Source organism: Helianthus annuus, chromosome 15 (assembly GCF_002127325.2).
Source record: "Helianthus annuus cultivar XRQ/B chromosome 15, HanXRQr2.0-SUNRISE, whole genome shotgun sequence".
Classification (NCBI taxonomy): domain Eukaryota; kingdom Viridiplantae; phylum Streptophyta; class Magnoliopsida; order Asterales; family Asteraceae; genus Helianthus; species Helianthus annuus.
In genome coordinates, this window is record NC_035447.2 from 47,308,947 (window position 1) to 47,381,035 (window position 72,089).

The window sequence follows — 72,089 nt, forward strand, 5'->3', positions numbered from 1 at the left end:
GCATACATACAAGTTCACACTACTTACACACGCTACAGTTCCATATCTACATACATGCACACAAGTCATATTCACTTATTATATATTTATACAAAAAGTAACTTAGGGTGCCTCACAACACCATCACAACCCTTCATTAAAAAAGGCATCCATTCATTCACAAAAGACACTGATTCATTCATACATATATAATGAAATTGAGTTGCATTCCTTTTAACAGATCATCACATCCCGTCATTTGCAAGGGCACCGTTTCATTCCCCTTTACAAAATAATGTAGGGCTATCATCTAATTTTATATGACAAAGATTCATTCAAATCAGATAAAAAACTTTAAAGAAACCGATAAAAAAATTCACATGAATGAACAACTGGAAAACAATCAGACTTTACATAACCCGGCACACCGACTAACGATCGGACATCCAATCCGACGCGTCGAACAAAACCCATTAAAAAAGTTCCGACAAAAACCTTCACATGAATTAATGAAAAAACGAACAAAAATCGGACTTTACATTTTCATCCGATCCGGCGCACCGCAAACAGTCGGACTTTACATCCAAACCGTCGCGTCTTCTCCAACCACCATTTACATCCAACCGTCAATGTGTCTTCCCCAACCACCGTTTCCCCGTCGTTTGCCACCGTTTCACACCATATATAAGCCTCACCACATCCAAAATCTCCGGCAAGAAATTTAAACGGTTACGAAAGGAAGCCACAAAACACCAACGTTTTTTTGTACGGCGTGGCGTGGTAGTAGGGCAACTATAGAGACGGTTACGGAGAAGTAGAAGAGATGATTGAATTGACAGTGGTTACGGTGGTGGCGGTTCGGTGATGGTGCTGTAGTGGCGGTGATTTGGTGGTTGTGTTGTGGTGGCGGTGTGGCGGCTAGGTGATTGTTGTGTTGATTTCTTCTCATATGCCTTGGGTGATGGATGCCATGTTTTAGTGTGTGTGAGTAGGGCAACTATAGAGACGGTTACGGAGAAGTAGAAGAGATGATTGAATTGACAGTGGTTACGGTGGTGGCGGTTCGGTGATGGTGCTGTAGTGGCGGTGATTTGGTGGTTGTGTTGTGGTGGCGGTGTGGCGGCTAGGTGATTGTTGTGTTGATTTCTTCTCATATGCCTTGGGTGATGGATGCCATGTTTTAGTGTGTATGTTGAGTGTGTGTGTGCAGAGGTAGAGTTTTTTGCATATCTGATGCCAGTTTCAAAAAATGTTTCACAACTAATGCCACTTTCAAAAGTTTTTCACATTTACTGCAAAAGCCATTCAAAATGGCGAATTTACATGCAGCCTAGGGTTGTGGCAGAGCATGTCAGTGATTGTGTAAGACTAATCATATGTAAAAGGTACAAAAGCCAATGTAAATGGCGAATTCTGCACACATAGCCATTTTTAATGGCGAAATCTGCAAAAGCTGAACATAAAGCCATTTAAAATGGCGAATTCTGCAAGAATCTGCACACATAGCCATTGATAATGGCAAATTCTGCAAAAGCTTTCACATAAGGCCATTTAAAATGGTGAATTCTGAAAAAACCTCACATTTTCCATTAAAAATGACGAAATCTTGCACATTCAGATTGGCAACATCTGGAAATGCCACAGAGCTTATCATTGCAATATTTGCTTTAAAGGAAAAGAAAATTGATGTTGTTAAATATTCTCTCTTGGGTTCAATTCTCTCCAACCTTCTTTTGGCACTTCTTTTCTATGTGGTGGCATTGGCAATGTTTCAGTTGAGCAGAAGTTTGATAGGATAATAATCTTTTAAAATGGTTTTCGTAGTGATCAACGTATTATTGGTTCTTGGTTCTGAAATGAATTTATATATACATGCAATAAGATGTTAACATACGATAATTGCAAAAGAATACCACATTTATAAGGAGTCACGGCTCGCAATGTACTTTTTATGTTGCTGCTGGATTTAGTCATCAGAATAGATGACAAACATAAAATTTGCCATTTTGAATGGCAAATGTCAGTAATTACCAGAATTTTCCATTCAGATTGGCAACATCATCAGAATTCGCCATTTGGAATGGCTATTGTACCTACAAATGCAGAATTCGTCATTTGGAATGGCTTTATGTGTAGAATTTTTGCAGATTTCGCCATTTGAAATGGCTATTGTACCTTTATAAATTATCAGTCTCTTACACAATCTGATTATTCCTGCCACAAACCTACGAATCATGTAAATTCGCCATTTTGAATGGCTTTTGCACTAATTGTGAAAAACTTTTAAGAGTGGCATTAGTTGTGAAATCGTTTTTTAAAGAGGCATCATTTCTGCAAAAAACTCGCAGAGGTATCAGATCTTTGTGGATTTATAATGTATTTATAAATCAAATTACAAAAAGTTATGAGGTACGCATGTGTATGCATGGTTATTTATATATTTTTAAGATTCGAGATTTTAGATCTATAACGAGGAAACAAAAATCCATATTTTGCTGTCATGTGTTTATTCGAAAGTTGTATGGTGGGCTATATTTGGGTGGCTCAAACTACCTTCTAGCCCAAATATAGAGACTTGTAGAGACATACTTAATCTGCTGAACAACCAAAAAGGGTCAAAAATTGGAAGAAACTCACTGGTACAATACTTATGGCAACATTATGGCAATTATAGAAAGTTCGAAATGAAAAAGATTTCAATGGTGTCAACATGTCGGTTAAGAAGAGAGTGGAAATTATACAGGCGAACACGTACCTATGGATTAAAGGGCGAACAAAATTAAAAAAAAATCATATAGGAGAGATGGGATGATTACAATGTGCGAGATGTAATCATGTGGTACCGTTTTGGTTTTATTTTGTATAGATATATATAATGTGTTTGAACGGTCGAAGACAAAAGGATAGGTTGTAGTCTTCGTATCCATCTATATCGTCGGAAAAATATTCGATTGGCGATTGTGTGTGCGAGGTTTTGGCTTCAGCAGTGGTAGTGGTTTATGGCTTTGAGATGAAACTAAAAAGTTGTATTTGGAAATTGAAAGTTTCTGCAGAAGAATTGGAATTTGAAATGTTGTTATAACAGTTGAATTTGGAACTTGAAAGTCTCCATATGAGAATTGGAATATGAAATGTTGTTATAATATTTTACTCTGCATTTAATAATCATCTATTATTATTTTATTATTTTCAACTAATCATATATCAAATTCTCACAAAATTTGAAATACATCTTTTACTAAATAACAAAATAAAATTAATTAAGATTGATATTATTTTTAATAGACATCTTAACATTTCGCAATGCATGACTAAAACGTTCCACGCGTGTGCACAGATTTACGTTTTCACATATGTTTTTTTCGGGTATCGGTTTGACGCCTTCGCCTCAACCGCATGTCATAAGTAAGACGACCGGTTATGAAACATTGGTTTCATCCACCAAAATTAACATTTCTTCATAATTTAGTAAAACTAAAATAATGGATACATAAGTCGTGGAACATTCTTCAAAAGAAAAATCACATCGCATAAAACTTAATAAATTTCGCATCTTATATACTGATACTAAAGGCATTCTTTGTCAACATCCCGCCGCAACGCGCGGGTCGACGTCAACTTGTTCGTATTCAAATATCAAACTTTGAACATCGCAAGCATCTAAAGTTGAGCCTCACCTACAAACATATCAATACAAATCAATGCAGTTACAAATAAACATAACCGCCTAACTTCCAACAAACACGATGAACATTCCAAACATGATGAACGTTCCATTAACATAATGAACATTTCATTAACATGATGAATATTCCACTAACGTGATGAACATTCCATTAACATGATGAACATTCCATTAACATAATGACCATTTCAGTAACATGATAAACATTCCATTAACATGATGAAACTATCATCTTAATTTACATTAAGGATAGACGAAGTTCATATGAACTTACCTTGGTACTTAACCTTACCCGTAACTTCTTACATGGTTCCCTATATACAACATACCAAACTTCATTTATAAATAAGAAGTGGTTCCGGAAATCACTTACCTTAAGCTATCGTTTCATACTTGCTTCCTCGCATCCTTCCCGTTAGCCTTCCACACTTCCACCCACCTTGACATGATCCTATACTTTCATGTCATTATGGTTACCGCATTATTAGCATACACACACATTCTAAATTACATTCATTCCATATAATTCTGTATATTGTCACATATAACATTTATTGATATAGCATGTGCCTTGCGATTTTCCTAAGATTACATTTGTGGCCAAATGTCTTACTATGCTATTTATGCACAGTTGACTTTTAGAAAGTCAACTGTCCATCATATGAATTATCAACTTAAGCTCATACATTCTCAACATTAATAGATTATACTACGAACATCATACGCATTTCATACTCATATAGCAATACACATAATGTGCATCATATTACCCAAGCATAGAGTACAACTTCTAACGCATAGTGTTTACCAAATCATATATTAAACCCACATCCTACATGTACTCCATTCAAAACATATTTCTCATGTTTAATTATCACCGAATTACATCACCTCCACACATTATACACTTTCATCCATCATTTGCATACCATTTCATCTATTAATCTCACCTAGGCATTTCAACAAACACTTGGTGTGCGTACTACTTTCTAAGCACATTGTACAAGCATCTTATGCTCATCTTCATACTTCTTGCCTTCATCAATCAAATACAACTAAAATCAACCTAATTCCATACCATACTCAACTTATCTAACAAGTATTCATCACATACAACATACTAATCCAAATTTTGGACAAGGATTGGACATGGGTGTTATACCCATGTCGCCATTTTCACTAACCCAAGTGGGTTTCACCTTCAAACATCAAATTACTTGATATCATACATAAAACAAGTTCTATTTGGTCATTCTAACACATATCCATGCTCAATTTCAACAAATTTCAGGATTGATCACAAACCCACTTCATACAAGATCACCAAATCACAAATTACAACTTACCACATGTTTATCTTGTCTAGATGGTAAGGATTCTTCTTTTATACATTTATTTCACATCCAATTGATCTTGAATTGAGTTGGAATTGCATACTTGTTCTTGTAAGAGGGTTTTCTCCTCTCTTTCTTTCTCCAGACACTTCACGCACACACATATGCACATTCTAGCTCTTTTTTTATATATAAACTTAACTAGGTTATTCCCCGGGTAGAAACCCGAGTTGGAAAATTTAAATTACATTAATCATAAATGTATCAATAAAAGTAATGCAAATAAAGTAACATTACATAAATTCCTCTGTATTAAAAATTGAAGGTTTTTTTTCTGCAACCAAATTTCCTCGTATGTACCTTTTACTGCTAAATTGATGAACAATGGCAATAAATATCGCGAATGTTACCAAATCCATAAGCGGCTCTAAAAAACAAAACTCATCAACTACTCCACGCAGATAAAAAATCCTGAATTGCCAGTTACAACTAGAAGAGTTTCTCCAATGAAGTAGTATGTCCATCTACTAAAACTATAAGATGATGTAAATATAAGAAAACGAACGAACTACAAAACACAGTACCATTTAAGTAAAAAAAACAAACAATGGAAACCAAAGATACCTCGATTCCATCTTTTAAAGAGTAGTGTAAATGAACGTAATTCCTTGATTTACAAAAGAGATTACAGAGAGTATAAATAACTATACAATTGAGCCAATTACGGAACTATCTACGGAAACCACAATCTTCTAAAACTAAAACAATATACAAAGATATTTACAAAAATCAAGCCAATAATATTGTGTCAATATTATCGGCTAACACGCCCCCGCAGTTTGAGCCGTAGTAGACCGAAGACATAAACTGGATCGAAACCGCTGAAATAGATGTTTGGGAAGGCCTTTGGTAAATATGTCAGCATACTGATAATCGGCCGGGACGTGTAGGACTTTGACATTGCCAAGGCGAACCTTCTCTCGAACAAAATGGATATCCAGTTCAATATGTTTCGTACGCTGGTGTTAAACCGGATTTTCAGCAAGGTATACGGCCGAGATATTATCACAATAAACGAGTGTAGCTTGGGTAACCGGTACATGAAGCTCAAGTAGTAAATTACGAACCTAACTTACCTCGGCCACTGTATTAGCAACACCCCTGTATTCAGCCTCTGCACTAGATCTGGAAATAGTGGGCTGTCTTTTTGAGGACCACGAGATTAAGTTTTCACCCATGTAAACACAATAACCTGATGTGGAGCGACGGGAGTCGGGACACCCGGCCCAATCCGCATCCGAGTAAGCCAATAATTTGGTGGACCGTGAGGGAGTGATATGCAATCCCTGAGAAAGTATACCTTTAATATACCGGAGGATGCGTTTGAGGAACTGAAAGTGCGGCTCCCGGGGTGCATGCATGAAAAGGCATACCTGCTGGACAGCATATGAAATATCAGGGCGAGTAATGGTGAGATATTGAAGAGCCCCGGCCAGACTCCGATACAGAGCTCCATCAGAAAATTCGGTGCCAGAAGTGGCACTCAATTTGGAGCCAACCTCAATAGGAGTGCTAACTGGTTTACAATTTGACATGTTTGCCCGTGATAAAATATCTGCTGCATATGTGGACTGAGAAAGAAACAAACCACCAGACCGTCGCTGAACCGAAATACCAAGGAAATGATGTAACGAACCAAGATCTGTCATCTTGAATTCTGCAGTTAAAGAGGTGATAACCTGCTGTAATAGGGTGTTGCTAGATGCAGTGAGGATTATATCGTCAACATATAATAGTAGATATGCAATCTGATCACCCTTTTTATAAACAAACAGGGAAGTGTCACACACACTACTCTTGAAACCGCACTTGAGAAGATAACCTGCAAACCGTTGATACCAAGCCCGAGGGGCTTGTTTAAGACCATAAAGCGACCTGTTAAGTTTACATACAAATTTCGGGTGGGAAGTAGATGTAAACCCTGGCGGTTGGAACATGTACACCGTTTCCTTCAAGTGGCCGTGTAAGAAGGCATTTTTAACATCGAGCTGATTGATGGACCAGCCTTTTGAGACGGCTAAGCTAAGGACAGTCCGAATGGTGGTGGGTTTAACCACTGGGCTAAATGTCTCGTCACAATCGATGCCCACAGTTTGACTCTTACCGTTTACCACGAGTCTAGCTTTGTGTCGCTCGAGTGATCCATCAGCATTAAACTTATGCTTGAATAGCCACATACAACGAATTATGGGTGCATTTGTAGGCCTCGGTACAAGTTCCCACGTGTGATTTTCCAATAGAGCTTCATACTCATTAGCCATGGCGCGTTTCCAGTTTGGGTCGGCGAGAGCGGCAAGGTGAGATTTAGGAAGCGGAGAGATGGACGAAGAGGATTCGGTAAGAAGAGAAAAAGGAGTGCGGGGTTTGAATATGCCCGATTGAGAACGGGTTTGCATAGGATGAGAGGGAGCGGGAGCGGGTGTGGGTGGTGGTTGGAGGGGTTGTGTTGGTTCGGGCGTGGGTTGCGATTGGAGTGGCTGTGGTGGGTCGGGTGGGTGGTTATTTGGATCAGGGGTGGGGAATGTTGGAAGTGGGCCTGTGCGTGAAGGATGTGGGCCTACGGTTGAAGGAGGCAAGCTAGGAGAGATAGTAGTGGGATTGGGTAGAATTGGGCCATTGTTGTTTGTAGTGAGGCCTGTGAAGGAGTGTGGGTTAGTGAAAATGAGAGGAGATGGATCGAGGAAAGTGTGAGAGGGGCCGGGTTTGGGTGGATTAGCAAAGGGAAAAATGTCCTCTGCAAATGTGACATGTCTTGAAAAATATATTTTACCGGTGGACACGTCAAGGCATCTATAGCCACGATAGTTTGCCGGGTATCCAAGGAAGACACAGGCAATGGACCGATGGGTGAGTTTATGTGGCCGAGTGGATGAGGTGTTCGGGTAACATAAACAACCAAACACGCGAAGGTGTTCGTATGACGGTTGACGGAGATATAGAAGAGATAGAGGAGCGGTATTATTATGGAGTTTGGTGGGTAGGATGTTGTGTAGGTAGGAAGCCGTATGAAGTGCCTCCACCCAAAAATTGGAGGGGAGAGAGGCATGAGTGAGGAGGGTGAACATGATTTCGTTTAAACGGCGAATCATACGTTCGGCTTTACCATTTTGTTGTGACGTGTGGGGGCACGAAAAACGGAGTTGAATGCCGTTTTTGGTAGCGAAGTTTTTAAAGTTTGTGTTATCAAACTCGCCCCCCATGTCACATTGAAAAGTTTGAATTGGCAAGCGAAACTGTGTGGAAACAAATTGATGAAAATGAGTAAATTTGGAAAATGTTTCTGATTTAAATTTTAGGGGATAAACCCAAGTGTAGTGGGTAAAATCATCCGTGATGACCATATAATACTTGTATCCTGCATGGCTAATAATGGGGGAGGTCCACAAATCACAGTGTAACATAGCAAAAGGCATTAAAGTGCGGGATACAGAATCAGAAAAAGGCAATTTCTTGTGTTTAGATAACTGACATGAATGACAAAGTAAAGGAAATTTTATTTTATTGCAAGAAATAAAGTGCTTGGATCGTAGAGACTCCATGACTGGTTGACCCGGATGTCTAAGTCGGTGGTGCCAATGAGGAGAGTCTACGGAGGAGACAAAGCAGGCAGTAGCGGAAGCAGGCGGGGTGAGCGGATAGAGGTCACTTGAACTGTTGTGACGACTCAGGATCGTGCCATCCTTGAAATCCTTCACAGAAAATCCAAACGGGTCAAACTCAATAGCAGTATTATTATCAATGTTGAATTGACGCACAGAAATTAAATTTTTGACGATGTTTGGATTAAAAAGAACCGATTTTAAATGTAAGGGTTTGGAGGAAATATTTAAAGTGGAAGATCCCGAACCCAAAACTGGAACTCTATTGCCATTACCAACGATTATTGACATCTTTGATACCATGTAAATGAACGTAATTCCTTGATTTACAAAAGAGATTACAGAGAGTATAAATAACTATACAATTGAGCCAATTACGGAACTATCTACGGAAACCACAATCTTCTAAAACTAAAACAATATACAAAGATATTTACAAAAATCAAGCCAATAATATTGTGTCAATATTATCGGCTAACAAGTAGTATGTTCCAAACACTTTAACAACTTGAGAAACTATTCTGTTTCGTTGGAGTTTCCTTTCACTATAAAAAAATTTGAAACTAACCACTTCCCCATTTTTCGCACTATTTTCAGAAATTACCCGAAAGGAAATTAAAGTAATTAATGTTAAAAAACAAAACAAAATGCTAACCGAAAGAAATATTAAGTAATTAAAGTAGTTGAAGATATACCTTTGCTAATGGATCACCACCCAATAAGAATTTTAGCTACTAAATATGGTAAATAATTATAATAATAAGTATAATTACTATGATTTTTTTTACAATTTCGAATTATTATTTAATAAGAAAACAATGATTTAGGATTCTATCCAATTGCAATAAATAGAAGCACACTTTTACACTAATCGTTCCAAGTTACACACCATGAGAGGCAAAGCATGTGGATCCTGTATGCGAGAAACAATATGTCCAACGAAAGCAACTTGTGATTCCAAATAAAATATGCAAGATATGCACATGCCATCAATATAAGATACTAAAGAAATAAGAAACAAAAATTCAAACTCGGGTCCAGTCAAATACAAACATGTAAAATCAGTCTAAAAAATGGGTCGAGTAAGATTGAGTATCAGGATAATACATATAGACTCAGATTGGGTAATAGGTCAAAACGGGTCATGTCATGTTGGCTAATGGGTCAAATCGAATTGGACCAAAATGCGTTCATGTCAAACTGGTCAAAACGGGTAATAATACATTTTCTTGCGATTCATTCAAAGCAAATGCTATGTTTGTATCTGTAATATGCAAACTGGTTAACCCACGCTGAAATAAACAACAGTACTTAACTGGCTGAAATTAAAAACAAACTTATAGCGATTTCAGTTATAAGGAATCTATGTCTCGATGGCGGGTCATGTCAGTTTAGGTGTCAGGTTAAAACGGGTAATAAACTAATAGGTCAAAATGGGTCGCATCAGATTGGTTAATAGAATAATGGGTCAACAACTCAAATCGGGTCACTTGAGCTTTTGTGTGTGTTATGTATATTTTAACTTTACATAAACCTATATTTAGATTAAAACTAAAAAATGGTGACTGGATTTAGATATATAAAGCATTACAGACAGATATGGATTGGGTTCACCGTAAAGTTTTAGCAAGATCATGGATTTAAGATGCTTAGTTGCTTACCGGATGATTTAAAATGTTGAGGATACTCCTGAACTCTGTCTCTAACTGTTTGAAGTGTCCTCTAATACGAACAATACTTCAGGAATCCAACTTAGAACTTTTGATTTCGTCCTTTGCTTTCAATCTATAACATCTGTAAACAAAAATAAAATAATAACAGAACCACAAATACATACGAGGAGTTTTATGAAGTATGCTAGAAGAATTTGTTAGTGGTTTGAACATAAAGTTTGGCTCTTCAAGAGTTGAATCTGAGTTTGCTCAACGAAAATGCTTACATTCCCATTCTACTTCTAAAGAGAGCATAACAACAGAACCACAAATGGCCGAATATACTATTACAATTGAAAAAAGGTAGTTTAAGGGCAGTAATGCAGTATATAGCTAAAAGCATCCCCTTTTAAACATCTACGAGTAGCATATCTCGTACATGACTTTAATATCAGAATCCTATGAACCACTATACTTCATTTAATAACACAACAAAAGTCTAACTTGAAAAGTTATCAAACATTTGAACTGATACAAATAATATTCACATTCACATATTACATGTATATCAGAGGAAAAATAAGTGATTCACATATATCCATTTGCTTATAAATCAAAATTTAACCTCGATGCTACCAAACTTTGGTATGTTTTAGATCTAAAGTAATTTAAATTCACTTTTAAAAAATATTTTTGCATTTGTTTTTATAATAAGTTATAAAAATGGACAGCCCAACCCGACAATTCTGATCCATTTCCTAAACATGGTTGGCGAAAATCTTCCAACATCTTGTATCAAATAAATTGTACTAATTATGCACCATTTAATAACAAAAATTACAAATTTGAATTGCAAAATAATACATAAAAGTATTTAAAAATAATGAACCAATATAAATACAAAATAATTAATGAAAAATTTACGTTGATACCCTAAATACTTATGGGAAATCAACAAAAGGCATCCTACATTTTTTTCATCTGGGATTCAAAATTTTGCAGTCACTTCTAGTATTAAAAGTGACAACCCATTATTTGACTTGATTAATCATAAATGTGCAAATAAAATAAATACAACGTGACATTTTTTTATTCACGTCTTACCCAATCGTGACCGATTTGGCTAGAGGAACAGTACTCGGGCCTCAGCAACCTACCTTGTAGCGAGTACTTAGAGCTTATGCGAGAATTTTACAAGCATGGTTATATGTAATCTATAACCAGTATAAACCAACTTGTGAGCAAAATAGATTATCACCAAAACCATTGACCAGTTCCACTTATAACCAAATTTTCAAGATAGACCATTTGACTCATTACAGCATCCAAAGAACGAATAAGCAGTCCTAAACACCTTCTAAAGAGCAAAGTAAAATAGTTTTTACCATGTCTCCTTTCGACTTTCATTAATAATGTCAATGAAGTCTCTTACAGGAACTCGTTGCTTCTTGGCTTTATTAACCTGGTTGCTTCTTAGCTTTATTAACACCGGTTCCATTCTTAGACATTTTGATAATAGCGTGGATGAAGTAAAAATCAACAAAACAATACCTACAATAAACAGGTATGAAACATATTACATCCAATCAGAATCGAAGTTACACCATGTTATTTATCAGAATACAAATCCGACATAAAAAAGTAAATCAGTAGAAGTTCAAAAATACATTAAAGGAAAAAACGAATATATAAACACTTAGAAGGTCGATTAAGAAAACAAATCAAATAATTCAACCTAACAGATGAATAAAGTTGAGATATAAAAGTTACCTCTTCTTATGAAATCAATAAAAAATGGAGGATGATGGTGATGGGGAAGAAAACTTGCAATGGAATCATGAAACAATTGAGGCAAAGGCGTGTTTGGAAAGAAAAGAATTAGCGTTTGGAGAGAAAGGGTGAGGCTAATGAAGGTGCCGGATGGGCAGGTGTGACCTCCGATAACCTCCATCGTCTTCCGCCAACAATCAAATATAACAAAACGGGTTAATAACACGTTGAATCGATTGAACTTCATAGACTTGAAGGTGAAGACGAAAGGGAAATCAGGAAGCGTGAAGGAAAAGAGTGAGAGATTTAGGGTTCTGTAAGCGTGAAATGAGGCGAATGAGTGATTTAGGTTTGTTAGATACTTTATATACCCCGGGTATGGTTGTTGCCATTAGGATCCCGTGTAAAAATTATAGCTTTCTCATATTTTCCCGCCAAAAAGCAAAATCTAGGGCCCTCATTGCTTGACACATCAGCAAAATTTAACACATTTATTATATATAATAGATAATAGATTCCATTCCACCAAGTTTAGTCCCTCAAGTTTGCCATTTTTCTTATTAGTCACAAACTTCCTTCCTCACTATTTAACTCATACTTTAACTAAGTTATTTAAAACCGATTAACCGACTTCATGCCATAAAACAAGGAAACACATTCGTAAGTTAAACATTTGGGTTTTGGGGCGTTACATTTAATAAATTTGATTAGTGGTGGAGGATGGTGGTGGACTGTCAGCACATCATATAGGTTGGTAATAGAGGATGGTTGTGGAGGATGGTGATAATGACTAGGAGTCTAGGAAGATCATTACACCTTAGGCTAGGGGGTGTGGTTTAAAGCCCCTAAGGGCTTTATTACACCACGTCAGATCCACCTAGGCGCCACCTCATATGTGGGCTTTAAAGCACATGCATTTAACTTGCATTCAATGGTTTAAAGCCCCTATCATCATTACCTAATTATTTTTTATTATATTTTGTATTTTTTTAATTTATATGCCAATTTTATTTAAAACAAAATAAAAAAACATAATTTCAATAAAATAAATCAAACAGTGGTGCGGCTATGGCGGTGGTGTGTCGGTGCAGTGGTGGTTGGTGATTTGGGGGTGGTGACGGTGAACGGATGCTTATGGTGGCGGTGATGTGTTAATGGTGGTGGAGAGTAGTGGCAGGTTGTGTTATAGAGAGAGAGAGAGAGAGAAGAGAGAGAGAGAGAGAGGAACTTTCAGTAGTTGTGAGAGATAAAGAGAGATATTATATTTCTTTATTTTTCATTTTATTACAAAGTAGTCCCTAAACATATAAGTTTTTTACACAATACTCCTTGAAGAGATGAAATGACAACAATGCCCTCATGTGCAAGGCACATGACCAGATTTAACCAAAAATTCTAATTGGGTTTGACCTAAAGGACATAACGTGCAAGATTTTGAAAGGTTAAGAACACCGCCTGTAAACTTTTGCCCAAAAGGACAGCGCCTGTAATTTGATGTATACATAAAAGACAAAACTTGTAATTTACTCTAACAGTTATATCATCATAAGTATGTAGTATGTTTGGATACAAGTCAAAACATCACAACCCCTATGTTTGAACCATGTTGGTCTTGGCAATAGCACCGTAGGGTTTAACTTCACGGGAAGGAATCAAAAATAGCTAAGAATTATATAAACAAGAGACAACTAGTTCTATACCCGTCCGATGGACGGGCATACTTATGGTATAATGACAAATATTTTATTGTTTCTATTCTAAACAAAACATTATTAATTTAAAACCCAAAAAAAATGTGTGAGGTTACTCTTAAATGTTAACCTCCATATTATATAAACAAAACGTTATTTTGGGCCTGGAATTCAGTCCGTCAATGATAATAAAACATTGATTTTGTTTGTTACTTTAAGTTGTTATACCAATATTAATATTTGATTACTTGACTTCAAACACAACTCATTTAATGTAAGAGAGCCCAAACACGGCTCGTATCAAGCATTCAGAAAGTCAATCTCCGGTAGATCATGAGAGGCTCGCCTCGTTTAAGCTTAGGATGTTATTGACTTTCTCCTTCATATGCGAAAGTTTGAACTTTTCTTCAGCCTCAACTTGTTGGTGCATATCAGATCCCAACCATGCTCGGTCTGGATGAAAGCTCACTAATGCTTGTTTATAAGCTGCATGAACATGAAACAAAAACAGTATAATTTTCCTACAATAATAATCTAAGTTTTTAAATCTTATTTAGTAGACATGAAAGATTAAGTAAAAATCCAATTACATTCCATCGAAGCTGATGTAGGGAGCTAGTCAAGTTTACACTTAGTAACTTTTAAACGTTATATACATTACAAAATACAACGTTAGTTGTTTCTCGCATTTTTTTTACTATTTACAGGGTCGCATGAACGCATCATGTAAAAGTGGTTTTAACTTTTTTTTAGATCTTTTGACCATTTTAGTTTTTATAAACTTGTAGGTCTTTTACTTTTTTAGTTTATGAAATTTGATAAAAGTTAACCATTATAACATTATTTTTATACACTGTTATTCAACACAAATCTGCCACTAGTCTTACTACTTTAAGCTTGGGATGTTACTGACTTTCTCCTTCATGCGCGATATAAGCTTGAACTTTTCTTCTGCCTCAACTTGTTGTCGCATATCAGATACCGAGCATGGTCGATCCGAATGAAACCTTAGTAACGCTCGTTTGTAAGCCGCATGAACCTGAAACAAAAACAACATTTCTAGATTTATATCTAAGTCTATAAATTAGCCGTTTAACAAAAACTAAACATTCAGCTAAATCATTTTAATACGGTCTGTATAAATGTATAACTATAACACGACATAACTCACCTGATGTGATGTAGTGTACGGGCTCTTGACGAGGATTCCTAAACCGCACAGTAATGAAGCCATATCATGACATGTCATTTCCAACTTCTTAAGGTTGTGTTGGACTTCAATACGATACATTTCTTTTTTGTTCATGATTTCCTCATCCTGTGAAAAAAAAACAGGAAACAAAAATAACGTAAAATGAACAATCTTTGAGCTGCCACCATAAAGACATGTTACATGAATTTTGCAAACCTGTCATGAGATTCTCTGATTTCTTCTACGCGTTGTTGTTGCCTTTTCTTAATGTCTAACAAACGTAACTCTTCAGCTTTTTACGTTCCAGTGAACGTCTCTGCTGCTGTGCTTCTTCTGCCTGCAAAAGTAAATAAAAAATTTTCTAAATTTGAACTTTGGTAACGCGTTAAAATGTAAATAACTCATGTGTTAACTAAGATTATAAAATTTAATATAATCTAAGATCTTTTAGCAAGACTATTTAGAAGATCGATTTAATACTTTGAAATTAGATTCTAGAGTCTAGACAACTTTTAACCCATTTGACATGTTTCTCTTTTACTTTGATTTGACCCATTTAGGATTAAGCACAGCCCTAACTGATCCATTCAAGGGTAAACGGGACAAGTTATTTTGAATGCAGCCATTATATGCAACAACAATACTTGCCCATTAAGAATACACATTTCATTTATTAAAAATATGTTAATACATACCTGTTAGCATGCTTAGCAACAACTTCAATGGTAATATAGTAGTCTTCCCCACACCTTGAAGACGAGCCAGTAAGATCATTGTGGGAACCGATTTTGTGAAGGTCAGTTCAAATATTTCTCCTCCATTAACTTCACCAGTTCATCACTTACAATCTGCACAAAGTAACTTTTTTTTATTATCCTTGAGAGATTATATTATGTGCAGACTGAATCATTTATTTTTAAATAATTGAAGGAAAAAAAAACTTACTTTGACCAATTGCTGATCTGGTTTGACTCCTCTAATCACACCAACAACTTGTTCACTTACAGCTTAAACAAACCTTCTAACAACAGAAGGCTAACCTGCCAACCAGAATCAGAAACTTAAATAAATATGAAGTGTATTATCACATACATACAATACAAATGAAACCTAAAGAGTACGGAAAAGTTTTCACATCCATCCGCTGCTAAAAGAGCTCTCCTAATGTCCCTCATGGGTTCCACGATATTCTCCTTCAATAGCACCTTAGCACTTCTGAAGCACATACTATTAATAGAAATAGCTGGTCAGTGTTAATGATATAAGAAATGACAACATGGTAAAGAAAGTCAAATAATATCACTCCATCTATATATAGGTATGAGTGTGAGAGTTTTTCAATTAAACACAAACCAAAAGCATCTAAAATTACAACTTAATCCATATAGAGAGCAACCTTGGTCCACAACACGTAGCCAACGATGAAACCCTCGAATTGCTACTTGTAAGCGCCCCTTGCGATTCAAACTCACTTATCATACTCTGCACAACCTAACAGCAAAAAAAACCCCAAAATCAACACCAAACCTACTCCTTTAACCCTAATATCATCCAAAAACCAAACAATACCTTCCAAAAATCACAAGACTGAGTCAAAAAAATAATCAGCCACACTTTATCAAAATTCTACAAGATCAATCTCCATTTCAGTCAAACAAAAGAAACAGATCATAATTACACATAAAACGATAGCAAAAACCTAAAAAAAAAAAAGCAATCGTATCCACCTAGTAGCTTCTTCTGGACTACTTCTAAACACAAATTGAACAACCAAAGAACGATAAACATAAACTAAATTCAAAAACAGAACTCACAAGGGATTAAAATGAACAAACTCTAATTATACATGAGCATCGAGCATCAGAAGATGATGACATCGATTTGAAGCTTCTAAGGCAGTGATTTTGGAGAATTATTGCAATAAAAAAAGCCTACCAGAGGGTTCTTCACTTCAGCCTTTTGAAATTATTATTCAACCATTTGGTGAGGGGTGGAAGATGCAATGGCGTACGGAGTAGTATTGGTGTTAATCGGCGATTAGGGCATAATGAGAACTAAGAAGTGTCTCCATGTGAAGATGAAAAGAAATTAGAAACAACTGCAGAAGGGCTTGAGATGAGGGTAGACGTGGGGGTTGTATATAGGGCTGGGAAGATATGAAAATTGTATGTAGTAGGTTAAAAAACTGATCCCCCATCTTCGATAACTGCCCATGGTCTTCAATTCCCTGAACTGCTCCTTCTAGAATATAGATCAAATTTCAAATAATGATTTCGGATGAGAGCGGTCAAACTAAAACTGAAACAAACCTCCCCTTGTAGAAGGTTTTTCTGAATTATAATGGTCAAGATTCAATCTCATCTTGATCTAAGGGCTCGGATTGCTTATTGTTCCCATTGACTTTAATGGGAATATAGAAATATATAATTTTATTATTATTATTATTATTATTATTATTATTATTATTATTATTATTTTGTTAATATGATTTCTTAATTCTTAATAATATTGGCAAATTAGTTTATTTAATAATTTTAAACAAAAAAGTGTTTGCATGTCTATTGATTTTAGAGTTCACGTTTGACGAAATTATGTTGTGTACTGGTTTCTAAATTATACATGTATATGTACTTGTTTTGTTAATGGTAGAGTTGTTATCCTTGCTTATATCTAAATAATATATTGATCTATGGTATCAATAGAAAAGTCAAACGTGATTATCACCTTTACTCTTCAATGTAGTGATATCATAATAGGTTACATCTTAATAAAGTTTTGGGCATGTGGATTTTTTTGAAGCATTTAGTAATAAAAACTAAAGAAACTATTTTGAAGCATTTAGTAATAAAAACTAAAGAAACAAAAATACACAAGCTTAATCGACTTCTCCCCAGTCGGTTTCTACTTTCCCCTAAACTCTTCCTCTCCAGGTGTTCATCAGTTGGGGCTTTGGTCCTCGGTTGAATATTCTTTTCAGTCGAAACTGAACAAAACAGAATTCAATGACGGCAAAACCGAATATTGAACACCCTGCCTCACTTGGAAGTTGAACCAAACCAAATTGAACAATCTGCAAATGGAACCAAGCTTGTGAAACCCTAAATTAAACCTGCTAAGGCAAATCTTAAATGTTTTTTTTTTTGACAATCCAAAATACTTTATACAACTAGAATTTACCTTACAAAACCTTGCTCATTAAACACATTAAGACATTTAAAATCAAAGACATTATACACATTAAGACATTTAAATTACTTTATACAATAAGACATTTAAAGTACTTTATACAACTAGAATTTACCTTACAAAACCTTGCTTATTAAACATACAATCTTCATATTCTACCTACAAAATTTATGCCCCTGCAGAAAATTGATGGAGAAAAGACGTGAAAATTTGACTATTGTATACATTTTGTTTTCCATCATAGTTTCTTTCTATTTCTATTCGATTCTAAGGTAAGATATTTGAATCTTTCTGTGATGTAACTGAAAATGGTCATTTATTAAAATGCGTGTTTTTACGTTTACACAAAGAAAAATTAATATAATTTTCTTTTCATATAATGAACATTTTTATAAATTTATACAGAAGGGAAGAATATGTAATTATGTTTATATGTACCTCTTCTAGTTTGGTCTCTATAAAGGAGTTGACATCTGTCCTTACATCACATATCCCAAAATTTGTATATATTACTTTCAGCTGAGGGGTAGACAAGTGTCCCTTGGTGAAAACTGTAATTGATGGGCAGTATTTGATTTGTAAAGTATCCAAAGCTGGCAACAAGAAAGCCTCCTTCCCTAGGCAAAATCCCTCGAGTCTTGAAAGGTTATCTAGTTTTAAGGAGTTTAGACGAGGTAAGATAATCTCATTTACTTTGGCATCACATTCTTCTTCTTCTTCCTTCACAATTACCTCCATCTTGTTGCACCAGCTTATATGTAGTTCTTGGAGTTGCACTAGACTACCAACCATGGAACATGTAAAAACATGTTCTAGGTTCCAACAATTGAAAATAGAGAGAGTTGTTAGGTTTGGAAATTCCAGTACCATCCACTGATTGCTCTTCCATAAATACTTGAGACTATATAAGAACTCTAACTTTAGTTGTGTTAGGTTTGGAATTGGGACAAGAGTTTTTGATTCACTGGAACCACTCCCTTCCACTGCTACTACTTCAAATACCTCTTCTAGCCAATTACATGGTCCTTTTATAGTAATTTGCTGCCAGTTGTAGCAGCGCATGAGATGGAACAATAGTCCTTCCAACATCCTCTTGATTCTCTATATTAATTTCTATCAGAGGATTCTCGATATTAATTTCTATCAGATTATGAAAGGAAGAAGGCATCCCTTTTGAAGATGTTGGGAATGTGGTCTACAACAATAAAAGAAACACAAGGCGTTTGTTATAGGTTTTGCAAAGAGTGTGAAACAAGAAATAAATGGTTGCTTCCATCACTATTTCAACAAATTTATTATGGTGGCAAAGATTTATAGCATGGAATTTCTTCTACTTTTCTTTCTAAGTTAATGCAATTGATGAAAACAACCATTGTAAACAAAAAAGGTTTGTATACCTGGAAGTTAAAACCATGTTCAAGACTGTGTTTGCCAAAGCTTGTGTGTACGTACTTGAGCTTTGGAGTTTCCGACTGACCAGATGTAAACACCACCCATTTAGGGCAATCATTGATCATAAGAGTCACCAATGAGGGACATCGGAAGTCATTCATTCCCAAGAAGAAACCCTTGAGGCTTGGTAGACGGTCAAGTTCAAGCGTCTCCAGATTAGGAAACACCACAACTTCTTCTTCTTCTTCTGATGACGTTTTGTTTTCTTCTTTTACAATCACTTGTATTGTGTTGCATCTTTTTACTTTCAACTGTTTGAGATGACTGAGAGTCTTAAGAGTGGAGAATGTGAATATATGTGTCAGATGGTGACACTCATAGATACCCACAGTTACTAAGTTGGAGAGTTGAGGGACAGCTACAGTGGTACTGTTTTGTAGAGGTAGACTTGTTAATGAAGTACCAGCCCCACTTCCTTCATTTTCAAATAACTCTGTCATCTTCCAGCAACTACTAATTTTCAGCTCTTGAAGCCTTTTCATTTGTCCTGCTGCATACCATGGAATTAGACTTGACAATGCCTCACAGCCACTTATGGTTATCTTTGTGGGGTATTGGCACAAGGACCAATAAGAGCCGGTTACTTGAGCACTCTGCAATGAATCACAAATCATATTTATTATTATAATGTTCTTATATATGATCACTTTCGTTTCAATCTCAACAAAACAGCAAACCAATTTCTCCCCACTCTTTCTTAGATACAAATACTACTTATTTTCATTTTACGGGTTTACTTTACAAAGTTTTAATTCTTAACCACATCGTTTAATCAATACCAAAGCATATTATTATGATACCTGGAGGTGATCATGAACGATATTCTTTTCATCATCGATACGCTTTAGACATGGGAGAGATTGAAGCGCCAGAGTGTCAAGATGAGGAAAGAATGCGGTGTCTTGATAAGAAGATGCAGATGTAGATGTTGTAATTTCATCCTCTCTTCTCGAAATAACTTCTTCCATACCATGACATTCATAAATAAACACACACTTTAAGTTGGATAAATATTTTGCCATAAAAGGAGACAACAAGTACTTTATTTTGTCACAATTGAACAAGGTAAGGTCTGTGAGGTTTTGGAATGGAAATTGCAAAGGTGGATGATGACGAATTAAGAATCACACATGACTCATCTTCTTCAAGTGTCCTAGGTATATAGTTTGAAGGTAGGGAAGTAGTAGTAGTGGGGGTTGAATTATTGCTAATTTTCTACTACTACTTGTTGGACTATCCATCTCAAACACCACCTCCCCTACTCTATCATCACTAATTAATTGAAGACTTTGAAGGTGAGGACAAGTGTGGAGAAGATAAGATGGGTATGTGACATCTGGAATGTAATCATCCACTTCTTTTATTTCATTAATCTGCATGTAACATTAAATGTAATTAACACTTTAATGTCTTCGTTTAACACTTTAAAAATACTATATAACATCAAGAAGAATCAAACTGGAAACAATGGAGAAGGCTCCTAATTTAAACATATTAGTCAACAATAATCTGCACGAAAAAATATAATGTAATTAACAATTTAATTTCTCCACTTTTCACACACATACTAAAAACACCTGCGAAAGTTCTCACAAATAATAGATATTTAGATTTGGTCATATTAGAATTAATCATTTTCAATTTAATAGTGATAACAATTTATACAATGGGATAGAACGTTTTTGAGTCCTTTTATATCCCATGTAGTTGCTAAGTGAAACAACCTACTACGTAATTAATTATTAAAATTATTGAATCTACCATATAAACCAAGTAAAGTGAAATAACTAAAAATATAATTTAAATTTCCGTTTTACATCTTATAGACCATTTATAATTGTTTTATAAGATAAAAATTGACCTTTGATGTACCTAGTGACACTCTCAAATCATTTTATTCCTTCTTTCCCTTTCTTCCAAAGCACCACTATTATAGGACAAATAGTAACTAGAATTAATTTTTTTCTTTTATTTTTGTAAATGTAAAATAAGTTTTGGACCTAAGTAGCACTGGAACGGGTACGGGATCGGGGTAGGAGGACGAGACGGGAACGAGGAACGGCAAAACTCAAAATTTCAAGATACGGGTACGGCAATAAAAAATATAAAAAAATAAAAATATATTAAACAAATTCCAAAAATACTACATCTTCCAAAGGTAATAATCAAATCATTTTCAAATTCCGGTTCATCTAGTGAGAGATCGAGAATCGATAGAGAATTAGAGATGATGAGACTTGAGAGTTTAGAGATTAGAGAAGCCGAAGATGATAGTTTTATTTGTTTAATGGCCGGTTATGGAATTTGAAAGGGTTAAAACTCTAAAAATAAATGGAAACGGGCTGGATACTTCTACCAGATACATCCTCGACATTGGAAACGTTTGGAAAATGTCCCCGATGAGTACCCATGGTGTTTCCGTCCCCGACAAGTACCCGAGACGGGTATGACCACATAAATGGAGTCCCCGTGCTACATAGTTTTGGACTAAAATGACAAGTTGAAATGTTTATAATGAAAATGAAAAAAAAAATACCTCTAGTTAAAACTAGGGCTTTCAGACGAAGTTAGGCAGTGTGATCAAAATGACAAAAAAAAATGGAAAACTTAGGGACCTAGAGGAGAAAAAAAAACTATTTGGACTAAAATGGCAATTTGGGATAAACCTCAGGGTCTAAAATGACAATTTACTCATTAATTATATTTATATAAGTAGTTAGAAAGTTCCTTTTATGTTTAATATTTATATAAATATAACTACTTGTGCATTTAAACTAAAACGGACAAAAATAAATGAACGAACATAAACGGACGTTCATGAACCTAAATGAACCAACTATGTTCATGTTCGTTCGTTTAGTTAAAAATTGTGTTCATGTTCATTCGTTTAACTAAATAAACGAACATAAATGAACTTCCCGCCGAACAAGTTCATGAACATTCTGCTCATTTACAAGACTAGGAATAACTTAAAAAATAATATAAATTTATATTTAACATCATATAAACCATTTATGTTTGTTTTATTTGATAAAAATTAAAAGTTGACGTACCTCCTGATTACTCTTAATCATTTTATTGTTTCTTTCCCTTTCTTCCTCCTCCATGCTAGTGAATGTAACGTTGAAGTAAGTGGTAAGTGCCCCCAAATCAAAATTGGTTGTGGTAGGTGTGTATATATCTGTAAAGTTGTCACAAGATTGTATGTGAATAGTTTGTACATCTCTAAAGCTGTTGACGAGGGTATGAGATTCATTTACGCCTTCAAACCTCCACAACTCTTTTAGCTTCCTTAGTTGCTTCACTTCAATCGTTCTTAATCTGCTGCTACTGTGTTTCCCCATTCCACAAACACTTTCGAAGTCGATGTTGAATAACACTTCAATGAAACCACACTCTTTAACTACAACCTCTTCTAAATGATTCATTTGACACGGCCATATTTGCTTCAAGTTCTCCATGTTAGAAATATCTAATTTCTCCAACTTAGGAGTCACACCCTAAACAATCAATAAGCCTTGTTAGAAATGTAAGTAGCATATGCCGTAAAAATAATAAATTGTACGTTATTATTTATAGCTTTAGATATTAAAATAATGTATGTACCTCTTTTTTGAATAATGGTTGCATTTCAGAATCATCCGGATAAATGCTCATGAAGTTGGGAAGGCCAGCAAGTTTCAACTCCACCATTTCTGGTAATTCAACAACATTGTCGCACACACGTACCATTTCTGGTAGATCCTCCAAAAACATATAATTCAACTTTTTTAATGTAACCAACCCAACTCCACTATCCTCACCAATAAGTGCTTCCAAACAAGGGCACTCGGATATTTTAAGCCGCTCAAGCTGCTTCAAACCATTTGCCATATCAACTGTAAAGAGGTGTGTCAATTCTGCACACTTGGAAATATGAAGGATTCTTAGTTGGGAAAATGTGTGATGCAATGAAACGTCTTTAAGATGGATCATATACTTCACTTGTAACCGAAGTTCCTCTGTTCTTTCAAATAGGTCTCCAATATTGCTTTCGTTAAGCTCGGTGCACTCTGCAACAAGGTTTAGCGTGTTTCTGAATGAATACTTTTCACCATAATTCAACTCACAGCCTACAGAGATCCTAAACCTTTCAAGGTTCTTAAAGGACACGCATGTTGGTTGGAGCTCATTATCATAAAATTCCAACTCTAATGCAAAAAGAACCTGTGAAAGCTTCTCCAATTCGTCACAATTGGCCTTTGCAAACCTAACAGGCCTACCTTTAGAAGCCCTCATATAAAGCTCTTTAAGACTATGCAAGTTTTGCAATACCCCTTGATCAATATAAAGGTCAACACATCCGGTCAAATCTAGTAACTTTAGTTTTTTCAACTCTCCAATGGCGGATGGCAACCTTCTTATGTTACAATCAACAAGGCTCAGTGTTTCCAAGTTGCAAAGACTTCCAAGAAAAGAGATATCATCCGTTATCGAGCATGAACGAAGAGAAAGTGTTCGAAGTGTGGTTGTGTGCCCGAACGTTATCGGAAGCCTGGGAATACCCATGTTCACATATGACACAACTTCAAGGTTTTTCATTCTTTTATACATATCTTCCGGAAGCTTAAAGAACTCATACCCGTCCATTAGAATCAGAAGCGAGAGGTTTGTGCTATTAAAGTCTACAGGAAATCCAGACATGCCTGTACACTTTAATAGAATTCTTTCACAAGAGTCTGATATAAGTCGCTTCGATGCCATGCTATCATGGTTGACAATTGAAGCTTGTTTGACTTTCGAGAAATTGCTTAAAACAAAAGCACGGACGAGATCATGCATTTTGACACACCCGATGACATCACTTTCAGTCAACAAGTTTGCATGTATGAGGTTTTCAACACAAACGTTGGCCCGTATCCTTGCGTCTGTTAAAGTGTGTACATTAGCAAACAAATTCAATCCCCATCCGTACATCATCAACTCCTCAACTGGAATATTAAAGTCATCTGGAAATAAGCCGCTAAGAAGAAAAATTGCTTTATCATCCTCCCTTTTGAGATTTTTGTAGCTCATTTCAAAAACTTTATGTACAATGTTATCATGGTCTTGAAGATCATGATGTTGTAAATTGGAAAGTGCCTCTTTCCATGCCTCCTTTTTGTTACCCCTAAGACTTTTGGCAATTGTTACTATAGCAATCGGTAAACCACCACATTTCTTCACAATATCTTCACCTATCCGTTGGAGTTCGTCCTGATCACCATCCAAATGGCAAATTCTAAAAAATAAAGTTTTTGCTTCAATGCCACTTAAAACGCCTACTCTAAAAATTGAAGCAATTCTAACACCCATCTGGGTGCAAACATTCTCAAATCGTGACGTGAACAACAATTTTAACCCGTTTGGAAGAGGACTTAGTCCAAAGTCGGTGAGCTCCACTTCCTTCCAAATATCATCCATTATTACCAAAATTTTCTTTTGACCTTGTTCTGACTTCACCTCAAATATCTTACGAAGACGATCAGCCCTTGCATCTTTTGTTGTTTCAACCAGTGTGTTACCAATGTATTCAGCAATAGCTTTTTGAAGAGAAGTTCGGTCAGTGTTTTCCCCAAAAACCACCTTCACGACTAAATCGAACATTTTTAAATCTTCGACAGCCTTCTTTAGTTGTTCCATCATCGTGGTCTTACCCACACCACCCATCCCACATAGTGCAATCATGCTATGGGACTCTTCATTTGATTGAAGGGCTTTTAGTGCATTATTAAATATCAAATCTCTAGACTCAAAGTTGTCTTGGGTACCCATAGTAGATGTGGATGGCTGTGTAGAAGTAGAACCAACCTCAGCAAGAGGTCTTTGCGCATGAGTAAACTCGATTTTGGATTCTCGGTCTTCAAGATCTTTTATCTCCTCCAGAATACCATAAGATTGTTTTCCAACTTTGTATCTCTTTGTCACATTGAAGCATCCAATTGCTTCTATTAGATTACTTCTTTCATTTAAATTTTTTACTTCTTCTAACCATGGCTCCACACGTGCAGGTACTACTTCTGTGTTTCCAACAGCCTTGTCCCGTTCATCTTGAACTTCTTGTGCTATGACATTTAGTTGCTTCATTCTAGTATCCATCTTTTTGACGTACTTTGTGGAGGATACCAAGAAACCCAAGTGTTTCTTAACAGGGACCAACAAAGATTCAACAATAGGACCAATAATTGGACTTACAAAATCCATTTTCCAAAACTGCAGTTTTAAATAAACAATAAAAACTAATCAATAACAAAGTGAAGGCAGTGCAAGCACCAACAAGAAGTTACTCATATATTCAATACTCAATTAAGTTACTCATCCATTTTCTGTATTTAGAATAGATGGGATTACTGTTATCAAGAGTAGGTTTAGAGATATTGGAAAAGCTTGTTGTTCTCATTATTCACAAGGGTATTTAAATATAATTACAAGCAATAATCAAGGAGTAGAATATGCTACAGTTACACAATATCTTTGAGTACCTAAAATATACAATATTTGAATTTCAAATATATACTAAATTAATATTATTTATGAGGTGTTAATACGCCCCCTCAAGATGGAGGATCCATTTGATGATCCAATCTTGGAACGAATGGTATGAATGGTGTTCTTGGGAGCGGTTTTGTGAGGACATCGGCAAGTTGATCTGTAGAGCTAATATGTAAAACTTGTAGTTGGCCGGCATTAACTTTTTTCTGATGAAGTGATAATCCAAGGCAATGTGTTTCATGCGAGAATGATAGACAGGATTTGCACATAGGTATGTGGCTCCAGTATTATCACAAAACAGTTTTGGTGTGTGCAGTTGTGGTACCCCAAGTTCAAGAAGTAAGTTTTTTTACGCACGAGATTTCCGCAGCTGCATTAGCAATGGCCTTGTACTCTGCTTCCGTGGATGAACGAGACACGGTCTTTTGTCTGGAGGAACGCCAAGAAATTATATTTGACCCAAGGTACAATATGTAAGCCGTAGTGGACCGGCCCCCATCATTTATGCCTCCCCAATCGGAATCTGAAAATGCCCGTAGGTTTAGAGGAGAGTCACGATGCAGAAATAGGCCATAAGGCACTGTTCCTTTCAAATAACATAGAACCCGTTTGAGAGCTTGCCAATGTGACTGTCTAGGATTGTGCATAAATTGTGAGAGTTTGTTGATTGCAAAAGAGATATCTGGACGGGTAAAGGCTAAGTATTGTAGGGATCCAATGAGTTTTCGATACGGAGTTGGATCAACGGATGGTGTTGAGTCAATAGGTGAGAGCGGGTTAGAGACACTTAGAGGAGTGAGAACATCTTTTGCGCCATCCATTTTGAAGGTGGTAAGGATATCTTGGATATGGCGATGTTGGGAAAGGAAGAGACCTTGAGGTGTAGGAATAACCTCAATGCCTAGGAAATGATGTAGAGAGCCAAGATCTTTGATAGAGAATTTTTTACCTAAGGCACGAACAAATCGCTCTAGAAAGTGGTCATCACTTCCCATGATAACGATATCATCAACATAGACAAGGAAATAGCAAGTGATACCCTGCTTATGATAGATAAAAAGAGAGGAATCGGATAAGGACATGCGAAAACCAAAGTTGAGTAGAAAAGACGTTAGCACATTGTACCATGCCCGCGGAGCTTGCTTGAGCCCGTAGAGAGACTTTCGGAGTTTGCATATATGAGAAGGAAAATCCGAATTAGCAAAATCGGGTGGTTGAATCATGAAAACATCTTCATGTAAGGTACCATGGAGAAAGACATTATTTATGTCTAGTTGACGTAAAGGCCACCGTTTAGAAAGAGCAATGGATAGGACGGCTCGAATAGTAACAGGTTTCGTGACCGGACTAAACGCGTCAAAATAATCTTTTCCGAATTGTTGGTGAAAACCCTTTGCAACAAGGCGTGCTTTGTACTTATCAATGGTACCATCGGGTTTTCTCTTGATGCGAAAAACCCATTTATAACCAATTGGTTTTTGGTTCGTTCGGGGCACGAGATCCCATGTGTGGTTTTGAAGAAGTGCATTGAACTCAAGGTCCATGGCACTCCTCCAGTTGGGATCCTTCATGGCTTGAATATGGGTCGTGGGTTCAAGAGTAGGAGGAAGAGGATGAAGGGTGGTGGAGTTGACGAAATTAGTGTTATAATATTTAGAGTTTGGTTTGGGTTTCTATTTAGGAGCAGCCACGGATGGGGTTTCGGGTGGGACCGAGTGTGTAGGTGGGGTTGAGGGTACGGTTGGTGCCGATGAGGAGGGTGTTTCATGGGCGGATGAGGAGGAGTTTCGTGGTTGATTTTGAGTGGTTGATGGGGTGGATGTTGCGTGGGGTGAAGAAGGAGTGTGGGTTACGGTCGTTGATGGCGGGTCAGATTGGTCAAGAGAATGAGGTGAAGTAATTGTGTTCGTAGAGGAGGAGTTGTTTAAAGATAAAGGCTGAGTAGAGGTGTCATTTGGAGAGAGAAAAGGTGTTGAGGGAGGAAGATTTGTGTTTATAGTTGTGGCATCAGTGGATGAAGAGAAAGTGGTGGGTTCATGTGGCGTATGAGATAAGAAATCATTAGATGGGTTAGAGGCTGTGATGTTTTTGTTTTGAGCAGGGAAAATATAAGGTATAAATTCTACGTGTCGGGAGTGGTATAATTTTTCGGTGATCGGGTCAAAACATTTGTAGGCAGATTTAGACGTTGAGTAACCAAGAAAAATACACGTTTTAGAGCGCATTTGTAATTTGGAGGTGGTGTATGGACGAAGCCATGGATGGCATAGACAACCGAATGGTTTGAGTTTTGAGTAGGTGGGTGATGTAGTAAACAACATATCGCAAGGAGATTTGTTATTAAGGATTGGAGTGGGGAGACGATTTATTAAGTAGGTGGCAGTTTGAAACACGTGTGACCAAAATTTTTGTGGAAGATTTGCATAGTGGAGAAGTGCAAGACCCGTTTCAACTATATGACGGTGACGCCTTTCGGCAACGCCATTTTGCTCGGGTGTATGAAGCGGTGCTGTGTAATGTGAGATGCCATGTATGTTGAGGTACGGTGTGAGACCGATGTATTCACTACCATTGCCGATGAATAAAGATATTAGAGGTGTTTTGAAAAAAAATTCCACTAAGGATTTGAATTGCGGAAAAAGCATGGATACATCAGATTTACGTTTCATGGGGTATAACCATATATACTTGGAGTAGAAATCAACGAATATAACATAGTATTTAAACCCGTCGATTGAAGTTTGTACCGGTCCCCATACATCCGAATAGACAAGTTCTAAAGGTTTGTTTGCAACAAAAGAGTTTTGGCCAAATGGAAGTTTGTGGCTTTTATTTAAAGAAAAGGATTCACAATGAAAAGACTCGTGTGACACTTTATTACAGTTAAGTCCTAATTTAGCAATTAAAGACTTCAAGACGTTGAACCAAGGGTGTCCAAGAGTGTGATGCCACGCGAGTAGAGATCCTGTTGTGGTTGCATTGACTTGTGGAGATGAAGGAATTGGTCCATAGTAAACATCATTGACGTTCACTCCCCGCATGAGATGCGCCCCCGTGCGTAGGTCCTTAACCAAGAAATAATATGGAAGAAATTCAACGGAAACACGGTTAGTTCGACATATTTTTGCGGCCGAAATAAGGTGATTAGGTAAGTGAGGGACAATGAGAACATTGTTTAATAGAAGTGGACATGAGTTTGTGTGAATGGTGGTTTTACCGGTGTGTGTAATGGGATGAGTTTTACCGTCACCTAAGACAATCTCATTCGGGCCGCCGTATTCGGAAAGAACCTGATTGGGAGCGGCGTGGCTAGATGCTCCGGTGTCCCACATCCATGTCGGGTTTGCAGCGGTTGGATGAGTAGAGGTGTAGTTTACCATAGAAACGAGTTGACCTTGAACCGGATAGTTATTATCTCGTAAAAAACGACCAAGCTTCCGACAATCTTTTGTCTTGTGTCCAGGGATGTTACAGTAGTAACAATATGTGTTGTTACGGTTTTGGCGACTTTGGTTGTTTGATGTGGGGCGCGAGGACAATGAGGGTCGGCTAGAGGATGGATGAGGTTTGTTAGAGCGGTTGTCTGGCTGAAATCTGGAGTGGGTTCTAGTTGATTGGCGTTGGGTCTGGTTGATTGTGGCAATAACTGGATCGGAGGCAGTGTCTTTTAGATTTCTTTCATGGTCCAGTAGCTTGTCAAACAATTGAGCGAATGAGATGGTGGTGTCGCGAGTCTTCAAGGCAGCAATAAGACTAGCAAAATCATCACCAAGTTGGTTCATGATGTGAACTACTAGGTCTTCTTCATCAACGGGACTCTGGGCAATTGCTAGTTCATCGGATATTGATTTCATATCATGTAAGAAATCTGTGACAGAGCGAGAACCTTTTGGGTTCTTGGCTAGCCTGGACTTAAGAGAAACAATTCGTGAACGGGAGCCACTTGCATAGCTTGAATTGAGGGTGTTCCAGGCTTGTCGCGCCGTGTCAGCGGATGACACAAGTGGTTGGATTTGGTCCGAACAGCTGCCAAGAAGGGCACTAATAATCATCTGATCTTGGCGAAACCATTGAAGGTAAGCTGGGTTAGATTTTGACACATCACTGAGGGTGAGTGTTTTTGCTAGTGGGTCGATGAGTCCGACGATGTGGTGATCAAGTTCAAGCCCTATGAGAGTGGAGAGAACTTGTTTACGCCATGAGGGAAAATTGTTGGAAGTGAGTTTGATAGGAAAGTGGGTAGAGGCGGTAAGGTGTACGATCTGTTGAGAAACCATTGTTGTGTTGCAAAAAAGAAGAACAGAGGTTCTGGATTTTAGGGGAAAAATACTCGTGAGAGTGTTTAGGCTCTGAATACCATATCAAGAGTAGGTTTAGAGATATTGGAAAAGCTTGTTGTTCTCATTATTCACAAGGGTATTTAAATATAATTACAAGCAATAATCAAGGAGTAGAATATGCTACAGTTACACAATATCTTTGACTACCTAAAATCTATATAATAAAAGAAACCAACTTACAGACACGTGTCATTCATTGAATGTATCCTCAAATCTATACTTATCTTATATTAACTAAATAAATAATAAATTAATTTTAAATCTTATCATATTCTAATAAAATATTATCCTCAAATCTAAATTGTTGATTTAATATATTTTTAAAACAAATATCTCTTTTTCCTACTTACCTTATATTAAATATATAAATAATAAATTAATATTAAATGTTATCCTAATTTATTAAAAATAAAACTTTTTTTTAATTATTTGGTATACAAAATTATATTTATTCAACTCGTATTTAACGCGAGGTTTTTAAAAATATAATTTTTTTATTATTTACTATACAAAGTTACATTTATATAACACGTGTAATACACAAAAATTTTAAAGATATAACCTTTTATCATTTGCTATGTAAAATTAGATTTATTTAACACGTGTAATACACGAAGCTTTTTAAGGATATAATTTTTTTATTATTTGGTAGATTTTTCAACCCGGCTATACACGGGGTTTTTCAAGATACGACGTCTTTAGTATTTAATATACAAAATTACATTTATTTAATTTGTGTAATACACATGGTTTTTAAAGATATAACTCTTTTTAAATCTGTTTAACACGTGTAATATACAAGGTTTTTAAGGATGTAATTTTTAATTATTTGGTAGATTTATTCAACCCGATTATACATAGGTTTTTTAAAGATGTGATGTTTTTAGTATACAAAATTACATTTATTTAATCTGTTTAATACACACGGTTTTTAATGATATAACTTTTTTTATTATTTTATATATAAAATTACATTTATTTAACCCGTACAATATACGGGGTTCATAAAGATATAACATTTTATTATTTAATATATAAAGTTATATTTATTCAACCCTTACACGGGGTACTAACCTAGTATGCAATATTTGAATTTGAAATATATACTAAACTAGGTTAGAACCCCGTGTATTACACGGGTTGATTAAATATATTTTTATATAATAAAAAAGTTACATCTTTAATTACTCGTGTATAACATAAGTTGAATAAGCACGTGTACTACACGGCTTGAATAAATATAATGTAATCAGTTAACACACACAGTCGTCAAAATACATTTTTGGTAAAAAGAACTTTGATATACGATTTACATATTAGAACATTTTACTTTGTTTTTTTTATTTTTCTATTATTAGGTTATAAACTTGTGTATTACAAAAATTATAACATTTTACTTTGTTGTTTTTTAATTTATAAACAGGTTAAAAACGTGTGTGTTACATGTGGCCGGATCAATAAAATATTAAATAGTTATTATTATTAAGTGTAAAAAATAAAAAATAAAAAGCCTCAGGTTCTCAGCCACCCAAATATACATTCAGTCCAATAAATCCACTTATTTCTTCTTCCCCTATTCATGGCCCATTGCTTTGTACCTAAATATTAGTTTTTAGTCTTCCCTATTTAATACATGTAATCTCAATCAAGTAATCAAAACTAAAGAGGAAAACAATTACAGAAAATGATATGCACTTTTCAATTTGAATTCACATACAGAACTAACGTGAGGCTATCAACCTGCAAATATGGTTTGTTTGGCATTTAGTCAGCGAAATGTGGGCTGGATCTCTCCTCCGAGTGGATGTTGATAGCTCGGAATGAAAAGAGGTTTGCTCCATGTGAATGGCCCCATAAATTTAAGAGATCCAGTTGTGTTTAAACTACATCTCCGGTGAAAACAGAGGCAATTTTGCTTGGTTTCAGGCAGTTTTGCGTTTGCACCACATCTCCGTTCCATTTTGCGAGTCAGTTGATGTCGGTCATCAAACGATAGTGGGACCCCCACATGTTAGGCGTGTGAGGGAAATAAACTGAAATAATTAACTTGGTTAGTCATAAAGGATTAAACCAGCAACAAAAATAAACTTAAAGGATGTTTTTAGCAAGTTTTGAACCTTACGGCTGGAACCTGTAAGTTTGAGAAAACATAAAGGACGTTTTGTGCAATTTACTCGCAAAATAATAAAATAAAGATAAGTATAAAGATTATATTAGAAGATAAATATAAATATAGAGATATAGTTATAGATAAACATCGACTTAAAATATGAGATAAATTGATAAATTATTTTAAAACTTGTAATTTTTAATTTTTAAGATAAATATAAACATAGTTATATGGCGGGAAAACTAAAAAGTAGATGCCTCTCGTATCGACACGTGTCCATCAATTGGTTTCTTTTATTATATGTATAGATTAATATTATTTATGAGGTGTTAATAACTGTCTAAACTACACCTAGCAACACTGACCCAGAGACCTAATTTTGGGTGATTCTGGGCATAAGTAAACTCGTATGGAGGTTGAACTAAAACAAGTAAATTCTGAGAATAGGTTAGAATGGGTAGGATTAACACTAAGAAAGGGTCAGATGGGCAGTATATTGACGTTCCGGTCACCACTTGTACTAATGACCGACGCCGCCACCACCAATTATCATCAACCGCCGTACTTCGAACACCGCCACCACCATCACTGTTCACTGATTATCAATAACCGTCGTACTCCCGAACGCTGCCACCACCACCACTGATTATCATCTACCGCCTTACTTCCGAACACCGCCGCCACCACCTCTGATCATCATCTACCACGGTACTTCCGACCTTGCCGCCACCACCGATTATCACCAACCGTCATACTTACATTTGCTTTTTAATTTTTTTTAAAAGGCGACCCTTTCTTGTATTAGACTACCGCACTCTCTAAATTGGAGAGCCTCGTTACCCCACTCTGACCAGACTATGTTGTCTTAACCGGGCCCACGTTGGCTTCAGAGTTTGGCTTGGGCGTTCCTCCGGGAAACCATACAGCCGGCTGCCACTAGACAGTCGTTGTGTCACCACGAGAGCAGAACTCTCTGGCGTAACACACGGTGGGACGAAAACCCGGGTGGGCTCCTGACACCTCTGCAAGAAGGCTAGACTCTATCTATCATTGCCTAATCCACAAAGTAACACAAGTGGGGATTGAACTTGGAAAGCCTCTCTACCACTAGGACATACTTTTTTGTTATTTATATATTATTAAAAAATTTGCCTGTGTAATTTAACATCATGGCCCATATATTTCTTTCTGCTCACAATCAGTGAATATCTTGAGATATAAGATAACTGGGATTAATAACGAGTAACCGAACACGTAAAGAGCGCCGGTTATCCATCGACGATTGATTACGTGCGTGCCGGGGCCAATTAACGTGGAGGTAGACGCACTTGGTCGCCGGTATGTGTAATTGGCTCCTCACGCGTAACCACATCTGAATACATGTAATCAGGCATTTGAACATGCATAAACCTACACATGATCGCGCGTAACCGGTGCCTAAACCAGAAAGTCAAAATAACTTTTTTTAAAACCAACCGTTTTGACCCGAAACTCGTTCTGACCTGAACAAATATAGCCTCTTTTCTTAAACGACCCGAACCTATTTTGACCCGCAACCCAAACCCGACCCGTTCGCCAGACCTAATATGAACTCTACAGTGTTGCGTTACACTTACATACTCACCTAAACAAGATAAACTATTTGGATTACACACAGAAAATAAGCATTAAAAGATACTGAAGAAAATTAATGAATAATTACACTTCTCTTAATTGGAGGTGAATAGTAAAGTAAATGAATAATAATAGATAGATAAAGGAGAGAATAATACCTGAGTGAGTGGTCTGTCGCTACTTTCTCTTCTGATCTTCTACTTGTTCAAGAAAGAATCGGAATTTGTAAGGAAAGATTACCAAGCCTTTTATATAAGAGCGTATTTGGTGGAATCTTTGTAACTTAAAATCTGAAAAGTCTTTCATATATCATTTTTTAAAGTCTTTCATATGGTATCATTTTTTAAAGTCTTTTTTATATACAAATGATGTTTGTTTTCTCGAATTTCATAGCTGTAGCTGACACGGAACCTACGTGTCATACCTTTATTTAAATTTCTAATTAGCTATAAAATATTTATTAAAAACTACGTTTCACCTAACCCTTGTAAGTTGAAATTTTAATATATATCAGCCTTCAATAATTGCATTTCAGGTATAAAAATATGCAAGAGTTTGGATGGATGGATAGATAGGATCAGGAAGTACGTTTCACCTAACCCTTAATCAAGGCTTACACTATTCTTACATCCCTTTTCACTTTATATATATATAGAGAGAGATAGAGAGGATGGATGTGTGAACATTAACTTTAGTTATATATTACTTGTTTATTACATATTATTGCTCCAACATAAAAAGGTGTTGTTGGTCCGATGGATGGATGGATAGATAGGATCAGGAAGTACCCTGCTTAGAACAAAATGCCGTTAGATTTATGTTTTATTGCACGAGGGGGTCTCCTACAATCAGCATCCGACGTGAAATTAAGTCTTGAGCTCTAGAGAGAAAGTAAATAGAGAGAGAGTATTATCATGGTAGTGATGTGAAGAACATGTAGTAATGCTTATACGCTTTAGTAAAAAGTATAGTTAATTAACGTTTATTTGTTGCGATATTGCTCTGTTTCTATTTTTTATGCGTAGTTACAAGAATGATGTACATATTTGTTGAGACGGTTAGATATCAACCGCCGTACTTCCGAACGCCGCAACCACCACCACTGATTATCATCAACCGCGAACGCCGCCGCCACCACCACTGATTATCATCTACGGCCGTACTTCCGAACGCCGCCTCCACCACCACTGATCATCATCTACCTCCGTACTACTACTTCCGACCGCTGCCGCCACCACCGATTATCACCAACCGTCATACTTACGTTTGCTTTTTAATTACTTTTTTGTTATTTATATATTATTAAAAAAATTGTCTGTGTAATTTAACATCATGGTCCATATATTTCTTTCTGCTCACAATCAGTGAATATCTTGAGATATCAGATAACTGGGATTAACTTTGTTTTGATAATCATAGAAGATCAGTTTAAATAGTATATTGCATTGTGTTCTTCATCTTTCTTGTTTCTGTGTGTTGTGTGATCCGTCACGGGATTCCGCACCCTTCATTGATTGTCAATCTAGTTACGATCCACGTGATAGGAACCTACACATTTTCTGTATTTAGAATTGATGGGGTTACTCAATTAAGGAACCTGTTTTGACCCGCAACCCAAACCCGACCCATTCGCCAGGCCTAATATGAACTCTACAGTGTTGCGTTACACTTACATACTCACCTAAACAAGATAAAACTATTTGGATTACACACAGAAAATAAGCATTAAAAGATACTGAAGAAAATTAATGAATAATTATACTTCTCTTAATTGGAGGTGAATAGTAAATGATCAATAATACCAGAGACTTTCTCTTCTGGTCTTCTGCTTGTTGAAGGAATCGGAATTTGTAGGGAAAGATTGTGAGGTGTGAAGAAGAAGAAGAAAGCAAAGGGGAATACCAAGCCTAACTTAGACCACGCGTACTGGGCAACTTGGTACCCTTGGGCATTTTGCGTCATGCGGTAGCACAGTCAGCAATGGAGCATTATTGGCCGTTTTCTAAAATAGGTGTAGTGTGGATGGGGCATTATTGGGCAATATGTTTTGTACTAAAATAAAATTAAAAAAAAAACACCTAAAAATCTTATTGGTCAAGCAAATGGAATCTCTAATGTGATTGGTCAACCTTTTCTCCATTCGGCGTTTTTCAAACCACGCCAAGGAGCATTTTTTGCAAGATTATGCCCAGGTGTAGTAGGGAAGGGGCGTGATTGGGCAATTTTAAAAAAAAAAAAAAACGTCCCACTACACATGGTCTTATACAACAGCGTATTTGGTTGGTGGAGTCTTTCATATATCATTTTTTAAAGTCTTTTTTATATACAAATGATGTTCATATCATTTTCTAAAGTCTTTTTTATGTACAAATGATGTTCGTTTTCTCGAATTTCATAAAGCAGACACGGAACTTACGTGTCAAACCTTTATTTAAATCTCTAATTAGCTATAAAATATTTATTAAAAACTAACCTAACCCTTGTAAGTTGTAATTTTAATAGGATATGTATCAGCCTCCGATAGTTGCATTTCATGTATAAAATATACAAGAATTTGCCAATTAATTATGGTTTACACTATTCTCACATCATCCATGTATATTATTTTCACGTACCTTTTCAATTTATATATACTAGTATTTTGACCCGCCGCGCGTTGCGGCGGCGTCGAAAGTTAAAGTAACTCGAATTTATACTGTATATTTGACCCGACTTTTTACTTAAAAAAATTACATCGCCATCAAATGAAAACGTAGCATATTTGACCCGACTTGCTTTCAAATACAGTTTACGAACATGCACAAAATAAGTAAAACATAGATAAAAAAAAGTATAATAATTTGTCCACGTTACCGTGTAAAGTCGTAAAAGTCATTTAAACCAAAGGAGGTGTCAAGTTATTAAGTAGAAAAGGTTAAGAAGGTCAAAGTTGTCAATTACCGAAAAGTTAGATGTGAATGTGCAACTTACTTAAATATAAGGGTTAATAGTGTTTCATGTCAAAAAATTAAGGGTGTAAAGTGGAAAAACTTGAAAGTGTAAGGGCCTTTTTTGTTGGTTCAAAACTTTGAAGAAAAGAAATGAAACAGATTACTATTTAGATTGTTGCAAATTTAAGTATACACTAAAGAGAAATTGTTAAATCTACTCGCCAAGTTCAAACTTGTCGAAGAATTACCTAAATCATCTCACTTTTGTGTACGCCAAATTAAGCGTAGAAGTATAGAGTACTCAAAGGATCAATTACTAACTATCTCTAAAAAACGATTTGAATATCTAAAACACATGTCTAATAAAACAATCAATACATGACAAAATCAAGGAAGATTTGAAAAAGTATTAGCAATTACCTAAACTTTTATTATGAATATTTCCACGCGTCCAATGCTAAGAAAGTAAATACTCAAGTGATGGTTTTTCCAACCTATATGTTTTCAGCCTAGTATCAGATCACTTTCACCTTACTTTTGATGATTATATAGCTAAATCTCAAACAAATTGATTTGAGACTGCTACACACTAAGCAGTTAATGCGGTAAAAAACTGGATATCAGTCAAGGACAAACATTTGAGATAGAGGTTATCACGGTGGGATATCGGTAATATAATATCATGTAGAACTTACACATATATAGCAATTTAACACTAACAATTTAGTATACTCTCCTACCATTAACAAATTAACCTTTTACAACTTGCAAAACGCTAACAATTGTAGCAAGTAGGAACTGACAATTTAGCAATTTAACACTAACAATTTAACAATTGTAGCAAGTAGGAACTAACAATTGTATCGCGGTGAGATATCGGTAATTTAATATCATGTAGAACTTACACATATATAGCAATTTAACACTAACAATTTAGTATACTCTCCTACCATTAACAAATTAACCTTTTACAACTTGCAAAACGCTAACAATTAAGACTTAAAACACAAACATTAAACACAAACAATTAACCAATTAAGACTTATAACACTAATAGCAGCAATAAGAAGAAATACGAATGATAGAACTAAGAAGAAAGGTATTGATATCGGGAAAATCTGTGATATAGTCAAATATCGATCAATTATCGGATAATATTGGTACCGATATTCCGAACGATATTTGACACCGATATTTTACATGGGGACCGATAACCGATATATCGGTGATAACGGATATATCACCGAGTTAACTGCATAGTAACGGATATACTGTTAATCAAGTTATACATGTATCATAACATTTTCTCCACCTTATTCAAACATGCTAAAATATTCATATAAGATACAATTTGACCTAAGAAATCTGTTTACTTTTACCCTGGCCCCAAACAGTTCCCAAATTTTCACAATTTGGCCCTAAAAAGTACAAACTTGTTCACTTTCTATTCATCAAAAGGATCACAATTCACATATTATCTTTTGTAACATAATATATCATATATGTCTAATCAGATTAGTGAAATCAACAAATTAAACAGCCACAGTAAACCTAATTAGTGCGTGAAATCTGAAAGTAACCGTGAGTGATGCTAGTGTTGGAACCGGATTTGCATTAACCGCATGAGCTTCTCCGGCGACCAACGTCAACGACGACGCTTTCGCTTTTGACATTTTCGATCGTACTGGTGCTGCTGCTAGCTTCGCTCTTGATCTTCTTCTTATCCGCCATACGTACACGATCGATCAATCGTTCATTCAGTTGTTCATTTAGTGAGATGATTACCGGAATTGACTGTTTTCCGGCGGAGGATTTGATCGGAGAATGGAGGAATAGGTCACCCCAATAGATCGTACACGCCTCTTGTACTTTTTCTTTTGTGAGATACATATAAAGACAAAGGTCCACCGACCTTTGTCTTTCATATTATATATATATATATATATATATATATATAATGTAAGTATCTATAGAAAACCCACTTTAATTTAAAAAACCCAGGAAACTCAAAGCTCTTGATGTTTTTTTTTTTCTTGAAAAAATTTACACATGTTATATACATGTTTTAAGGGTTTTGGGCAAAAAAAAAATCAAAAAAGCGCCGAGTAGATATTTTAAAAAAAAATAAACAAGTTTTGGTGTAACACATGTTACAAATATGTCAGATGAATGTAACATGTGTTACACCAAAACTTGTTTATTTTTTTTTTTTAAATATCTACTCGGCGCTTTTTTGATTTTTTTTGCCCAAAACCCTTAAAAACATGTATATAACATGTGTAAATTTTTTCAAGAAAAAAAAAACATCGGGAGCTTTGAGTTTCCCGGGTTTTCTAAATTAAAGTGAGTTTTCTATACATCCTTCCCCTATATATATATATAGTTAGGATCCTGTAAAAAAGGCCTAAAGTGTGAGAAATGTAAGAAAGAATCTCAGCCATTAGATCTTTTAATCTAATAGTTGAGATCAATAGGGACCAAAATGTAAAATATTTTTATTAATTTGGATTGAATTGAAATGTCTAGGGGCAATTGGGTCTTTTTATCTTCATTTTGTAAATCAAAATCCCTGCAATTTCGTTCTCTCTCTATCATACGTTCCTAATTTCTCTCTTTCTTTCTCTTTCTTCTTCAATATTCAGAACAGAATCCCTGCAAACAGAAAACGTAGATAGCATTAGACGGAAATAGTTGTGGCCCATTTCAACCGCTACGAGAAGGATCCGCAGGAGACATTCCAATCGGAAGATCCAACAGCACAACTCCAAGACCACCACGAATCGGAAGATCAAACATCAATCGGAAGCGGACCGGCAGTGGTGGTCGACGACGGCGGTGGCGGACCGGCAGTGGTTGGGTTCGACGACGGAGGGTGGTTGGGTTCGACGACGGCGACGGTTGGGGACCATGAGATTTTCCTGTCGGGTGGTTGTGTTCGACGACGGCGGTGGCGTACCGGCAGTGGTGGTGCCGGCAGCGGAGAAGAAGATGATACAAAGATGTAAGGATTATTGAATTGTGTTATTTTTCTTTTCATTAATGGTGTTATTTTCTTTTTCTTAATGATGTTTTTTTTTCCTTTTCTGAATGGTGTTATTTTTTTTCTGAATGGTGTTATTTTTCTTTTCATTAATGGTGTTATTTCCTTTCTAAATGGTGTTTTTTTCTTTTCTGAATGATGTTATTTTTCTTTTCTTAATGGTGTTTTTTTCTTTTCTGAATGGTGTTTTTTTTCTGAATGGTGTTATATTTCTTTTACTGAATGGTGTTATATTCTTGTACTGAATGGTGTTTATTTTATTTACTACTGAATGGTGTTTTTTTGTGCTGAATGGTGTAATTTTTGTGCTGAATGATGTTATTTTTTGTGTGAATGATGTTTTTTTGTGCTGAATGGTGTTATATTTTGTGCTGAATGATGTTATTTTTGTGTGAATGGTGTTTTTTTTTTGTGTTGAATGGTGTTATGTTTGTGCTGAATGATGTTATTTTTGTGTTAATGGTGTTTTTTTTTGTGTTGAATGGTGTTATATTTGTGCTGAATGGTGTTATATTTTCTGAATGGTGTTATATTTAAAACACCATGTATGAACATCCTCTGAATGGTGTTATATTTATGGACGGTTATAAGTCCTTAAATCAAGGATTTTCTCTTTCCAAATCCTTAAATCAAGGATTACCATATTTGAATTTGTTAATATTATACTCTTTTCAATTAATTTAGATCTAATGGTTGAGATTCTTTCTTACCTTTCTCACACTTTTGGTCTTTTTTATAATAACTTCACCCTATATATATATATATATATATATATATATATAGGTAGAGGATCCTGTAAAAAGTGCTCAAAGTGTAAAAGTGTGAGAAGTGTATTATAACACTATATATAATACTATATAACACCATATAAACACCGTATAACAATATATAACACTATATAATACCATATAACACTATGTAACACTATATATCATTATATAACAAATATAACACTATAGGTTGTCTGATAGCATGTCTATGATAGATGTATAGTGTTATATTTGTTATATAATGATATATAGTGTTACATAGTGTTATATGGTATTATATGGTGTTACATATTGTTATACGGTGTTTATATGGTGTTATATAGTATTATATATAGTGTTATAATACACTTCTCACACTTCTTACACTTTGAGCACTTTTTACAGGATCCTTACCCTATATATATATATATATATATATATATATATATATATATATATATATATATATATATATATATATATATATATATAGTGGAGGGTTCAAATGAGAAGAAATTCTTTGTAAGGAGAAATTTCAACCAATAGAAATGCTTCATTAGACTTCATTTAATATTTGTACTTAATGTAACTATAAGGGTATATTAGTAAACTTACATACATCATTAATTGGTAGTTTCATCTTTAATAACTAACTATATTAAATTTGTAACTTATTTTTAAAATATATATCTTTCACAAAAAATAAAAATAAAAATAAAAATTCATTTATAGTGTAGGATAAATACGAGGCGTGTAGGATAAATCACGAGTTGTGTAGGATAAATTTCAATATGTGTAAGATAAATTTCGAAATGTGTAGGATAACTTTTGATGTGTGTAGGCAAAAATATTTAGTGTGGAGGATTATAGTCTTAATGACTAATTAATTAGTCAAATATAATAATAAATGAGATGAGAAAAAAACTATTTAATGTTTTACAATTATACCCTTTTGTTCTTTTTCTTCTCAATAAAATTTTCTTCTCAAATGAACCTTCCCCTATATATATATATATATATATATATATATATATATATATATATATATATATAGGCTAAGGTTCATACGAGAACCACCTATATTGTGAGAACCGCGAGAACCAATGTGAACACAACTTAAAATAGCTAAAAAAAACCTAACGCCCACCCCCCCCCCCAAAAAAAAAAAAAAAAAAAAAAACCTAAACCCCCCACCCCCAAAAAAACCCTAACCCCCCCCCCCCCTCCCCCTCCCCCTCCAAGCTAAAATACTAAAAACTAAACCCCAAAAAAATCTAAAAAAAAAATCTAAAACAAAAAAAAATTTGGCTACTAAAAGTAGCGATTTTATCATAAAAAATATTTAAAAAAAATTGTGTGTTTTTTTAGCTATTTTTAGGCATTTTTGGTTGTGTTCACATTGGTTCTCGCGGTTCTCGCAATAAAGGGTAGTTCCTAACGGATCTTTGTCCTATATATATATATATATATATATATATATATATATATATATATATATGGTAGGGATATGGTAAAAAAAATGTCTAAAATGCAGGGTTGCAAAAGTCGCTAGACGCTCCCTAGTCGGTCGATCGGGGAGTTGAGAGTACTCGGTCTAGGCGGAGAGTACTCGGACATGTTAAATTATAAAAAAAAATTACTTTTTTGGAGATTAAATATATGTCAAATAACATAAATTTACTAATATTTATAACAAAATATGTGAAAATGATATTCATTCCTTAATATGATAGGCATAGAAATTATGTTTTATTATTATTTAAGTCAAACTAGGCCCGAGTTGACCAACTAGATCCAATTCTGGCCAAGGTTGACCGCATTTGACCGACTCCGAGTAATTAGGCGGAGTCGAAGAAAGTCGTCTCGGCAGCCTACCTTGTAGCGACTACTCGGGGAGTACTCGGCCTTGGAAACCTTGTTTTACAACCATGCTAAAATGTGAGAAGGGTAAGAAGTGTTTTAAACCATTGGATATTTGATCTAATGGTTGAGATCAATAGGGTATAAAAATGTAAATTGTGTTTTAATTAGAAGGACCTTATGTAAAATTAAAGGGCAATAGTGACTTTTCCAACGTTTCAAATATGGTAACCGTTTCAAAACCCCCATCAATCTCCTAAAAATCAGCGAATTAATGGTAACCGTTTCAAAACCCCCATCAATCTCCTAAAAAATCAGCGAATTTCTCGTACAGAATAAGTTCTTCGATTTCCTTCACAACAACTTTTATAACACTATAAGAACAGTATATTACATGATAAAACACTATAGGAAGGTATAACACTATTTGTTTACTGTAAGACACTATACATAAATAAAACATTATTGATGGGGATAAAACACTATGAAAAGGAACAATATATTACATGATAAAACACTATAGGAAGATATAACACTATCTGTTTACTGTAAGACACTATACAGAATAAAACACTATTTATGGGGATAAAACACTATGAAAGGAACAGAATATTACATGATAAAACACTATAGAAAGATATAACACTATCTATTTACTGTAAGACACTATATAGAATAAAACACTATTGATGGGGATAAAACACTATGAAAAGGAGATTAAAGATGGCCTGTACATAATATAACACTATTGACTGGGGAATATAACACTAAAACAAGAACTTACCGTAAACAATTAAATGTATAGAACAATTCGAATTCGAATCAAATCCCTGATATATCGCCTGATATATATCTCATTGCTAGTTTTTTGGCAGTTATCTTTGGAAATCAATTAATTGATAATAATGGAAAATTACTAATACACCCTTTTGAATTAATTAAGATAAAGGACACTTGTCATTCCCAAATTGTTTCTTACACTTCTCACAAAAGTCTCACTTTGTACAGGATCCTCTACCTATATATATATATATATATATATATATATATATATATATATATATATATATACTAGTAGGAAACTCACGCGATATGGCGGGGTAACAATTTACAATGCGATATTCATTTTATGTTAGTTTATCATTTCTCTTGTAATTGTATAGTACATATGTTAGTTTTTTATCCGTAATTTCAATATAGTCTATCTATGTCATGGGCCTTACAAATCTCAATTTATTTAGCAACTAATGCTACACAACTCCTAATCTCTACTAAATACGCTAATTCATTATTGTTATGTGTGCGAAAAACCAGCCATGTAGCTTCTAAGTCCAACTTTGAAGACTACAACATGAGATTTTAGGACTCAAAGGCAGAAGGAGTAGAAGAAACATAATCTGTTTTGACAAAGTCGTTACTTTGAATCAAAACAGAAAAAAAAAATTGTTTTTAAAACACAAACTGTGTGAAATCAAAATTGGTTCGAATTCACAACAAAAATGTTTGTGATTCTACACGAACGATGTTTTAAAAATTTGTTTTAAGATTGTAGAAATCCGTTCATACAAAATAAATAAAATTCTTTTATTAACTTGAATTACAATACAGTGAAAGGAAAGCAATAATAACAAAGAAATTACAACTAAAATAAACTGAAAAAACAAGAACAAAATTAAAAATAAAAATTGAAGTTCTTGGCTGAGGATCGTGTTAGACACGGGTCCCTTAAAACAAATTTCGAGTCTCCCAGGAGAACTCGTTTGTTTCCATGATACAACAGCCTCAACAGTTGCACTGTCGGTCTTGACTACAACCCGAAGGTGTACCTTGCTGTTTGAAGAAGAAAATTCAGAGAGAAGATTGTAGGATCGTTTTCAGACCCGAACGAGTCGATCAGAAGAGTTTATCTCTAAACGAAAGGCGAAAACAGACGTGTAGATTTCAATTCAGCAAGATTCACACTTTAAACTGTTGTATGATTGATATAAAGACGTTTTACAACCTGACAACACTTCGGCAGCACTTCGTTGCACAAGCCGGAAAGTTACAAATGATGAAAGTTTGAAGGGTATTTATAGAGAATGACCCTTCCGTTTGAAGGTGACATGCCACCCTTCAAACGGACACGCTTCAAACGGTTACAAGTTCAAACGGACCTTTCTCCAACGTAACCCTCTCAAACGAAAGTCAACATATATCTACATTCTGTTTTGTCCTTTTGTATGCATGTTGTAATGATGAAGACTTGTGATGTCATATATGTGATGTCACTTGTGATGTCACATATATGATGTCACGCTTGTTCAGATCCGCACCGAAACCGAGACTCGATATAAGACGAAGACGACAGATGTATGCACCAACAGACTCCCCCTCAAATGTTGATGAGTCTTAAGTGTCGAGTCTTTGCATCTTCAGTCTTTATCTGTCCTCTCGAACTCTTTAAAGTATTTGACGTTGTAAGCATCCTCAAATCTCTCTCTTCTCTTTTCATCATCAACAGACTCCCCACTAACAATCTCGACTCGAATGTCTTCAGACTCCCCCTTTCGATATACTGGGATCGCAGTCTGGCTCGTTACAATCACAGAGACCTCAGGTATCGTAACCTGGCACTCTATCTTCAGGTTCAAGATCGAAACCTGGCTACACCTGCAAATTCTTAACCCAGAAGTAAATTTTCCAAATTTAACAATTCAATGTATGCACTAACACTAACTCTCCTTCAAAAATAACTCAATATTCTTGATGAACCACTTTAACATTTGATCAAAATACATTTGATTTTCAAACACATACTTCTTTTCACAAAAATGTCATCATGTTTAGCACTTGGAATTTTGAAAATCAGCTCTCCAACATCAGTTGTCGAAAATCTTATCGAGTTTTTCAAAAGTTTATGCTAAAACACACTGAAAATCTTTTTGGATTTTTGAATGTAAAGAAATGCAGTAAAGAAATACTTACAGACTATATTTTTTGTGAGTTTGCGTAAAAGGATCATATCAGTTAATGAGACATGTCACTAACACCGTTAAGCTTCATTTCATTTTAAGTTCTAAACAATTCACGTAGATTGTCAGTATATTTGTCCACTTAAATTTTCACACAAAGTTCAATTGATCCGAGATACGATGTTAATGTTTTAAGCACTTAAACTTATCCGTGTGTCCCACTACTTGTATATACTCCAGTATCCAGATCCCAATATTCAGTCTTACAGGTGAGTATACCACAGCTGATATCTGTAAAGCGGTTAGGTGCGAGGGCCGTGAGAGCTCAGGTCGATACTTCCGTAGACACAGAGAGATGACGGCTTCGACTTTAGGTGTGTCCCCTTTAGAGGATCTTTTGTTTCAACAGCAGCGACTATCAATTTTATTGTTTCATCAGCTTGCTGAGGGCTATGCTTATATTTCAAAGCATTTGCAGAAAGCATTATCCGGGGACTAGGTCAGTATTTCTATACAGCAGAAGTCCCGGGATAATACCCCAGATATCACTGAGCATAAAGACCTAGTATCTCAGAATAAGATTTCGGGGGTTACCCATATATCCAAGAAGTTGTTCCCCACGATCTAAGTAAGTTTGAATATTTAGATTTATATCTCGTCACAATCTACTAAATGTGTAAAAACCTACTGACATATCCGTAGTGAAATTGTTTATCACATTTATACTTCCAATTCTTTAGCATGTTGTGACAGTCCACTGATGTACTATCATTTCCTCTTTTATTACAACAAAACTCATTTTTGATTTTATCATGTTTTTGTATTTTTCAAATTTTCTAATGTTTTTGGATTTTCTGAAATTTCTACTCCCCCTAAAATGCAAACACATTAAAGAAAAATTGAAAACAAACTGTACAGAAAATTGACAACCGACATCAAATCGCATCAATTCGCCATTCACTAGGCATAAACAATCAGAACTCCCCCTTTCAACAAACCATTTTCTCATTTTAGATTTCAAAACACTTAAGTTTGTTTTAATCAAAATGATTTTTCCGGAAAATGAGTTTGTTTTTACCACTTGTAGGCACTTGTAGGTTTATCACTAATTAAAATCGGGGTTATGGTTCATCATCTTGTTCATCTTTTATCAGATGTAGTAGATCAAGTACAACTTAATGTCTCTGATTTACCGTTTTGCAATTAAGCAACCTCTGTACCACTTATAAGTATATCCAACACATTCAATCACATGTAGGAATAAACATCTACATTAAGCATTTTACCGACTTGAAGATGCCGATTCCTGCTTCGCATTTACCAACCTGGAAGCTCCAGCGTAGTCCTTCAACCTGTAAAAGTTAAACTCTTTTCAAAATCATTTACACAATCTAAACAAACAATGAATGATGCCGATTCCTGATCCATGATTACAAACTTGGGATCTCCGGCATAGTCATAAGACTTCAAGGAAAACAAATTTCCATCCAAGTCTTTTCAGACTTGATGGTTTTCAATTCTTGCGCAGTAGGGTTGTAAGTTGCCTTTTTAGTTGCATAAAAATCCTTAACCCCTTTTGCTTTCCCATTAAGCATTTTCCCAAAAATTTTCTTAACATTACCATTGAATGTTTTCTCGACATCAAATTCATTTTTCTCGGAGTAAAACTGATCCGAGATCTCAACTTTACCAACTTTCTTTTTAATTTCTTCAAATTTCAGTGATGGAAAGTCATCATCATTCACTGAAATTTTTGTCTCAACTCGTGACTCATCTGGCTTTGTAGAACCAGATTCATCGCCAACATTCTCATCATTCTTCTTAACAACCCAAACTTTGTTGTTTTCAGCTTTCTTTTTGTAAACATTTTTAGAACATTCACCAACTTCATGAACTGAATTTTCAAAAACTTTGAAGTTTTCAGTTGGTGGTTCAACATCAACAACTTTCTCTTTTAGCTTTTCAGAAACTCCCTGTTTTTTCTTGACATTCTTTGGGCAGTTCCATGCAATGTGACCAACTTCATTGCATTTGTAACAGGTTCGAGTCTCTCTTGGATGAAACACTCTAGTTCCATTCCTTCTCTTCTCAGTAAGAAACTCTTGGTTCGACTGTTTCCAGAACGGTTTCTTCTGCTCTTCCTCAGAACTTCCACCTGAAACAAATTCTGTTTTTGTTTTAGAAATTTTCTCATTTTTATAATTTTCTGGTGGAATATAACCAAGACCTTTCTTTTTGAGCTTACCGTTATGGTTTGGTTTCTTTTGAAAACCAGAACCAGAACCGTAACCTTTTTTCTTGTTTAGACGTTGTTGAACTCTTGAAGTGTATTTTTTAGGTTTTTCAATAAGATTTAAATCTTTTATTTCATAAATGTTAATTTCTATCATTTTGAAAACCTTTTTGATCATGTGAAAACGAACACTTCTTATTGGAAACTCTTTGTCAAAGTATAATTTGTCAGAATCATTTAAAGTGTATGCGACTTCAAATGTTTCATCATCCAAATTTGCTTTTGATAATAAGAACTCTTTACTATAAGACCGTTTAACCGACGACTTTGGACCATTGACTGACGAATTTGACCCTCCAGACTCAGACTTTGACTCAGACTCCTCATCAATATCCAGCACCTGATCGACCACCTTTTTGCTTCCATACCTGCAACAGTTGGATAAATTCGATCAATGAGATAATCAGAACTAGAATAGCTTTGTAATAAACGTCTAATTCTCTAATTCTCAATCTTCTCAGTTTCCAACTCTTGCTTCCACTTTGCACTCTCCTCGATGTAGAAATTTATCGCTTTCTGCTTTGTCATCATCACAGCATTCATCATCGTTAGTGCTTGTTCTCTCTCTGAGTTTGTCTTTTGTAGACCAGTCACTGTTTTGTTCAAGACGTCATACGATTCTTTCACATAATTGAGGTTGAACAGTAACTGATCTTTCTTCTTCTCATACTCAGCAATTATATCGTCTTTTGCTGCACATTCCTTGCAAGGTTCAAGACACTTTGAACAAGGCTTGACAACCTCTACAATCTTTTCAACTTCAATGATCTTTTCAACTTCGATCACTGTCTTTTCAGCTACAACTTTAACTTCTTCAGTTTGAACATCATTTTCAACATCACTTTCAGTCTTCATTTCCATTTGCTCTGTTGCAGCTCGTTTTTCTTTCAGCTTCTCCAAGCGATCTGCAAAATAGGAATGAAAACTTTCAGGAGACAAATGAGATTTTGCAATGTTAATATGTTTTTCTTCCTCATCATCACTACTGTTGTCATCAGTTGGTGACTGATCAAACTGTATAGATTTTTCAGAATTGTCATCTGATAAGCCAGAATCAGGTGGTGTTTGATCAAAAACAACTTCCTTTTCTGAACTTGCATCACTTAGTGAACTATCATCTGCACTTAGTGAGCTCTCATCAGATACAACAGACTCTTTTTCCACATTCTTTACAGTCTCACCAATAGATTTCATCCATGTAGTGAACATATCTAGTTCTTTCACTATCTTAGCAATGAATGATTTCAAATTTCCATTTTCATCCATAAACATATCCCAGCTAAAGCCTTCAGGTAGCCTCTCATCATCTTGATCGACTATGCATGCTTTGCTATCAGAAGATATGTAGTTACTCCAGCTAAAATCCACCAAACACGCTCTCTTTGAATCCTCGATTCTTCTACCATGAGCCACCTGCGGTTCTTGCTATTGACCAACTTGCTGATAAATGGCTTTCCGGTAGTAGTCATCTTTACCGAACGGATTCTGAGCTCCACTAGCTTCCCTGTTCTTGCACTCCCTTTTGAAATGACCTTTCTCCCTACATCGAAAACAAGTAACTTTAGATTTATCAAAACCTAAAGTAGAAACATGTGCATCAAGAAAGTCATTTCTCCCAGTAATAAGCTTGAATTTTTCAGCTCGTCTAAGAACACTGGCTAGACACCATTTGATATCCATTAGTTCCATTTCTTCGGCGTCTATCTGATCGTAATCCTCCTTTGTGAGCATAGGATTCCCGATCAGACCGGCAACTAGACCTTCATACGAGAGAAGCACAGAACCAAGTAGAGCCATGTGATCTTTAGCAGTTTCTTCAGAAAAACTTTGACCCTCTGGAAGATTCAATGCGATGTTACACTGGATCACATAACCATTTCCTGTCTTTGTGCTTTGAGAGTGAAAACTTGTAGTTGACTCTTTCGGATTAACACTCGGGAAGGAAGAGAATCCACTGTTGCTTTTAGTTGAACTCTGATAAACTTTTTCTGTAGAATCCCCAGCACTAAACGCAGTCTGGATTTTCGGACTTCTCTCAGCTTCCGGAACTGGAACACTACCTTTGTAGTACATCTTTACATCCTGTTGACCACTTGGACTGTTCATCCTCGCGATCTTCTGTTGTTCAAGATCCTGACTTTCGATCTTCTCGATGAACTGTGAGATTGTTAACCCATCATAAACACCGGTATTTTTCAGAATCATCAAGTAGGTACCCCACTCTTTCTGCGGTAATGCATCGGCTAACTTGTCTACCCACTCTTCCCGATCCTTTGTAATACTCAGCGTTGACATGGATCGCACTAAGTGGCAGTAACGTTCAATCAGCTTCTTTGTGTCTTCTCCCGGTAGACTGCTGAACAAATCAAACTCCTTTTTGAGCAACGCCTTCTTGCTCTTAATCATGTTCTCACTACCTTCAAACTTAACCCGAGGAGCATCCCAGATTGACTTTGAAGTCTTGTCATGCTGAAGTAGAATGAAAATGTCTTCTTTGATGGCTTGCTGTAGCAGACTGATCATCATCTTTTCGGCTTTGTACATATCTCGCTCTTTGTCACTGAATTCTGATAACTCTTTGATAACTTGTAAATTTGTTCGAGGCAAAACGTACTTCTTTAAAATACATTCCCATAACCTAAGATGATTTGCCTGAACCCAGTTCTCAAATCTGTCTTTCCACCCGTAGTATTCCTCTATACTCATCAGTTTCGGGGGCTTTTGGGTAGTTCCGGTTTCGTTTTCAAGATTCATGTTCTGAGCAATGATAGTCGGAGTAGATGGAGTAGCAAACGTGTTGTAAAAATCGTTGTCCATAATTCTTTTCAAGAAATCACAAACTGTTCTTTAAACGAGCTGGTAAACAAATCACCTCGAATCACCTGACAAACAAACAAACAAACGATCAGTTTAAACGGACAGAATACGTAAAACGTGTGTTGATAAAATCAATCTAAGACTCGTGTCTAAGATTTGTGGACTCGTTTCAATGTTGGTGAAGTGAGATTGCTGAATGAATGGGCTACGAAATATGGGCTTCCAATGTACTACAAACACTGAGGTTCACTTGGGCTTAGAAAAATTTGAGCCGAGATGTATGCTTATCGATATTGTGACTGTTGTTGATATATGAAGCCAACAATATTAACTTTCAAAATTCTATGATTGGGCCGCAAATGATGACAAAACCCAACCTTGGAACTTGGGCCGTTGAACTTTCAATTACTGAATTAGGCTGATGACTTTGTTTATACAATAAATGTTCTCGTAGACTTTTGATCAGTACATGAACTTGATTTGGGCCGCCTATACTCAAAATAATATCACCAACTTTGACTTTAGTGGGCCGAAGATATATTGATATAACCAAACTCTTTTGCTGACAACAATAATACCTTTTCACATGTGTGATTGGACCTCACAATCCACTAATATTTGATTGTGGCCGACATCTTAATCTTGAATCACATGCAAGACTTGAACAAATCACTCGTGTGACCAACTTATACACCTTTACTACTTTCACATGCAAACTGATAAATCGTGAAGACAATTTTCTCGAGTCACATGCAAGCTGACACATACATGATTACTTATCCCAACTATCAATGACTTGACATTTTTTTATGTTTCACACAACACGATGTAACCCTCAAACGGAATGTTGTTTCAAACGGTATCCTATTCAAACGAGATGGGCAGTTTCAAACGGGATGGGTCAACTTCAAACGGGATGACCCATGATTTTCAAACGAGATGGAAGATTTCAAATGGTCAGTCCAGTTTCAAACTGAATGGGTGCAGATTTCAAACGGTCAGTCTAGTTTCAAACGGAATGTTGCTGCTTCGTTCAAACGGACGCCAGTTTTCAAGCCATTTTTACTAATTTTACTTCGAGTTTTGAACTGATATTCTCAAGGTGTAACACCCCGAAAACAAGTTTGATAGTCAAATCACGTTAATATTAATGAACGGGTAAAATACCGTTAGTGGTAAAATTAACCAGGTGAATATTAGGATTTAAACAAATAATCCTAATATTAATTAAAAGGAGAATAAATGCTTTAAAAAAAGTAAGTTTATAAGAAGCCCGAGTTAACGGAAGTTAAAATAAAACGGGTTATAACTCTCGGGACCCACTAAGTAACTAGGAATATCAACCTAGTTAGTTAAGTGTTTTAAAATAATGAAGGAACTTGATATAGTAACCTTTTTATAATTTTAGAAACTAGAGGGACTAAAAGGGTTAAGTGAGAAAATAATTATTCTATAATATAACAAAAGATGAATGATCTTAGCAACAGTATATCAATAGGACATTTTTAAGCTGTTATTTACGATATTGCCATCATCTATATTATTTGGAGAAGGGAGACTAGATAGAGATATGAAAGAGCGGAGAGTACAAGGAGGGAGGAAATCCACCGTCGCAGACGGTGATTTCGCCTGATCTTTGGCTTCATTGGCCATTTAATTGTCATATGTGGTGGCCTCCTCTCTCCATCTATTCGCTTCTCTGATTTCCTCTTTGTATTTTTTGCCCTAATTTGAGAGAGAGAGAGACGTGAGAGCAGGGGAGACGTCGTGCACCAGTGGCGGAACACGGTGGCTGGCCACCGCAGCAGGCGGTCGGCTTTTGGCCCTTTTGGGTCGGAACCCTAATACCTAACAATTGAGGAAAGACAATGGTTATGATAGTGAAGGTCGAATGTGATGGTGTCGTGAAGGTGGGTGTTCCGTGGAGGTGGTTGTTGACGGTGGATAAGAGTTGCGGGAAAGATGGAGGAAGCACCGGAGATTTGAGGAGGCGATCCGATTCCAGGCATTCCGCGTGACGTTGTGAGTGTTAAACTGTGGCCGGCAGAGCCGGTGGTGGTAAACGAGGTATCAATTAATACCCTATCTCAATTTTAAATTGCAGATTATGTTTAGCGAGATTGTTACAAGCACTGCTATGAAAATTATGTATGTTTAGTTTACTATAAAGTTGTTTAGTGATGTAAGAAGTAGGTTCTCGCAAAAATGTTTCAGTTTTTGTATGATTTTTCATTAGATCTCTAACTCAAGGTAGAAGTATTGTGAATTTGTGATATTATCGGTTTAGTTTTATGTGTGTTGTTTGTTTTTTGCTAGCAATATTGTTGTGAGTTTGTGCACATGGTATTTTTACTAATAATGATCTATCATAGTATGGTTTTGTAACTGCGAGCGTGGTGGTGTTTCACTAGATTGATTTAGATGATATTGATTCAGGATACAAGTATTTTTATGTTTTGTTTTTGGTATAACTGCAATTTATTAATTGTGAAATTCTGCGTTGAGCTTCCTCTCTTGTAATTAAAACAAAAATTGAAAACCCAAAACACACACTTGGTGTGTGTTCTGGTCATAGATTACACAGGGGGCGAACAAGCTTTGTTCAACCAAACCCTAACTAGCTAAAAATCAAGCAACTGGAAGGCCAAATCAGTCCCAAATCGAAATCCAAGCTTATTTAGTGATCACCTAAGCGAAGGGATCACAAGGTATATTAAGTTTCATCTTTTGGTTACATCTTAGAATTTTGATGAACATGAGAAATCAAAATATAAACTTGATTGATTGATATTTAGATGAAATTAGTAATGAAAACATGTCTAGGAGTAAACCCTGGTCAATAACTTGTTGAATTAGTGATGAAAATTATGAAATTGATAATTACCCATACATGCGTTAGTGGGTGTTGTAATTATGTGATGAACACTGAATTTCAATGTTGAAATAGTGTAGAATTGATGTTATGATACAAGTCTTGGTATTGATTATGAATGCTAGAAATAAGGGTTTGATTTAATGATTGAAACTTGGTTAAAAAGATTAGTCATGAACTAAATAAGAGGTATAGAAATCGTGCCCGCTAGGTGCTTGTTAAAATGCCTAAACGAATGTTTATATGTTGAAATTTTGAAAGAAACACGTAATTGGCTAATTTGACTAATTTCGTGTGATATGGAATATTACGGGTTTTAAATATGATGGTGTATGAGAATCACCAAATAGAACTTGCATATATGTTTATTTTAGTTCTAGTTCTTAATTTGACAAAGATGAAGTTAAGAAGATGGTAAAATTAGGATTCATATGATGACTTCTTGAAATAGATGATGTTTTTGACATCTCTTAGCCTACAATCACTGTGTTATAGGTTTCTAACCATTACCAAGAGTTTAATAAGGGTTATAGCCATAGAAATGGGTTGCATTTGATGGTTTGGGTCGAATTTGAAAGGACCCTAAACATGATTTCCGTAGCTTTTTATATGGATTTTCACTAATCTTAAAAAAATCATATAAAATCAACCGTTTATCCGATTTGGGTCTTCTATACCTTTTCGGAAAGCTTATCAAGTAAATTTTTACTGTTTTTAATCATAAGAAACAAATGTGGTTGTTAAATAGGTCAAAAATGTGAATTAAAACAGCTGTTCAGAAAACTTAAAAGCTGATTGAAAAATGAAAATATAGTTGCTGTGCTGATTTTATAAAAATCATAGAAAATTCGTTAGAAGGTGTACCTTATATGCTTGCGAAGGTATTGAAGTTTTCTACGATCCATTTTTGAACATGTTAATCTAGTTCGGACTTTAAATGGGTCATAATGGTCGATTACAGCAGCTGAATAGAAAATCGCTGCACATTAATAATGTTATTATTAATCCAGAAAAAGACATATCATTGCGTATACTTGTTTAGTCATTAAGTATTTATCTTTAGGAACAAAGAACACTTTATATGACATGCTTAAAGTGTTCAAAATCACTTACTAACTAGTTTGTATAAGTAACTTGACTAATGGGTCAAACGGTTAGTGAATGGAAAGAATTATGGAAAAAAATAGTTGTTGAATAAATAACATACTTTGATGAATAAGTGTGTGAATCCATAAGGTGTGATGGTCATGTTAATGGTTGACTAATCTAATCGTCTTGTGGATATGATATGGTAGTTTGACTCTGACAAGCTTGGTAGGAGCTTGGAAATGAACGGGTCAAATGGATACAAGTTCAAGTATGAAGCTCGCAAGGATGCAAGGTAAGTAAAGCTTACACCCAATTTAGGTGTACGTGTTTATTTTATAGGTGATAAATATGACAATGGATTATGTTTAAAAAAATGGGTTCCGACATGAACCGAAATGAGTCGGAATAAATAAAAACGATCAAAACCATGGTTAATGGTAAAAAGAGGCAAAATGGTAATTTAGTCATGAATTGACTAAGAATTTATAAGTTTTCTTAAAGTTACCTAATAGCGTAACTAGAAAGGGGAAAAAGGGGTAAAAAGGGTAATTTAGTCATGTGATGACTAAATATAAGTTGAGATTAAATGGATACCCACAACGTAAGCCGAAATGGGTTAAATATGTAAGAACAAGGAAATTCTGTTGTAAAATCCGGAATGGGTAGTTAAAAACCATGCTTTGAAACAAATGCGAATGTTTGGTCATATAGGCCAAATGGGTCAAATGGTGGTGATAACACCATTTGACAATATTGACTAACGTTGCTTGTGAAGTCGTATGTTCACAGGAGTGAACCGGAAGTGGATAATTGCGTCGCTATAAAGTAGCGGCTAATAAAAGGAAGGTATAAAACGAGTTTATATGTTGACCCGAGCCAGGTACGCATAAACAAGCTTTTAGTTAAACATATGATTCTTGGTCAATTAATTAGCGAAAGTCCTTCATTGTAAAATGAGGGATTAAAATTTACCAAAAAGCCCTCGTTGGGTAAACCGGGCAAACGAACCCTAGAGATTGTTTAGGAACTTGTATTATGATTATGTAACCCTTTTGATACGTATAAGAATATAGGCATAAACTTTCGTGGGTCAAATGCCTAAGAATAGGTCTTTTTAGTAAAATGACTAACCGAAATGTAATACTCGGGATAATCGGTTTATTGTATTAATTCACCACAAAAATAGTTGTGGTGAAACATAAGTAGACATCTTAAATGTTAAAATGTGAAGTACGAAAAGAGATGAGTGAAATTGATGCTTAAATGCATAAAAACCGTTAAACGGGTCAAAATAAAGCAAGTGATTAAGATTGGCTAAGTGTTGGAAAATTTCAAAATAAACCGGTGAATGTAAACATGAATACAAACCTTGTAATGGAAGCGAAAATGCTAATTTTTGGCAAGCCCGGAATGGGTAAAAATGATAAGCAAAGAATATTGTTAATAAACTTGTAGTATGATGTTAAAAGTAACGGGTCAAATAATCACACAAATGATTTTTAAGTCGTTTGCTTATAAATCAGATTTCTATGCAAACCGAGGTGATAAACGGATTCGTAATTTAATTACGGAAGCGTGGTAAAAAAAGAATTACGCGAAACGGACTTGTAGATAAAAAGTTATGGAACTTGTTTATACTTGTTTTTAAGTTATCAAAACTAACCTTTAAGTTGGTTTTTGATGTTAGGTGAATGTAGCTACCATCCGGGTGTCGATCAAGCAATGAAGTGAACCGAACACTATGCAGTTACAAGCTTCCGCACATAGTTTCGTCGTTATTTTTAAACGGCGAACTCAATTACATTACGTTGTATTGTTCTTTAATTGTAAAAGTTTTAATAAACCCGTATTTTTCAATATATGTGTATCCATAATTACATATTTATTCTCGTAAACCATACGGAAACTGTTAAATAATAGCAAGGGTCTTACATGTTGGTAATCAGAGCTCAAGGTTAAAAGAATAAAGTGTTCGGTTCGAGGCTTGATCGCAAATCCGGTAAGTAGATGTATATAGTAATGGTTTAGTATGATTAAAGTGTGTTGTAATAACACATAGGATTATCATGTAATACACGTTACACCAATTAAATCGATCAAGGATCGATATAGTTAACGAAATTACGTGCGTTGACAAGTATAGTAGAAAAGCCTTGTATTATGATACGGGCATTTATTGAAATCGACATTACTAATCCTTGTAAATGTTTTAATTGAAGGATACTCACATCTGAGGATGGCGAGAGTGTAACAAATTTCGGATATGACGGAGAAACGGTCCGAGTATGACAAGCAGAGCATGCTCGCCAAGGACAAAAAAATCGCGTAACAATCGCGAACAAGGTTAACGGCAAGGAAAGCCCGCCGGGGCAAGCATTACCAGGTGCACGTTTTACATTTAATCGCACAAATAGTAATATGCAACAAACACGTAGAGAATGACGGTTGCATATGTAGGATAAAACTTGGAAAAACCGAATAGGATATCTATTTAGAATGATGTTTCCAAGAAAAATCAAATAGAAACATGTGTTATTCACGATTGTGAATAAGGAGACAATAATAGAGTTAGTTTATGTGGAAACTTGGACGGGAGTAATTGTCCAAGTGAATAATTCTCAATATTATACTATTGAGAAAAGTAGCAATCACATTAACGAATGTGATTACATAATAGTTTGATAAAAAAAAGAAGAAAACATTCTATATGTTAAAGGGCAAAACAAGTAAAACTAATGATTGTCGTTTATCAATTAAATAAAGTTTTATGGAATAAAATCAAAGATATAGAAATAAATAGAGGCGTTACTAACATAGGGCGTGATGTGAAAATTATAAAAAGGTCATGCGTGTCATGTGTTGACCGCTTACTCTGGCCAAGTAAGTAGTGAACACATAATACCATGAACTTCATATGATGGACACATTTATGTCCGATGTAATAAGGACGGGGTGAATGGGACAATTTAAAAAAAAAGTACCCAAATTAATAAAATAAGCAAAATGTTTGATAATAAACGTAAACGCAAGTCGGATGACAGAAGCGTATTATGTTAGAATAACGAGCCCGAGAGAAGGGACAAGGATCCAAGTAAATGAAAATACAGACCGACTAATAGGAATGCTAAGGCATATGGATAAAAGTTTGACTGTCGCAAGTGATGAAATTCACACGGACAAGTTAGACGAATTAAATAAAGAATAAAGAACTTGATTGAATAAAAGGGATGAATTTCGCTAAGACAACCAAATAAATTAAAACGAAGTCTTAATACATACCGGGATGGTTGCCTTGATAGTGACTTCGGTAAAATACCCGATAGATGGGTAGGATTTTGAAAGTATGCGTAAACCAAAGGACGGGAACGCGAAATAGAAAGTCAAAAGACTCGAATTATGAGTCATGACTAAAAGACGATGAGAAATTGCAAACATAAATTTTGATAACTATGTTCAACTATTTTAAAGTTGAACAGGTCGAATAAAGGGTGAAGTTTGACGTTCATAAGTGATGAAATCTCACACGAATAAGTCAAACGGGATAAATAAAGTATAAAAACTTGGTAGTACAAGTAAGCGCAAACCAAATGATGGAAGTGCGAAATATTAATGAACCTATGTGATGGGTCGTAAAGAAGTATAGGTATGAACCGGGTAACGGTAAGTGTAGGACAAACCGACATGTAAATGACGATAGAAGTCATAAAGTCAGAAAGATAATTCGAAAGAAAACAAATGTAGCCTTAGACTACGGTCAAGGAAAAAAATGAAATACAAAAGCAAAAATAAATGATTCTAAACATAAAAAGGGTACCTTGACGCCATAGATATATATACAGTTGAATAAAGACTCGAATAAAAGATGATCTACGGGATCATCATAATCTATGGGATTATAAGTAATGTTAAGGTCTATGGGACCAAAAGACCTTCGGGTCACAAATAGAAAGAAACGAATTGTCGGGGTCTCACCTTAAAAAGGTAAAAAGGTGAAAATCTAAATAAATAGCCTACGAGGCTAAGTGAAAGAATCAACGGGTCATTTGGTTTAAGCGTAGGAACTAGTTATGATTCCCAACATCAAATAACAATGGAAAGGACTAAATCCTCAGACATAAATTCTTAAATACAAGTAAACACGTATAAGGCCGGAGATGGCAATATGGTATACCCAGGTGATGGGGTATAAGGTAACCGGTGACTAATAAGTCTAACCGCCAAATTAAATAATCAACAAAGATAACGGATACAAGCTGAAAGTAACGGCCCACTAGGCCTCACACATGAAAGACGTATGCGTCAAAATAAATGAGAACTTTGGACCAAAAGAAACGGGTGCCTTGAAAATGAAACTTGGTTCGTTTGATTAAACCAATGAACTACGTAAATAAGGTTTCGGGAAGAAACCTCTTTAAGGGGGGTAGAATTGTAACACCCCGAAAACAAGTTTGATAGTCAAACCACGTTAATATTAATGAACAGGTAAAATACCGTTAGTGGTAAAATTAACCAGGTGAATATTAGGATTTAAACAAATAATCCTAATATTAATTAAAAGGAGAATAAATGCTTTAAAAAAAGTAAGTTTATAAGAAGCCCGAGTTAACGGAAGTTAAAATAAAACGGGTTATAACTCTCGGGACCCACTAAGTAACTAGGAATATCAACCTAGTTAGTTAAGTGTTTTAAAATAATGAAGGAACTTGATATAGTAACCTTTTTATAACTTTTAGAAACTAGAGGGACTAAAAGGGTTAAGTGAGAAAATAATTATTATTAAAACAAAAATTAAAAACCCAAAACACACACTTGGTGTGTGTTCTGGTCGTAGATTACACAGGGGGCGAACAAGCTTTGTTCAACCAAACCCTAACTAGCTAAAAATCAAGCAACTGGAAGGCCAAATCAGTCCCAAATCAAAATCCAAGCTTATTTTAGTGATCACCTAAGCGAAGGGATCACAACGTATGTTAAATTTCATCTTTTGGTTGCATCTTAGAATTTTGATGAACATGAGAAATCAAAATCTGAACTTGATTGATTGATATTTAGATGAAATTAGTAATGAAAACATGTCTAGGAGTAAACCCTCGTCAATAACTTGTTGAATTAGTGATGAAAATTATGAAATTGATAATTACCCATACATGCGTTATGTGGGTGTTGTAATTATGTGATGAACACTGAATTTCAATGTTGAAATAGTGTAGAATTGATGTTATGATACAAGTCTTGGTATTGATTATGAATGCTAGAAATAAGGGTTTGATTTAATGATTGAAACTTGGTTAAAAAGATTAGCCATGAACTAAATAAGAGGTATAGAAATCGTGCCCGCTAGGTGCTTGTTAAAATGCCTAAACGAATGTTTATATGTTGAAATTTTGAAAGAAAAACGTAATTGGCTAATTTGACTAATTTCGTGTGATATGGAATATTACGGGTTTTAAATATGATGGTGTATGAGAATCACCAAATAGAACTTGCATATATGTTAATTTTAGTTCTAGTTCTTAATTTGACAAAGATGAAGTTAAGAAGATGGTAAAATTAGGATTCATATGATGACTTCTTGAAATAGATGATGTTTTTGACATCTCTTAGCCTACAATCACTGTGTTATAGGTTTCTAACCATTACCAAGAGTTTAATAAGGGTTATAGCCATGGAAATGGGTTGCATTTGATGGTTTGGGTCGAATTTGAAAGGACCCAAAACATGATTTCTGTAGCTTTTTATATGGATTTTGACTAATCTTAAAAAAATCATATAAAATCAACCGTTTATCCGATTTGGGTGTTCTATACCTTTTCGGAAAGCTTATGAAGTAAATTTTTACTGTTTTCGATCATAAGAAACAAATGTGGTTGTTAAATAGGTCAAAAATGTGAATTAAAACAGCTGTTCAGAAAACTTAAAAGCTGATTGAAAAATGAAAATATAGTTGTTGTGCTGATTTTATAAAAATCATAGAAAATTCGTTAGAAGGTGTACCTTATATGCTTGCGAAGGTATTGAAGTTTTCTACGATCCATTTTTGAATATGTTAATCTAGTTCGGACTTTAAATGGGTCATAATGGTCGATTACAGCAGCTGAATAGAAAATCGCTGCACATTAATAATGTTATTATTAATCCAGAAAAAGACATATCATTGCGTATACTTGTTTAGTCATTAAGTATTTATTGTTAGGAACAAATAACACTTTATATGACATGCTTAAAGTGTTCAAAATCACTTACTTACTAGTTTGTATAAGTAACTTGACTAATGGGTCAAACGGTTAGTGAATGGAAAGAATTATGGAAAAAAATAGTTGTTGAATTAATAACATACTTTGATGAATAAGTGTGTGAATCCATAAGGTGTGATGGTCATGTTAATGGTTGACTAATCTAATCGTCTTGTGGATATGATATGGTAGTTTGACTCTGACAAGCTTGGTAGGAGCTTGGAAATGAACGGGTCAAATGGATACAAGTTCAAGTATGAAGCTCGCAAGGATGCAAGGTAAGTAAAGCTTACACCCAATTTAGGTGTACGTGTTTATTTTATAGGTGATAAATATGACAATGGATTATGTTTAAAAAAAATGGGTTCCGACATGAACCGAAATGAGTCGGAATAAATAAAAACGATCAAAACCATGGTTAATGGTAAAAAGAGGCAAAATGGTAATTTAGTCATGAATTGACTAAGAATTTATAAGTTTTCTTAAAGTTACCTAATAGCGTAACTAGAAAGGGGAAAAAGGGGTAAAAAGGGTAATTTAGTCACGTGGTGACTAAATATAAGATGAGATTAAATGGATACCCACAGCGTAAGCCGAAATGGGTTAAATATGTAAGAACAAGGAAATTGTGTGGTAAAATCCGGAATGGGTAGTTAAAACCCATGCTTTGAAACAAATGCGAATGTTTGGTCATATAGGCCAAATGGGTTAAATGGTGGTGATAACACCATTTGACAATATTGACTAACGTTGGTTGTTAAGTCGTATGTTCACAGGAGTGAACCGGAAGTGGATAATTGCGTCGCTATAAAGTAGCGGCTAATAAAAGCAAGGTATAAAACGAGTTTATATGTTGACCCGAGCCAGGTACGCATAAACAAGTTTTTAGTTAAACATACGATTCTTGGTCAATTAATTAGCGAAAGTCCTTCATTGTAAAATGAAGGATTAAAATTGACCAAAAAGCCCTCGTTGGGTAAACCGGGCAAACGAACCCTAGAGATTGTTTAGGAACTTGTATTATGATTATGTAACCCTTTTGATACGTATAAGAATATAGGCATAAACTTTCGTGGGTCAAATGCCTAAGAATAGGTCTTTTTAGTAAAATGACTAACCGAAACGTAATACTCGGGATAATCGGTTTATTGTATTAATTCACCACAAAAATAGTTGTGGTGAAACATTGTCACAACCCCCGATCCCTAATACCCGGGAACGGGCGGCCGCGAACCAGTTTCGGTGGTATCGGTGTTTATTAATTATTTTGGCAGCGGAAATTTCATCAGGACCGTAGTTAGGAAATATTTTATCAGAGTAAAACCACCATATTTTATTTTTATAATCACATGGGTAAAACCCAAGATTCTTATTACAACATGTTTATAGGGATAACCCTTATTTTATTGAATTTAAAACATCGTCTTTTAGGTAACTTTTATAGCCACATTTTTCCAAGCCGTCAGTGCTCTCGAGCTGGCTTTATTCTAATTGGCTTTCACATTTTGTTACCTGAAACGCGTTTTAAAAACATTTTATCAGCAAAAAATACTGGTGAGTGAATCCCAGTTTAATCAAGAAACATTTGTTTAATTTAAACAGTATTGAGGGCGATTACAATGTTTATATCTACCCAATTACTCATTCAGTAGTGTCAAGTCTGACTGAGGGTCATATTACACATTGGCTAACTCTTCGTCCAATGGTAACGTTACTCACATTTTGTATACAAAACCCCAACATACCGGCAGTAATTGTAGAATTACAAAGACTCAATCACTGCTAAATTGCATTATAAAAAGGTTAAGGTTTTGTAAAAACTATTAACAAAAAGGAGATTACTCACAAAAAGGTTTACACAAAAAGAAGGATTACTCACATTGCTATTTTAGGTATTTCCTTTGTGGCTTCCTGGTTATAATCTAGTTGAATAAACAATGCACACGCGTTAGTATAATAACCCATTTTAACATTAGTAATACCCTCCCCGAGACGGCATTCCAACGACTACGTCGGGCAGAACCACGACAGCCGTTACGGAACCCTAGATCAATCGGGCAGAGTATCTAATACGTATCCAGGGGTTATGATACTTACAACGAGGCAGAGCTTCGCTAATTAGGGGGGTATTATACCCGCGTATAATAAGCCTATAATTCAGAATTTGAGATTGAGAATCGAAGAATGAACGAACTGAAATGAAATCCGATGCGTTCTATATATAGGTGCTGAAACTGGTTCCCACGCGGCCCGCGTAACATTAGGGCAGGGCCTACGCGGCCCGCGTCAACCCCGGGTCAACAGGGTAGCTTGTCCGGGTCATTGCCTAGCTTCGACATGTGTTGGGCCACGTGGCCGCACCGGGCTGCGCCACCTTTTGAACCTCTCGCGGCCCGCGTGAACTTAACGGGTAGCTTACGCGGCCCGCCTGAACTAATGAAATTAAAGGAATCCGGTTACACCTTAATACGGCCCGCGTAAACTAAGGGCGAGGGTTGTCGCGGCCCGCCTAAACTTATATTTTCTTGTTTTTTATTATTTTTAATAATATATTGTATTTCGGGCTCGGTTTTCACATACGGGGTGTATTTTAGGAAGTGTAGGGTGTCAGAAAAATATTCGGGAGGGTTGTTATATTTTGGGTACAACTCCTGGATTATTTAATAAAATATATATAGTGCACTCACTTTAAGTATAGTGACTCAATTCCACTTTATCCCTACGTCACGAGATAAAACCCCAACGAATTTAGGCAGAGCCTTGACATACGTTACGGGGCCTTACGTCACTTGGACTTACGTCACTTGGACAGGGTATCACTGATCAAGGGTTAAAACACTTAAACGGGACAGGGCGTTGTAGGATTTTAGGGTGTAATATTTAAAGAAAATGGGTATAAAAAAAATGGCGAGAGGGAAGGAAAGAAGGTGAACAATTTTGATGGCTGTTTACCTGAGATATATATAGATGTTAGAAACTTGTTTTTCAAGTTTATGGAGATTCTCTTTTGATTTCCATGAGCCACGTATCCATCCTCCATCATTTTAATTCAATTATAACTTGCTATTGTCATATGCATACTTACAACATTGTAGATATTATTTATTATTTAATATATATTATAATTAATTTAACGGCTTCACTTATTTGGTGTGTATAATTTCTAAAATATGACGTTTTATAAAACAATGAATATGTCATTAGAACGAGAATAATTTTATATACATTTTGAACCAAGTTTCATTAAAATCAGAGTATGTTCAATTATAATGTATTTTTATAATTTAATTATTAGATGGTTCCTACGCTTGCCAAAAATACATCATATTTTTATTGGTCAATTTACCCATGATGCATAAGTTTTATACATTTTTATATAGATAAAAATTTTAGGAATGTTACATCCTCCCCACCTTGTTTTAAATCTCGTCCTCGAGATTACCTGAAATATGGGTGAATATTTTTAGTTAGTTTAGTTTCTAGCCTTTATTTTGAATTTCACTTTACTTTGACCATAACTATTCTCTTTGTTGTGGAAATATGTTTTATAATTTAATACAGTTTTTAGTTACAGGTTTCCTAATGTGTTAATAATTGCAAAGAAAATTCTTATGCTTTTGATGGCGTCCCAACTTTAAGAGTTCCTGTCGTTCATCTTGTCGCACGAATTTCTAGGCGGATGATCAAACGAAATAGTGTTTGATATCAGAATTATAAACGTATACGAGAGATTCCTGATTAAATCTAAAATTATCATTGACATACTTGTTCATGATTTATTCCTAGTTGTCAATCAATATAGTCTTTGGATTTCCTCATAGACATACATATCCATATAATATTTCATATACTGTAGTATGCACATTATCCATAATGTAAACAGACTCACAAGTCAGACATCAGGTCATGGTACTATTTAGGGAATTCCATTATTATTACACATACCCCATCTTACCCGGTCTTGCCGGAGAGGTAACCCCATCTCACCCGGTCTCACCGGAGAGGTAACCCCATCTCACCCGGACAAGCTGGAGAGTCTACCGCACCATGCCCAGTTTTACCGGAGAGGTAATTTTCATGGTACTTCCCATAAATAGACTTTTCTCAAATAATGATTTCAGAAGTACATCATTTATTATGGCTTGTATCAAGGAATAAGGAAATCAGTATTCTCATGTTGGATAATATTCTAGAACCGAGTAGTATCAATAAACAAGAAATAACAGTGGCCAGTTATTATTGCTTATTTATCATACAGACACTGTTCTAGTCATTATCTTCCCGGAATACTAATAACCATCACACTTTATCTATGCAAGTAATTGGCTTATCTCAAAGCTTTATACTAAGGCATTCTTCTTAGGTTCAAGTCTAAATACTATACTGGTTGTTACCAGTGAATATCAATATCCCAACTTTTTCATTTACGCATAGATATTATTATGGTTATGGTTTTCTTTTAGTTGGAGAATGGAGTTTCAAATATATCATTGTCTCCATTGACACTATAGCTAATTTCGATGTAATGAGTATGCTTACAGCTAACTTTATTTATGCTTATATATTGTTAGATTCCATCGCAAGGAATATTTTATTGAGACAAATGGCATTTTTAAAACATAGTGGGTTTCATGGTTTATTCTTATAATATCTTCATATCTTCGTATGAATTACCAATGACATTTCTTCTTATGTTTATCTCACAGAAGATATTATATTGGGTATACCATCAAAAAATTCTATTGGGTATATGCATATATGTATATAAAATTTCAAATCTCTAGTTAATATTAAACTTACGGAATATATACACATATATAAAATAATAACTATACATCCGATGGTACCAATCATCCAGCTTATTTCCATGACTTTATTTTATCCTTTTATAAAAGTAGTATATTGAAATAAATTTCTGTCAAATAAAAAGTTTAGGGAAATAAATTACTCAAAATATGAACTTTCTGGACTTATGGAAATAAATTTATTTTTAACTAGTGGGTTGAACCATAAAGTATCAAAATTTAACTATCAATTTATTGTATATTATATTATTTATTCAAAGCAGTACTTATGGTACGTTTCTAAAATTGATTCTAACTATATTTGAGTAGTATACATGTATTGAAATATGCATGTATATCCCATACAAACATAATTTATTTAAAGATATTACAATATTAAAATTGTAATCTGATTTTTTTTTAATAAAGTTTTATAAAGGACAAACATACTGAATACACATTTGATTCAACTATTCTTATGTGGGGTATCCATTTTTAATTCTAGTGTGAGAAAAATGAATGTTTAGGAACATTTTAACGTGCCAGGTAAAATAAATAAATAAATAAATACTAAATTATTGATTTAAGTAGGATAAGAAAAGATGTTTTCACTGTTGCAATATTCCTACTTCTAAAAATTTAATTATCTGATCTTTTACCATAAGTAAATGTGCAAGGATTAAAATATACAATATATTATTTTCATATAGTATAATATACTTATACTTATGAGAAGATAAGATTTGTATACATATTATAGTAAAAAGATCTAATAACCTTGTTACATTTTAATGAACCCGTGACGGACTTATAAGTGCATATAATATTCTATATATTATATTACACTTATTAGAATTTATTACACCATGATATTTTATTAAAATGTTAGATATAAAATATATCTTTTACTTACTCTACTATCTTATAGTAAAATATACTATTCATATATTATTGTAAAATGTTTTATCATTATACTAATAATATAAAAGGTACGGATGAACTCAAATATTATGAGTTATAAGATTATAAGTGTAATATATAAATTAAAAATATATATTTGACTTACTGTACGAGTCGAATATTTGAAAAAAATTTATATTAGATTTTAGATATCAAATAAATTTTTCCAACCGAAAACCGTGTAGGATAGATAATCATATATACTAGTGGATTTCTATCTTTGGTCAAATTTTAACACCTGTTTGAAAAATGAGTATTTTCCTCAAGTATTTCGTTAAAGATACTCCAAGGATGTACTACAAAATAAATTTAAGTTTAAACTAATAAATTATTTTGAGAAAGAATATCTTGATAAAAATAATTAATTTATGGTTTTAGGCAAGCCAACAAACCATGTGCTAATATAAAAACCAAAGTCAAAAACTTCGCAACTACTTAGGGTAAGTTTAACATTCAATTTATCAACTCCACTCATTTACTAATATTGTATTATAGTGTATATATATACATTTCAAATATAATAGTATTTTATTATTTAACTATTATATATTAACCAGTTGACTTGAATATTTTTCTTTATAATTTAGGATACAAAATCCTATAACAAATATGGCTGGTAAATCTTATACTTAATTATTTTCGAGCATAGGACCTATCTTGGACATACCTTAAGGATTTGTAGAAATGTTTTTCGACATTTAGTTAGTCCTTTCTACATAGTCCAATCAACCCAAATCTCTAAAAATTTTAAATGATTTTATTAAATCATGAATACCCATCATATTCATTTAACCATCTATTTTATTACTAAGTATTTTAATATAAACTTTTTACAAGTAATTCCAACATCAGTTATTTCATAAAACTATAAAAGTATGAAGTCTTATGGTCAACTAGTTATAAACCAGAAATGATAAAATAGAGTGAGAAATTTGTACACTTGGGTTTCAAAACTTGCTTTGGCTAGATTCACTAAAGCAATCTTTTAAAGGTTTTATTACTTCTTAAAATCCTTTCGATTAATTTAATAGCTTCGGTTTTATTTATTGGAATATAAATTATTTTGAAACAATATTATTAAAACTACAAAGTTTTAAAGCTTTATTCCATATATTTCAATATGTATTTTAAACCAAAGTAAATGATTGATTCCAAAAGAGAGTCATAAATATGACTGCTTTGTTAATAACCACTTAGTTTGATATATATATTATAATATTATTGGAGTAGGTGGTATTAATTATCACAGACAAATTTTCTAAATATTTGGGTACAATAAAAATATATTGATTAAAAACGACGAGCATTGCAACTTATATGTATATATGTATTTATTACAAACTACGACTGGAATTTAAAATAAACTAGTGATTATACATCCGTAACTTATTTTAGTCTATCTATGTTATAGAAGCATTATGCTCAACGTGCCTTTATGTAAAGTTTATTCTAACTCCTGTCTCTACTAAATTGTTATCTAATAGGCAAGTTTCTTTTAAAGTTTCTAGCTCATAGGCGGCATAGGTACTAGCACTGGTTTGGGTCGTTCGACTATAAGTTAGCATTTACTGCTGTAGTGGCTAACATATGGAGATTTACCCATTATTCATCTAATTCATCTTTCCATGGTAATTTATTGTCTGTTTCCTGGGTTTGTGTATTTATTTGCTTATAAATTTTCGCTTCCTTTGGTTGTGACTTCTTTATTTTCTCTTGACTTTTTCTAATAATTCTACTTCTTTTCTTAGTGGTAAATGGTTTCTTAGACTGTGCCTTATGGATAAATATTCCTTCCTTAGTATCTGCTGAGTATCCTGAGGGGTTTGGTTGAAATGATGGTTCCTTATCTTTTGGTGAATTATCTAATTGACGATAGATGTCCAAAATTCTTTGCTTACCCATACTGTAGACTAACAAATAGTCAAATAATATAAAACACATAATCACATAAGTTATTTCCTAACACAGAATTTAAAATTTAAGTGTCAGCAGAACACTTCTTTGGCTTGAACCAGTGGCTAGGCTCTGATACCACCTTCTGTCACAACCCCCGATCCCTAATACCCGGGAACGGGCGGCCGCGAACCAGTTTCGGTGGTATCGGTGTTTATTAATTATTTTGGCAGCGGAAATTTCATCAGGACCGTAGTTAGGAAATATTTTATCAGAGTAAAACCACCATATTTTATTTTTATAATCACATGGGTAAAACCCAAGATTCTTATTACAACATGTTTATAGGGATAACCCTTATTTTATTGAATTTAAAACATCGTCTTTTAGGTAACTTTTATAGCCACATTTTTCCAAGCCGTCAGTGCTCTCGAGCTGGCTTTATTCTAATTGGCTTTCACATTTTGTTACCTGAAACGCGTTTTAAAAACATTTTATCAGCAAGAAATGCTGGTGAGTGAATCCCAGTTTAATCAAGAAACATTTGTTTAATTTAAACAGTATTGAGGGCGATTACAATGTTTATATCTTCCCAATTACTCATTCAGTAGTGTCAAGTCGTCAAGTCTGACTGAGGGTCATATTACACATTGGCTAACTCTTCGTCCAATGGTAACGTTACTCACATTTTGTATACAAAACCCCAACATACCGGCAGTAATTGTAGAATTACAAAGACTCAATCACTGCTAAATTGCATTATAAAAAGGTTAAGGTTTTGTAAAAACTATTAACAAAAAGGAGATTACTCACAAAAAGGTTTACACAAAAAGAAGGATTACTCACATTACTATTTTAGGTATTTCCTTTGTGGCCTCCTGGTTATAATCTAGTTGAATAAACAATGCACACGCGTTAGTATAATAACCCATTTTAACATTAGTAATACCCTCCCGGAGACGGCATTCCAACGACTACGTCGGGCAGAACCACGACAGCCGTTACGGAACCCTAGATCAATCGGGCAGAGTATCTAATACGTATCCAGGGGTTATGATACTTACAACGAGGCAGAGCTTCGCTAATTAGGGGGGTATTATACCCGCGTATAATAAGCCTATAATTCAGAATTTGAGATTGAGAATCGAAGAATGAACGAACTGAAATGAAATCCGATGCGTTCTATATATAGGTGCTGAAACTGGTTCCCACGCGGCCCGCGTAACATTAGGGCAGGGCCTACGCGGCCCGCGTCAACCCCGGGTCAACAGGGTAGCTTGTCCGGGTCATTGCCTAGCTTCGACATGTGTTGGGCCACGTGGCCGCACCGGGCTGCGCCACCTTTTGAACCTCTCGCGGCCCGCGTGAACTTAACGGGTAGCTTACGCGGCCCGCCTGAACTAATGAAATTAAAGGAATCCGGTTACACCTTAATACGGCCCGCGTAAACTAAGGGCGAGGGTTGTCGCGGCCCGCCTAAACTTATATTTTCTTGTTTTTGATTATTTTTAATAATATATTGTATTTCGGGCTCGGTTTTCACATACGGGGTGTATTTTAGGAAGTGTAGGGTGTCAGAAAAATATTCGGGAGGGTTGTTATATTTTGGGTACAACTCCTGGATTATTTAATAAAATATATATAGTGCACTCACTTTAAGTATAGTGACTCAATTCCACTTTATCCCTACGTCACGAGACAGAACCCCAACGAATTTAGGCAGAGCCTTGACATACGTTACGGGGCCCTACGTCACTTGGACAGGGTATCACTGATCAAGGGTTAAAACACTTAAACGGGACAGGGCGTTGTAGGATTTTAGGGTGTAATATTTAAAGAAAATGGGTATAAAAAAATGGCGAGAGGGAAGGAAAGAAGGTGAACAATTTTGATGGCTGTTTACCTGAGATATATATAGATGTTAGAAACTTGTTTTTCAAGTTTATGGAGATTCTCTTTTGATTTCCATGAGCCACGTATCCATCCTCCATCATTTTAATTCAATTATAACTTGCTATTGTCATATGCATACTTACAACATTGTAGATATTATTTATTATTTAATATATATTATAATTAATTTAACGGCTTCACTTATTTGGTGTGTATAATTTCTAAAATATGACGTTTTATAAAACAATGAATATGTCATTAGAACGAGAATAATTTTATATACATTTTGAACCAAGTTTCATTAAAAACAGAGTAGGTTCAATTATAATGTATTTTTATAATTTAATTATTAGATGGTTCCTACGCTTGCCCAAAATACCTCATATTTTTATTGGTCAATTTACCCATGATGCATAACTTTTATACATTTTTATATAGATAAAAATTTTGGGAATGTTACAAACATAAGTAGACATCTTAAATGTAAAAATGTGAAGTACGAAAAGAGATGAGTGAAATTGATGCTTAAATGCATAAAAACCGTTAAATGGGTCAAAATAAAGCAAGTGATTAAGATTGGCTAAGTGTTGGAAAATTTCAAAATAAACCGGTGAATGTAAACATGAATACAAACCTTGTAATGGAAGCGAAAATGCTAATTTTTGGCAAGCCCGGAATGGGTAAAAACGATAAGCAATGAATATTGTTAATAAACTTGTAGTATGATGTTAAAAGTAACGGGTCAAATGATCACACAAATGATTTTTAAGTCGTTTGCTTATAAATCAGATTTTTATGCAAACCGAGGTGATAAACGGATTCGTAATTTAATTACGGAAGCGTGGAAAAAAAAAAAGAATTACGCGAAACGGACTTGTAGATAAAAAGTTATGGAACTTGTTTATACTTGTTTTTAAGTTATCAAAACTAACCTTTAAGTTGGTTTTTGATGTTAGGTGAATGTAGCTACCATCCGGGTGTCGATCAAGCAATGAAGTGAACCGAACACTATGCAGTTACAAGCTTCCGCACATAGTTTCGTCGTTATTTTTAAACGAGGAACTCAATTACATTACGTTGTATTGTTCTTTAATTGTAAAAGTTTTAATAAACCCGTATTTTTCAATATATGTGTATCCATAATTACATATTTATTTTCGTAAACCATACGGAAACTGTTAAATAATAGCAAGGGTCTTACACAAGGGTTTGTCAAAACACAATTACGCACACATTGTGAAAATTTTAGCCGATTTTAACCATGAAAAAATTTAATTTTCGAAAAAGAAAGATGTAGAAACAGAAATCGCAGCTGAATTGTATAGAACTCTTCTTCCTGAGCTCTGATACCACTTATAGGATCGTTTTCAGACCCGAACGAGTCGATCAGAAGAGTTCATCTCTAAACGAAAGGCGGAAACAGACGTGTAGAGTTCAATTCAGCAAGATTCACACTTTAAACTGTTGTATGATTGATATAAAGACGTTTTACAACCTGACAACACTTCGGCAGCACTTCCTTGCACAAGCCGGAAAGTTACAAATGAT

At 35.0% G+C, this 72,089-nt stretch overlaps 2 protein-coding genes and 4 long non-coding RNA genes across 33 annotated transcripts; 2 read left to right on the plus strand and 4 right to left on the minus strand.

Moving 5' to 3' along the window:
• Positions 1-8,438: 8,438 nt before the first annotated feature.
• On the minus strand, positions 8,439-12,403 carry LOC110909680. 2 transcript variants are annotated; one of them, XR_004881941.1, is made up of 4 exons: positions 12,080-12,403; positions 11,695-11,860; positions 10,319-10,451; positions 8,439-8,747 (listed from the first exon to the last, which is right to left on the minus strand). It is a non-coding gene; the product is annotated as an uncharacterized LOC110909680 (long non-coding RNA). The 2 variants fall into 2 exon arrangements; XR_004881940.1 differs by having other exon boundaries at positions 10,319-11,860.
• Positions 12,404-13,855: 1,452 nt separating this feature from the next.
• LOC110911644 (probable disease resistance protein At4g27220) lies at positions 13,856-25,973 on the minus strand. 25 transcript variants are annotated; one of them, XM_035984556.1, is made up of 14 exons: positions 23,207-25,973; positions 22,654-23,100; positions 20,401-20,973; positions 19,546-20,193; positions 18,587-19,343; positions 18,264-18,324; positions 16,359-16,453; positions 16,098-16,177; positions 15,908-16,002; positions 15,658-15,810; positions 15,179-15,299; positions 14,942-15,088; positions 14,684-14,809; positions 13,856-14,256 (listed from the first exon to the last, which is right to left on the minus strand). In XM_035984556.1, exons 1-3 carry the CDS (start codon positions 25,820-25,822, stop codon positions 20,725-20,727), a joined length of 3,312 nt encoding a protein of 1,103 aa, XP_035840449.1. In that variant the 5' UTR covers positions 25,823-25,973; the 3' UTR covers positions 13,856-14,256; positions 14,684-14,809; positions 14,942-15,088; positions 15,179-15,299; positions 15,658-15,810; positions 15,908-16,002; positions 16,098-16,177; positions 16,359-16,453; positions 18,264-18,324; positions 18,587-19,343; positions 19,546-20,193; positions 20,401-20,724. The 25 variants fall into 25 exon arrangements, 11 of the variants coding, with proteins under 11 accessions (XP_035840449.1, XP_035840446.1, XP_035840447.1 ...); XM_035984553.1 differs by having other exon boundaries at positions 16,098-16,189; XM_035984554.1 differs by having other exon boundaries at positions 16,084-16,189.
• LOC110913719 lies at positions 19,164-20,568 on the minus strand. Its single transcript, XM_035984310.1, has 3 exons — positions 20,401-20,568; positions 19,546-20,193; positions 19,164-19,343 (listed from the first exon to the last, which is right to left on the minus strand). Exons 1-3 carry the CDS (start codon positions 20,566-20,568, stop codon positions 19,164-19,166), a joined length of 996 nt encoding a protein of 331 aa, XP_035840203.1.
• Positions 25,974-31,913: 5,940 nt separating the features above from the next.
• On the minus strand, positions 31,914-39,017 carry LOC110911645. Its single transcript, XR_002577227.2, has 2 exons — positions 34,333-39,017; positions 31,914-32,483 (listed from the first exon to the last, which is right to left on the minus strand). It is a non-coding gene; the product is annotated as an uncharacterized LOC110911645 (long non-coding RNA).
• Positions 39,018-53,437: 14,420 nt separating this feature from the next.
• Positions 53,438-56,642, plus strand: LOC110909681. Of its 2 annotated transcripts, none has more exons than XR_002575533.2 (3): positions 53,438-53,525; positions 54,985-55,070; positions 56,466-56,642. It is a non-coding gene; the product is annotated as an uncharacterized LOC110909681 (long non-coding RNA). The 2 variants fall into 2 exon arrangements; XR_004881953.1 differs by lacking the exon at positions 56,466-56,642 and adding an exon at positions 55,568-55,619.
• A 4,478-nt stretch (positions 56,643-61,120) lies between these two features.
• LOC110909682 lies at positions 61,121-71,708 on the plus strand. 2 transcript variants are annotated; one of them, XR_002575535.2, is made up of 3 exons: positions 61,121-61,289; positions 61,788-61,878; positions 71,498-71,708. It is a non-coding gene; the product is annotated as an uncharacterized LOC110909682 (long non-coding RNA). The 2 variants fall into 2 exon arrangements; XR_002575534.2 differs by lacking the exon at positions 61,121-61,289 and having other exon boundaries at positions 61,737-61,878.
• The last annotated feature ends 381 nt before the right edge of the window (positions 71,709-72,089 follow it).

Bases quoted from the DNA above. Each gene is read 5' to 3' on its own strand.
- LOC110913719 (XM_035984310.1), bottom strand. From the start codon at position 20,568: ATGGAAGAAGTTATTTCGAGAAGAGAGGATGAAATTACAACATCTACA. The intron at 20,194-20,400 runs GTATCATAATAA...GATTCATTGCAG, and splicing joins TCGTTCATGATCACCTCCAG to AGTGCTCAAGTAACCGGCTC. The intron at 19,344-19,545 runs GTATACAAACCT...TTATTGTTGTAG, and splicing joins AACATGGTTTTAACTTCCAG to ACCACATTCCCAACATCTTC.
- LOC110911644 (XM_035984556.1), bottom strand. From the start codon at position 25,822: ATGGATTTTGTAAGTCCAATTATTGGTCCTATTGTTGAATCTTTGTTG. The intron at 23,101-23,206 runs GTACATACATTA...TTGATTGTTTAG, and splicing joins AACCATTATTCAAAAAAGAG to GGTGTGACTCCTAAGTTGGA. The intron at 20,974-22,653 runs GTACGTCAACTT...TGTTACATGCAG, and splicing joins TGATTAAGAGTAATCAGGAG to ATTAATGAAATAAAAGAAGT.